This window comes from Gobius niger (assembly GCF_951799975.1).
Source record: "Gobius niger genome assembly, chromosome: 2".
Lineage (NCBI taxonomy): Eukaryota > Metazoa > Chordata > Actinopteri > Gobiiformes > Gobiidae > Gobius > Gobius niger.
In genome coordinates this window covers 24,183,980-24,255,063 of record NC_136853.1, presented here as the reverse complement: position 1 = coordinate 24,255,063, position 71,084 = coordinate 24,183,980, and the positions used below count along the sequence as shown (strand labels likewise).

At 41.9% G+C, this 71,084-nt stretch overlaps 4 protein-coding genes across 7 annotated transcripts; all 4 read left to right on the top strand.

The window, feature by feature from the left end:
• Positions 1-16,622: 16,622 nt before the first annotated feature.
• LOC306959217 (zinc finger protein 703-like) lies at positions 16,623-19,448 on the top strand. 2 transcript variants are annotated; one of them, XM_079551263.1, is made up of 2 exons: positions 16,623-17,204; positions 17,472-19,448. In XM_079551263.1, exons 1-2 carry the CDS (start codon positions 16,974-16,976, stop codon positions 18,972-18,974), a joined length of 1,734 nt encoding a protein of 577 aa, XP_079407389.1. In that variant the 5' UTR covers positions 16,623-16,973; the 3' UTR covers positions 18,975-19,448. The 2 variants fall into 2 exon arrangements, with proteins under 2 accessions (XP_079407389.1, XP_079407388.1); XM_079551262.1 differs by having other exon boundaries at positions 16,623-17,216.
• Positions 19,449-29,214: 9,766 nt separating this feature from the next.
• LOC306959221 (GRAM domain-containing protein 2B-like) lies at positions 29,215-33,806 on the top strand. Of its 2 annotated transcripts, none has more exons than XM_079551270.1 (14): positions 29,215-29,429; positions 29,716-29,844; positions 30,178-30,265; positions 30,340-30,409; positions 30,481-30,584; positions 30,685-30,780; positions 30,861-30,932; positions 30,995-31,075; positions 31,197-31,299; positions 31,520-31,633; positions 32,822-32,912; positions 32,992-33,090; positions 33,182-33,260; positions 33,586-33,806. In XM_079551270.1, exons 1-14 carry the CDS (start codon positions 29,326-29,328, stop codon positions 33,622-33,624), a joined length of 1,269 nt encoding a protein of 422 aa, XP_079407396.1. In that variant the 5' UTR covers positions 29,215-29,325; the 3' UTR covers positions 33,625-33,806. The 2 variants fall into 2 exon arrangements, with proteins under 2 accessions (XP_079407396.1, XP_079407397.1); XM_079551271.1 differs by having other exon boundaries at positions 30,995-31,076; positions 31,243-31,299.
• Positions 33,807-34,320: 514 nt separating this feature from the next.
• LOC306959216 (TNF receptor-associated factor 2-like) lies at positions 34,321-42,739 on the top strand. Of its 2 annotated transcripts, none has more exons than XM_079551261.1 (11): positions 34,321-34,557; positions 35,168-35,377; positions 36,338-36,416; positions 38,335-38,433; positions 38,507-38,665; positions 38,767-38,841; positions 38,932-39,006; positions 39,102-39,665; positions 39,743-39,920; positions 39,993-40,141; positions 40,225-42,739. In XM_079551261.1, the coding sequence occupies exons 2-11, from the start codon at positions 35,190-35,192 to the stop codon at positions 40,441-40,443; spliced, it is 1,785 nt and encodes a 594-aa protein (XP_079407387.1). In that variant the 5' UTR covers positions 34,321-34,557; positions 35,168-35,189; the 3' UTR covers positions 40,444-42,739. The 2 variants fall into 2 exon arrangements, with proteins under 2 accessions (XP_079407387.1, XP_079407386.1); XM_079551260.1 differs by having other exon boundaries at positions 38,504-38,665.
• A 10,382-nt stretch (positions 42,740-53,121) lies between these two features.
• On the top strand, positions 53,122-68,429 carry LOC306959232 (tenascin-like). Its single transcript, XM_079551288.1, has 28 exons — positions 53,122-53,389; positions 55,708-56,219; positions 56,377-57,690; positions 57,815-58,072; positions 58,155-58,270; positions 58,363-58,516; positions 58,781-59,050; positions 59,119-59,304; positions 59,616-59,705; positions 59,812-60,075; positions 61,570-61,908; positions 62,023-62,298; positions 63,053-63,325; positions 63,430-63,702; positions 63,796-64,068; positions 64,294-64,602; positions 65,360-65,632; positions 65,828-65,950; positions 66,026-66,169; positions 66,270-66,389; positions 66,458-66,601; positions 66,715-66,845; positions 66,912-67,044; positions 67,154-67,305; positions 67,384-67,480; positions 67,565-67,726; positions 67,796-67,959; positions 68,030-68,429. Exons 2-28 carry the CDS (start codon positions 55,748-55,750, stop codon positions 68,138-68,140), a joined length of 6,621 nt encoding a protein of 2,206 aa, XP_079407414.1. The 5' UTR covers positions 53,122-53,389; positions 55,708-55,747; the 3' UTR covers positions 68,141-68,429.
• Positions 68,430-71,084: the final 2,655 nt, after the last annotated feature.

Genomic DNA, 71,084 nt, shown 5'->3' with positions numbered 1-71,084 from the left:
TGCATTTATGGGCAGTTGAACCACGTTGTTCCTCTCCATGTCTTTGTATCTTTATTTAGTAGAAAACTATATTCATAATTCAGTATTTGTTAAAGTAGTTTTTGATAATTAGAGAAAGTTAGGATTTTTCTCAAAATTGTTTTCCCCTTAACTGTTTTCAAACTTGACCATATATGGGCGATTCCAGAGATGCCGCCTGTATCTATAATAGAGAATGTATAACAACTATCTTTCACAGTGAGATAGTTGGACGCTAACAAGGGATGAATGCTGTTTTATCTGTAAATTGTGAGAAGAAAGGTTCTTCATATTTTTCGCACATCTTTATCATTTCCTGTTGTGCTACTGTTTCCATTATCTTAAGAGCAGAGAATATTTGCGTCTTGCCACATGCTTTCTGTATATGTTGTGTTTTTGTTCCTTTTTAATCGTTTGACTTTTTTTGTGGCTTTTTTGATGCGTTTTCATCACATTTTTGTCACCTTTTTAGTCGCTCTCTCAGTCGTGTTTTTGTCGCTGGGTACTATTGTACTATTGTTTTCCAGACTCTCTTTTGACACTTTTTTTGTCACTTCGTTGTTGCATTTCCATTTTTTCAAGGAGCTTTTTGATCTTTTACTGTATATGGCAACTAACCACGACCACCGGCCAATATCAGAGTCTGGTCACAATACCAAAAGAACACAATATTTTAATAATAATAAAGATAATAGACAGCCGTTTCCTTTTCATACGTGCCATTGTGGAGAGCCATCTTTCCTATAACAGTTCTTTCTCTCCATCGGCGTTTGCGTTGCGGCTTTATCTCCACACATGAAATCCTGAGAGACAGACTGTGGCTGGTAGGCTGCTCCCTCACCTGCAGGGCATGTTCTGGTGCAGATACAGTTTAGGGTGTGACAATGCAGATCATCTGGCTCAAATTAACACAACAGTCATGGTTCAGCGCTGCCAGACAATCGGAGACGAGGCGGCCCAGACGTGACACTGAGAGATGCTGACAGCGCCATCACCAGCAGCGCTCCCACGTTTGCCTTATCCGTCTTTATATTCCAGCTGATAAGGAGACTCGGAATTAATTAGGCTACCTCAAAATGGCGTAGGGCTTAATGTCTTTCATGTCGAGGCGGTGCTGACAGAGAGATGTTCCCCTTGTTTGTGCTCACTACGCATCCCCTCTTCAAAGGTTATCAGCCCGAATTCCGCAGCGGGAATCAGAAAGGCGAGAATCAGAAAGGCGAGGACGATGAGATAGATTTGGAGACAGGCCTTGGATGAAAGCGGCTTTGGGAACACAATGGGTTTTTTCCCCCCTCTCCAGTTCTGTAGCTGTCTGCCCCTGCTGTCACTCGGGAAGATTTGTCAAAACACACAATCTTCTGCTTATGTCAGCCCCTTGCTCTGAGCTATGAACTCAAAGCTAGTGCTGCTGCAGGCCTCAGTTATGAAGGCACAGTTGTCCTCAGCCTTTTAGTTGTTGTGTTTTTAAGCGTGAATATCATCCAGAAATCCTGTTTTAACTGCTTGTTGATTAGTTATGTTTGTTTTGTTTTTTACCTGATTTAACCTAACCAATAACCAACCACAGAAAAGAGATTTTGGACTTTTTTTGTTCTTTTGGCCCAGCGGTCCTGGGTTCGATCCTGGGGCCTTTCTGTGTGGAGTACTCTGGTTTCACCTCTGCTACCACTAAAAACATGAACAATAGGGAGGATTGATGAGTGTGTGTGTGAATGGTGGTAGACAGAGGGACCGTTGGTGCAGATGTGTGCTTCTGTCAGTCAACCCCTGGGGAAATCGTGTGTGGAGTGATTGAAGAATAAATCTCTGACACTATGTGAATACACACCTAAAAAACTAATGAATGATAGTGGAAACTCCCATTTTTACTGGATAGCTCATAGGGTGAAAGAAGTTGGCAGATCAGGGTCTGCACATACAGCATTATCCCAGACTGTGCCATCAGCTTTCTTTTCATGTTGTCGTCAAATTCAAATAATTAGTTTATTATAAGGACTATTCACTGTAATATCCTGTCTCCAGATGTCTCCACATCCTCTGAAATTCATGACAGTAGTTTTTGTTTCAGTATAGCAGTCAGTTTCAATTAATGCTTGTGTATACATGTTGAAATAAATTGCATATCTAACACACTAAACAAAACTTGTCAAATACATTTTCCCCAAATCATTCAGCCCTGCTTTATAGTTATATGGCATAAGTCTGTCCTTCACTTGGTCTGAACTCTCTTGTACTGTCTGTTCTCCACAGTTTTTTACGTTGAACGAACAGTGTCCCAACACTGTCCTCGATCATCACCAGCCGCTGTAGCTCACAGCCTGCCACCCTCTAAATACCCACAACATGAGAGATGTGAAGAGTGATGAAAGGAGAAAGAAAAGAAGTAAGATGTCATCTTTAATGTCAGACAGTGATGGGAGCTTTCATTGTGTTGAGCCTCCCTCGTCTGCCTGGGCTGCAGCTGTAACACTAGCCCTGTAGCTCGGAGCGACACTGTCAGGGTGAGTTTAGACTCTCTGACACAGGATCCAAAGGAAGGCCTGACTGGGGCGAGCGTGAGCCACATGAAGACAGTGATGGGGAAATGGTGAGAAAGACAGGCTGAAAGAAGAGAGGAGACGGCTCTGACAGTCTGAGTGGCTGTTGTCTCCTGTGATGGACCACTGCCAGGTCGGACAAGATACATGCGAGGGTTCACAGGACTGTAACCAAAGCAGGCCCAGTTTCAGCACATTCATTATTACTGAACACAACGCTGTCAGTCACCCAGGTACGATTTTAAACTTTCACCGGCTATAAAGAAGCAGTATAAAAGTATAGGAAAATAAACCATAAAATTACTTACAACAGGAGTCACTGCCAAAGCAATGCACCAGTTTTTAGTTCTACAGTGGGAACCAGATGTTTATATACACTTTATAAAGACACATATGCATTTTTTTCTCACTGTCTGATATGAAACAAGAAAAAATAAAATAAATATATATATATATATATTAGGGTGCACCAAACCCCCCATGATTTTCAAATTTTATCTGATCAACTCAAAATTTGGGCCTGTGTTATAATTTTAGAGGGTAGGGGAACTAGAAATCATTCAGAACTGAATAAAACAATCCTTTCTTTTCACAATGAGTTAGCATGGTTTTCAAAAGCTTGAATGTATGAAAAAAAGACCATAGTTGCTTGAAAATTGTGAAAGATATAATATTTTAAGTCCTCAAGTCAGTGCGAATGCTAGATTTTTAGCGCATCCATACATCCATCTTCTTTTGCTGTTGCCGGGTTGCAGGGGCAGCGGTCAAAGCTTTCCTGGCCTGCAAAACTACATGCTTTTCTCAACGATTTCCCGGTGGGCGTGATTGACAGACAGCTTCAACCAATCAGAGCTACGCTAGATACGTCGCAGTAACAAGCGGCAGGAAGCCTTTTCAAAAATGTCCTTATTTACGAGGAACGCTTCTTGCTCCGGTTTTAGGGATTCAAATTTTTTTAGAAGGACTTAAAACAGACGAAAGAGCAAGAAGAAAACAATGTATCGTCGCCGGGCCACCATCTTTAATGTTTTGGTAGAGTGCGTGGTGGTGACTGATGACGGCTTCCGTCTCCTGGTCCGTGATTGGACCAATGTGGGTAAAATCGTGAAACGACTGGCTGCGAGCAGCCGCCCAGATGGTTCTTCTTTTGAACAGAAAGGAGGAGTGTCTGGCAGGCAAAGCAAAGTCCAAGCTGCCCATATCACACTGCACCAGTCCCTTGTGGCAGCTCCTGCAGGTGGTGGGTCCACAGGAGGACGGCCCCATGGCACTCGTTCATCTCTAGGTGACGTAACAGTCCTTGATGGGCTCTCATCAAAAGAAGCTTCTGAACTGCATAATGCCCCAGACAACCAGAAGCTTATTCTTCAGCATAGCGATGTCTTCGGGCCTAGTAGCCATCATGTTTGCCTTCACATTCTCAGGCACCGATGGACAGAAAAGGGTCAGTGGCAAAGGCTCTTCTGTTCAGTACCACATATAATTTGCTACGCTCTTCAGAGCAACTTGTACCAATGCTGGATCTCTCTTATAAGATCATAAGAAGATCATTTCTTGGGGTGCTTGAAGAAATAGAGGGGGTAAGCCACCATGGTAGACAGCAATAAAGAACAAACTGCATAAAGCGATGAAGCAGAGTCCTTTTCTATCTTACTGCCAAGCAAGTCAATCTTCATTGAAAACAGTAGTTTGGCCATTCAACGAGCTAGATGTAGAGCACAAGGTTGATTGAAGCTTTGAAGGACTTGATCATCTGAATTGAGGTACAACTGGGTCAGAGAAACTAGTTTCCTGTAGTCTCCTCTGTCAGACCATATGTTGGTGAAATCCTTACAGATTGCAATGATTTTATCCTTGCTACTCTGTAATTCTGGTGGACACTCTGGAATGTCCAGGTCTGCCTTGTCACTGAATGTGAGAGCAGGAAATTTCTGAACCTAAGAAATAATGAAATCTCTGGACTGTGTGACACCTCAATCTTAAGGGCATTCCAAACATGCATCTGCAGTACTTCACCAACATGGTGGCGACAAGCAAACCATAATGCTGAGGAGATGGTGAAAGACTGTTGTGGAACAGAGGGAGCTGCAGGAGGAAGAGGAAGGAGGTGAGCTGACCAGTGCAGGACACCATGCTCTGAAACGGGGACAAACCCAGGAGGCGCTGCACCATTTCAGAATAAAGCACTTACTTATTTACTTATAAAAGTGTTTGTATAAATATGCCAAAAAGCAAAAAGAAATACGATTATCTCTCATAACGCGAAAGATGCCTGAGTTTTAAGCTTATTTTAGCACTAAAATGACAATAACCTTTACATTTTTTGAGCAAATGAAATGACATTTTGCATACAATATCTTGAAAGCATACAGCAACAAACTATACAACTTTAAAATAAAACAAAACCATACTTTTTATGTTCTGAATTTTTTTCTCACCCCACCCCATAAAAATGCCGATAAACACATTTTGGTGTCAGTGTGGGACCCTTTGATGAACTCTGATTGGCTTCAAATTTTGCAGAGATGCTATTTAGCATGAACCTCACCCCCAGAAAAAAGGTAGGTGGAATTGAAAGACCTAAGGGGATTTGATGCACCCTGATATATATATATATATATATATATATATATATATATATATATATATATATATATATATATTTCTATTTGCTAAATGCCAGAAGAATGAGAGATAGAATTTTCTACACGTTCTATTACTTTTTACAAAACCAAAAGTTACATACATTTCATTATTATTTGGTAGTATTGCCTTTGAACTGTATAATTTGGGTCAAAGGTTTTGGATTTCCTTCCACAAGCTTCTCACAATAATTGAAAACATGAGTTTTGGTCCATTCCTCCAAACAGAACTGGTGAAGCTGAGACACATTTGTAGCCATGACTTTTCAGATTTGCCCATACATTTTCAACTGGACTTTGTGATGACCACTTCAAAACATTGACTTTGTTATTCTTAAGCCACTTTGTAACCAGTTTGACTGTTTGCTTTGGGAATTGTCCATTTGGATCTATCTGCACCCAAGCTTTAACGTCCTGGCTGATTTCTTGAGATGTTGCTCCAATATTTCCTCATAGAGTTCTTTCTTCATGATGTCATCTATTTTGTGAAGTGTACCAGTTCCTCCCGCAGCAAAACAGCCCCACAGCATGATGCTGCCCCCCCTGTATTTCACAGTTGGGATGGTGTTCTCAGGCTGCAAGATTCCCTCTTTTTCCTCCAAACGTGACGATGGTCATTATGGCCAAACAATAAAACATTTTCCCATCAGGCCACAGGATATGTCTCCAAAAATTAAAGTCTTTATCCTTGTGTTCATTTGCAAACTCCAAACTGGCTTTTTTTCTGGTTCTTTAAGAGTAAGAGCTTCTTCCTGGCAGAGTTCCCTCTCAGCCCATGTCGGTACAGGACTTGTTTCACTCTGGATAATGACAAACTCGTACCAGGTTCAGCAACTTCACCAGGTCTTTTGTGCTTGTTCTTGGGTTGATATTCACATTTCAGACACAGCACGTTCATCATCAACAAGCTCCTTCCATAATGAACACAGACCTTTCCAGTCCTTTCAAGGTAGTGAAATGTCCACCAATACAGAATCTTGCTTCTGTGCATAAAGCCCACTGAACAATATATTTAATCTTTTTTGTACTGACATAGAATACACTGACCTTTGTGCCAGTGTTTGTTTTATGTGGATAGGCCCAGTATTACAGAAATACTGACCATAAACCACAGGTCAAAACTTTGAAACATTTTGACAAAATCTTGGCCTGTCCTCCACCTCAGTATCGAATAAACTGTTAAACTGCCACTGACAATGATTAACTCAAAATGAGATATTCTCTAATTTTGGTGATAAATTCTTAAAGTGGCCTCTATCACGGGAAAAAGTTACATGACTGATATTCTGTTGTCTTATTTCTGACGCTTTTCACATTGAATCACTGGGCTTTGGTTCTGTCCTGACCACAAACTGCCAGTATTTTGGGCATGTCTTTCCTGGTTCCTTGTTCTGGCGTCTTGTTGCTGTTGTGTGGCTGTTTTGAAAGCACTATATTTAATCACCATCACTCCTAACTCCCTGTGTCAGTGACGGCTCATTTGACGTGGCAGCCCCGGTCTCTCCATTCCACATTCTCTGCCAAACACAATAACTCCTCTCTCTGAGTTTTATAATTTCACTATTTTTCAATGTCAGGAGCGGGCCTTTTGAACACTTTTATTGAATTTCCTGCTGGACACTGGGGCCATTTTGATCTTCCCTCCCACTGCTTTGCATCTTCTGGTTTGTGTCTCCTTTTCTCCAAATGCCAAGTACGTAGCGCAGATGTCAGTTCAATCACACTTTGATGGAATTTCTACTAAAATTACACCCAACAATGAAAGTTTGCTCACATGGGCTGTAAATCCTGCCTTTATCTCACACTGGGTCATGTTATCTAAGCCTCGCAGCAGCATGTGTTCACAATCCTTAAACATTATAAATCTTGTGCCGGGCCTTGAAAGCATTTAAAAGCATGTTGTTTGACCAAACAGACAGCGAGCAGATTCAACAATAATTCACTTTTCCTGTGTGTGAGTTCACAGAAGTTAATGCGTTTGGCAGTAGCAGATGCTGTTCTCCTCTGAGCTGTGCGAAAGAATGTCACCCTAGTCTAATCAAATTATGGCCGTTATAGCACACGTCAAAGCTTCACTTTCGATTTAGCTGTGCTTGCCTGATGCGTTGTGCACTTTTTGTTGTGATGAAGCACAGATAAGGCCGCGCTGAGAGCATCGGTAGGACAGTGTGCATCATATGGTTAGGATCAGTGTGTGAAGAGAAAGGCCCGGGCTGTGTGTGCCTGTGTGTGTGCACGCGCAGCAGCCCTTGTGACCTCTTAATATCGCATCACATGTCTGATCTTATTCTTGTCTGCCATCTGAACTCCTGTCATGTGCTCTTTTGGCCAATCTGTCACACTTAATCTCAGCGGAAAGGAATACTTAAGAGTGCCCCAGGAACGCTTGGGGTTGAGAGAAAATAGTGAGCGTAGAAACAAAGAAGAGGGAGGAGGAGAAAATCACAGCGGCGTAGCATTTCAGGGCCTTGAATGGCATCAATGATTCGCTGAGGGGGATAAATGCTAGAGCGAAAGATGAGAGAACAATATGCGTGTTGTTCTTTAATCTCTACTAAATCATCTGTCTCTGCTGTGTGTGTCAGGTGTTGAGCTCTGCTCTCATCACAATGCTTCAATGCTCGGCCCGACACAAGCCTGTCCTCACGGTTTAGTATGTGCCCTGTTTATCTCACCTTCCTGTGGACAAGATAACACACATTTTATACAACGCCACATGGAGACTTTTATGCAGGAATATTTAAAAAAAAAAAAACGTGCACAGATGAGTGATTTGAATAACTTAAGTGCAGAACAGCTCCGATTTTATATCACAATAAATCTTCTTCTTCAGAAAAAGAAGGAAACAGCATCCTAGCTTTTTTTTGTACAGTTATAGAGCAAATGATGTCTAACTTTGAAATTAAATATGTCTGGTTTAAGTTTATGACTTTGGAAAAGTAATGAGAGCTGTCAAAGTGTTTTCAGACTGAAGTAGTTTCAAACATCACTTTGCTAACACAAACCATACGCCGGCTTTGTGTGTCTATTCCAGATGGGGCAGATGGGGCAGCAGCTGAGAACCACTACACTTTTCTCAGGGTGAAAAGTTCATTTCCAAAGAGCAGTGCATCCATATGGATAAGCAGCGGCTCCTGAGGACCTACATGCACTGACAACTTTTTACAATCAGGTGTAAGCACAGTACAACATCAAGAAAGTCTGTCGGTATATAAGGCCTACAGTATAGATTTTTGAGTGGAGTTTACATGTTCATGTCCGCATAGGTTTCCTTTGGGTACCGGTTTTCCCCGACCACTCAAATCATGTGCAACAGGTGTAGTTTGTGTAGTAGTACTCCACCTGCCAGCTGGGGGCACTAAAGGCACAGTTTACTTTTACTTTTTTACTGTTTACTTGGTGTTGCAGTGGTGGTTTTTCCTATGAATAAACATGAATTGCTTTTATCCAAGCCCTACTCTTGGTGCAGCTGCAAAAAAAACAAATAATTTCCAACGTGAAGGATGAGAGGTTTTACCAAATACTACAAGTTCTCACAGAATATTACCTGAAGAAGCCCAACTTGAGGACAGACCCTTATTTTTTGCTTTGTGGCTTATTAATTTAACATAATTCCTACACAGTATTATTTTTTGTGAGAAATATAAGTATTTTCTGGGGGTATTTTGCAAACCCGGAAGACACGATGCTTCGATTCAGTTAACTCCGCCCCCTCTCTCCGAGCGGATCTGCCCATGCATTATTAGCAGTAAAATAAATATAAATATCACAGCAATAAGTGAAGTTACTTCACAATACAGTTATAAGGAGTTGACATCTGCAACACAGCTTCATTATGGCCTACACACAAGCTAACACACAAGCTAACACACAAGCTAACACACACACACTAACACACAAGCTAACACACACGCTAACACCCAAGCTAACACACACGCTAACACACAAGCTAACACACAAGCTAACACACACACGCTAACACACACGCTAACACACACGCTAACACACCAACGCTAACACACCAACGCTAACACACCAACGCTAACACACACGCTAACACACACGCTAACACACACGCTAACACGCGTTTTGACTCACCACCGCTCTGTCCTGGCCTCTCACATTGGGGACTCCCGTTGGTTATAAAAGTTAATCCACTTTGAGAAGGTTCACCAAAACATACATCAGAGACAGTCACAGAAAAACACTGGTGAGTGGCCTCTTCTTAAGCACCTCTCGTAGCCAAACGCGCTTTTCTCCGTGACATTATTGTTAGGTAAGAAAAAAGAACAGGCGTGTCCAGAGTAGTTTAGAAAGAGCTCCATCTTCATATCCTTCAGTGCAAACATGACACCTGTTCAGTGTGTTTGTTTTGTGTTTGTTTTCAGCCCTGACCTGGAAGCGCTTCCTTTTTTTTTTCTTTTTTTAAATTTTATTATTTTTTTATTTTTTTAAAGCTGTTTTATAAATTAAAATCAGTTAAAAACGTTCACATGGATTTTAACTTGACTGCTTGTATGAAGCCTTTAAACTGAAGATTAAAAATATTTATATAGTAATAGTTTTCATTAAATTATTAGATAGCTACATACAATTGTTTTTTTTAACAAGTAAAATAAAAAGGATTCAACCTGTGAGGAGCAGTGGGCAACTGCAGTGCAGCGTCAGGGGACTCATCACAGATGTCAAGCCAGGCTTATGCTCAGAATCACCGGATAAACTTACTGTGCATGTTTATAGGACAAACCAGAGCACCTGGAGGAAACCCACGCAGACACGGGGAGTGCCAGTTGATACACGTATGGCTACGTCCACCCTACATGCCATTAGTATGTGTTGATACAGTGGCCTCCTGCTTGTTAAGGAGCACTTCACAGAGCTGCATCAAAGAGAAAGCTGAGGAGCAGCCAGTCAGTTCTGAGTGGGAAAGCTTCAAAGGGCATCTCCCTGTTGCGTTCACAGGCTGCAACAGCCGACCTGGCCACTCCATAAACAACCGGCTCAGATCATAGCAGCGGGATGCATCACTCACAACAGGGTTTTCCGTGTGCTGTGTTTACTGATCACATTGAACACAACCTCAACTTTTAGTGATATTATTACCACTTCGCAGCTTGTACTAGATGAACTATTGCCATTACTGTCACTGTGGTATATGTAAAATAAATACTTTATCAGGACAAGAGTGCATTGCATTCTTCGAGTGACAATAATCCACCACAGAGATCATAGAACTGACACAGGGATGCGCATTTTACCTGGAATGCTCCCATTTGCCTCGAGACACTATTACCCGAAAATGTGAAAATGTACGTGTGGGCCATGGGTGTAGGCCAACCACAAATCAGTGTCTCCACTCTAATCCTCCCTGTCAGAGCTGGTGACAGCGTGATGGACAGAGAGAGGGAGGGAGAGCGCAGGCTTCAATGCTAAGTGGCTGGGTGACAGCAAAATGACAGTCTAAAGGCAACACGCGTACAGCAACGGCAAAATGATAATCACCCAATCCCTTCACTGTGTCCCTGTGTCACATCTCAACCGCTCTGTCTGAGTTAGACCAGGTGATGGAGAAATGTTTCAGTGATATAAAAGTGTGCAGTGATCTAGTATGGTGCTTGTGGGTTTGGCCAAAGCTCTGTATTTATTTATCCAAACATCAAACTGGCACAAATAATACAAGTGACACAATCATATAAGCCATTGTCAATACAATAAATGATCCGACAACAACTCTCTCATTTGTTTCTCTTTCAAACAATTCCTGAAGAAATGAAGGTTTTAAACTTGTTGGGAGAAACATAGTAAGGTCTCCATGGCTCATAAATCACTTGACAAGATCAGAGGTTACAGCGAGGTCTTTGAATGCTTTGAGCCCATGTGCAGACAGCTTTCTTTCATGGATACTATTCTATCATGTGTGTTTTTGCTTAGGTTTAACATAATTTGATTATGAAAGATAAATATCATAGATCCAGCAGCCTCATCATGTGTTCATCTGCCATCACCTCATCTGCCTATGCAAAGTCATTCCTAGCAAATCCATGTTGATCCTTTATGACTTCACAGTGAAGCAAAACATGAAGATAATCCTCGACATTTTCATCATTCACCTCATTTATTTAGTCTGCATGTCTTGTTTGCTGATAAAATCTGCCTCCCGATGCACGCTTTGCAGATCGCACATGAAAATGGTCCCGGTCCCCCGGGGGGTGACAACATGTCAAAATACTATTCTTTCGTGTATGCTCGAGGTGGCAGCCCAATTTAATAACTTCATCTGCTGATCCAATGTATTTGCATGTTGCCATAATTGATGTATTCCGAGTTTCTATCCGTCTGACGTCCGATTGGTGTCGTGCTGAATTTTAAGGGTTGCAAAAGAAGCATTCAAATTACATATTGGGATATTTTAGTTAATTTATGGTATTGTACAGTATTTTGTGAAGGCCAACATTCAGAATCAGGTTTACGCAGCGTAACAGCCAAACATGTATGACTTTGTGTGTTTGTTTGTTATTTGAAAATGTTCATTCATTTAATCTAATAAACATTGCTAACTCATTATGGATTTTTTCAGATAGTCAACAATGTGTTATACTCCTTGTTTCATTCTTAATAGCCAATCTTGAAGAAATACAATAAAATAAAACGCCTGTCCTCTTGTGTGAAGACTGTCTTTAAGGTAGATGATGAGCTCCAGTTGGAATAAATGTTCTGTAATTGATATGCCTCACAAATTAACACTATATTATTTATTAGTTTTAGAAAAATGCCCTCAGTTTGTTGTTCATTTTTGTCTGTAAAAGTATGTCCTAATTCAGCAAAAATCTGAGGTCAGTGCACAACATATTTTGCGGCCCGTCAGAGCGCTCTGCGCACGGTGAATAATGTTCAACATGACACTGTAATGCTTGTTCAGGTGAAAAACGGTTCCTTGCACGACTTTCTGGGGCAGCAGCGGCAATAACAGTGCGTCCAGACTGTGCGTGTGAATTATTACTCTGCTTCATATTCATGTATTCATCACATAGAGATAAATTAGACGGCAGACATTTCAATCTAACTCTCTAAATAGAGCGCTTTGTCACCACAAGCTAAAGGGGAGGTTTGCCGGCTGATCAACGGAATTATTCATAACTTTAAGCTCAAAGAGTGACATGTCCAGGCAGAGAATTGGGACAAATGCACCACAGGACTCACTCACTGTACAGCAAGTACCATGAGGCAACAACAAGGACAAAACAGCCTTTTAATGTACAATAATTTGTCTTCCTCCACAGAATGCTGCGGCGTGCACTTGTGCAGAGTGCTAATACCAACCGTGTGCTTTATCTTGATCAAATATGGGGCATAAATGAAGCATAGCAGCATGATGATCGTTTGTTTGAAGTGACACAGCAGATAGGCAGTGATTTACTAACACCATAATGGCCATTAAATGGAGCTCTTCCACTCTCTCAGCATCAAAGCCTGTCAGTGTATTGACATCAGGCGGTAACTCCCTGAACTCCCATTGACAGGCTCAACGAGAAGGTCCACATGACTCAATTTTGCACAAGTTACAAGCCAAGTTTTTATGTTTTTGTTTTGGTGCCCAAACTTTTTTTTGTCTTTAGCCTCATGCTCTGAGTACGCCCTTACCTCGAGGCTTCACAACTACAACAATCAACCAGAACTTCCATTCATTTCTTTAAATAATAAATAAATACAAATGTTTTGTAGATTTTACCGCAAGATATTATCAAAACTAGTCTGTTTCTTAGTTCATCATCACCATCCTTTTGATAACTGTTTGTAACTTTTATTAGAACTATAACGACCAATTCTTACTTATAGTTATACAAAATTAAAAGTGTCGATTTTCTAATGGGATAAAGGTGGAACTATATTCAAAGGCGTAATAACACCTTAGGAGCGCTTTGAAGTCTGCGCGGTAAAGTGAAGATATTACTGTGCAGACATCAAGATACTCTTTAAGTGTTGTTACGCCTTTCAATATAGTCCCCCTTTTATCCCATTAGAAAATCGACACGTTTAATTTTATGTAACTATTTCACTATATTTAAATAGTGAAAACATGGAAGAGCTCGGTCGCTTTTAACTTCAGGAGCAGAGGCTAAATGCTAACAACATCTTTGGTCTTTTTGCATGACTGAGCACACGCACCAAAACCAGACAGTTACACATCAACTCGTCTAAGCTCAGGGAAGAACATATCTCAGTATGGAAAAACTGTGGCCAGTTCCTTTAAGGATATTTTTGTTGGCTGCCAAGTCCCAACTATGCGGCCAGTTTGATTAATATACAAAGGCAGTAATAAAACACAGAATCCGGGCTCATTCACCACCTTCAAGCATTGCTGTTTAAACCCAAAGTCAAGTGTTATGACCCATTCTGCTGCTATGTCTTAATAGTGTGTTTTGGTTTGGCTTCCAGTGACCAGTGATTACAGAAGTACAGCTTATGAATGTAAAGCCCAGGTTAGTTCATTTTGGAGAGCGGTGCAGAGGTTGAGGAAAACATCTATAGTTGTTGAAGTGAAAACAACAGACCGGCTCCTCTCCCTGTTGCAGTGGTGGTGTAACCCACGAGGCTTTCTATCAAAGTAACTTATGGACCATTAAGCGGTCGATGCCTGACGCGAAACTTGTCCAGTGCTCGGTAACAGCTAACTGCCTCTCCTTTGATTTTATAGGCATCACCAGGATTAATGGAGATCCAGTATTAGAGCTATTGACTTGTATGTCGGCCTATTTTTCATCTGTGACATCTATATGAATGAACGTAAGGGGACACATCTCGCACTAAACCCCTTCCAGCTCTACTTTCTGTCTATCTACCTATGTTTTTATTGTGGATTGGAGACCCATGTTAGAGCTATGAGTCTACTATGAGACAACAAACAGTTTTCTAAATTCAATTATCGTGCATCAAATTGAAGAGTCTGTTCTGGTGCACTCTTCTTCTTTTTTTTTCTTTTTTTTTGCAAAAGTAGCCAGCAGGCAGTTCTGAATTTCTGGAATAAGATCTTGCACAAAAAGCCAAGTGTAGGGGAGTGTGAAAAACATCTTTGATGTCAGCTGAAATTTCACTGAACAGCACTGCACAATCTGATTGGAGCCTGGCATCCTCTGGCAGCCTGATCTCTTGGTATCGTTCCACCCACAGGACATGGAAAATGCATCTGTGCCTATCAATGTGTGTGTGCAGCATAATGATCGACTGAAAATGATTGAAATATTTGAGCGAGAATTGATTTGCCAGGTGGTCGGATTGAATAAATAAGCAAAGTTTAAGTTTCGGTATGTGTAAAATGTGTTTAAATTGGACCCTGAAGCGATTGATGCTTGTCTGAATTTGAATGTGTTTTACAGAAGATATTAAATTAGAAAGATGTAGGTGGATAATCCTTTAATCCAGCAACTGAGAAAACAATTGGAATGTTGTTTTAAACCACATAGTAGAAAAGAAAAAAAAGAGACAAAATTACACATGCAATAAATGCTGTACATAATGACATACACATACTTGCATACTGAGGCCATGATGAAATATTACAATTAACCTGCATACTTTTAAATAGAGACTCATTTGTGATGTCGTTCATTTACCCGCCTGTAAGTAGTGCTTTTGAAGATGATGGGAAGTTCTGCAAGACATGTGCAATATACATATCCCTTAATGTACATTATGCAGCCTTTTGCCCACAGGTTACAGGATTATGAATTATTTCACTCTCCATCAAGGCTGCAGAGGATTCACGCAACCAAAGCCCTTCAGACTCATACTATTTTGGGCTGCTTCTAATGGTTCTTGTCAAGCATAATTTTTAAGTACTTTAACCAATTCATGGTATAATTAGGTTAACAAAATTAGCTCATTGCGAAGTCAGTCAGCAGGCGGTAATACAATAAAGCTATTAACATTCCAGATTTATAGAGTCATTAATTTGGGCTTGTGTCTTTATCACATTTTTCTTTAACGGTAAAAATGGCATGAATTAATAAAGGAAAAAAGTCTTTAGCGTAGCATAATTATACTTTACAAAAGTAATGTTATGGACATAATGTAAAAGAAGTCGTGAACATCTCCAAATATAGTTTTAGCCTGCAGGTCTTGCATTGGCAAAACCATTGGTTCCAACCTGGAGGGGTGTCTGGGATGGCAGGGGGCCTCGAGCTTTGTTTAGTGAGAGGGTCTGGTCATAAGATACAATATCGGCTCCCCATTCTTCCTTAAGCTGTTGGTGCAGTCCTACATGGCCATCATCGAGTCCGTAGGATCACAGTTGACCCTCCTCACCCGGGACATGAACTATTCGGTCCCGCTACAAGAACAGTTTTACCCCACTGCCATCAGACTCTTGAACACAAAAAAAAGCACCCAATCACTCTGTGTCCGACTCATGAACACTTTATAACCTGTTCCAACCGTTTGCACTGCTCTGTGTCCACACTCAGATCTCCTGCTAATACTTAGTGCACTTAGTTCATGTTGCTTTTTTGCACCAAAGACAATTTCTAGTTTCCTGTTCACTGGCAATAGTTATTTGAGCAAATCAAAAACAATAATCAGATATGACTTTATAGAAATACAGGTACAGAAAACACTCAAATTTCAGTGTATTTGTTTGAAAAAAATGCTTTATGTAGTTATTTTTGATGATGCTGAGCTGGCATGACTACAGCACGTGCAGGAGGCAGCAGGAAAAATCTGTTGGCAACTACAGGGCGAGCCTTAGGTTTATGACTTTTGTTGTCAAATATCTGGTAATGGCTTAGTTTTGACATTGGCTTGTGCATAAATGTTGAAGATTAAAGGAATAGGCCACCGTTTTTACATACTGAGATATGTTCTCACCTTAGCTTTGACGAGTTCTTTAGGACCTGTCTGGTCTTCCCCCGTGCCTTCAGTCACGTAAACACAGCGCAGACGGCGTTAGCATTTAGCCTCTCCCCCTCTCCTCTATAGCTCCAAAACAGGTCAAGATAGAAGCTACCAAGCTCTTCCACGTTTTCCCTATTTAAACATGGTTACGTGAAGTGTTACACTACAAAGTATAATTACACAAAATTAAACAATGTGTATTTTCTAAGCGGATAAAAGGGGGAACTATAATGTAAGGCGTAATAATACCAGGAGTAGTTCGAAATCCGCGCAGTAATCTTCACTTTACTGCGCAGTAATCTTCACTTTACTGTGCGGATGCCAAATTACTCCTGGTATTATACATAATTTAAGTCATACATATACTATTGCTAGGCTACTTCAAACACATTGGAATGTTTTCACTACTTGACCTCATCAAAATGAGCACGCCCCTTGGATGTAGCCCCGCCCACATCATTGGTGACGCAGCCACGCAGCGCGCGGCGGCTGCACCGCTTTGAAGCTGCTCTGTTGTGATCAGTGAGCCGCAGACTCCGGAGAGAGCAGAGCCAGGGGGATTTGCTGAGAGCGCGTGGACTATAAAGTGCAATTTGTCTTTTTTTTTTCTTTTCTTCTTCTTCCTTTGATCAGCATCACAGATGAGCAGTCAAGTCCTCACACCGTGGAACTATTTGGGATGTTTGCTCCAACAGGGATTAAAAATGCTTTAACCAAATAGATTCGGACTAAAAGAGCTCAGTCTCACAGGACACGCAAGGACGCCGACTTTTGTTGTATTAATTCCACAGGGATATTAAAAGCCTGTCCGGTGAAATGCAGAAGGTGTATTTTCTTTAGACTCATCTGAACAGTCGCATGTCACACAGAGCGCGGACTTACTCAAATGAAAGATTTCCTTCCCGTGACAGTTACGGATCGGATATATGAGCGCAGCCACAGTCCCGAGAGCCCTGTTGGAAAAAACTCTCGTCCGAGAGGTGTAGCTTTTTTGTTGTCCCCCTCGGATCCAGCTCGTCAAGCGAAACGTGTTCCTCTTCGAGTTCTCAAAATGTTGACGGCGCACACTGGACACTTGCTACACCCGGAGTATTTACAACCTCTGACGTCTGCGCCCGTAAGCATCGAGGTATTTTTCGGTTTTATAATTTAAGGCTAGACGGTTTTACCTGATAATACCTGGGATGTTGTAGCATGATTGGTAACTAGTAGTTAGTTAGTTAGTTTATAAAAGACATAAACCTGATGCGTTATAAATAACCTAAATACAAAGTCTGTCACATAGCGCATATTAAGTGAAATACTTGTAAGATTTGTTTGTAATGTATTTATTTGTTGTATAAATTTGCATATATCACTTAAACTGACTGTATATGTTTTGTAGCTGGACGCAAAGAAGAGTCCATTAGCGCTTCTGGCACAGACCTGTTCTCAGATCGGAAAATCAGATGCTCCATCATCTAAGTTAGGCTCCTCCTGTGGCCAGGGGGACAAGGAGTCCGCCAGCCGCTCATCCATCTCCAACCTGAAGTTGAGTGAGTCCCGGCCCTCGCTGGAGGACAAGTCCAGCTTCAAGCCCTACAACAAAGGCAGTGGGGACTGCCGCAGGGACAACAGCAGTGTATCTAATGGCAGCTCAGACAAAGTGGGTTTCCGAGTCCCTAGCACGAATTCAAGTGCTAACGTTAACTCGTCCAGCAGCCAGCCATCACATCCTTCTCACCCTCAGTCCCCCAGCTCCAGGGTGAGCAGCAGCACACCTCCAGGACACATTCACAAAAGCAGTCAGTCTCCCAGTGCACAGCAGCCTCCTCTGCACCCCCACAGCCAGAGCGGAGACTGTGCACCTGAGCAGGGCAGCCCAACCAGCACGAGCAGCAGTAGTCTCTCTAAAAAACAGAGTGAAGGAGGTAAAACCAGTGCGGATATTCCACACCTTGCAAACTCCAGTCAAGTCCGTGCCATTGCCAACAGCAGCAACAGCAGCACTGAGGGCTCCTCCAACCCAGAGGGAGTTAAAGTAGAGGCTTCTCAGTCAACACTCGGGCCTGGACATACCAGACCCAATTCTCCGTACAAGAGCAGCCAGCCCGTCTTTCCTCTGCCTGGCTCCAACATGGGGTACCATGGATCTGTTGTGGGGGCCTATGCGGGCTATTCAAGCCAGTTTGTTACTGGTCTGGACCCCAAATCCAACCTCAGCATGGTTGTCCCAGGCAAACACCTCAACTCTAGCCCTCTCACTGGAGCCTCCCCTCCCTCCTTCATGCAAGGCTTATGCAGGGACCCTTACTGCCTCAGCTATCCGGGAATGTCTCATCTTGGTGGGAGCAACTGCAACTCCTGCATCCACGACCCATCATCAACTTTAAAGTCCAGTTTTCCACTGGTGTACCCCTCGCACCCACTGCACTCCCTCCACCCGAGCTCTCTGTCGACCACATCCTCCCTGTCACACCCCCTGTACTCCTACAGCTTTATGCTCCCCAACGACCCCCTGCCTCATGCGTGTAACTGGGTTTCTGCTAGTGGACCGTGTGACAAACGCTTTGCCTCGTCAGATGAACTCTTGTCTCATTTACGCACACACACGGCTCTTCCTGTGGGGGTGGACAGTAAACTCCTCTCTGTTTCCTCCTCCGGACCGGCCCCCTGTCACCTACACCTCCCGCACCAGAGCAGCCCGGGCTCCATGGCCAGCTCACTGTCCCTGAGGGCACCACCAAGCCTAGGTCTGTCCCGGTACCACCCCTACAGTAAAGTCCATTTGCCCCCTGGACCTCCAACTCTCTCTCTCCACTCACTGCCCACCACGGGGCCGTACTACCCACCCTATGCTCTTTATGGACAGAGACTTGGATCGACTTCAGCCCTGGGATACCAGTGATGCCCAGTCCTGAAGATATACTTAAGCAGCTGAGAGAAAACTGATCAACCCCCTTTTCTTTGTGAAGGCGATAAACAACAGTGGACACATAGTTCCAGCATGTCAGCACATTTGGTCAATGTGACTGCTTCTTCTTGGGCAATTTGATGGTATTATACTGGTTCAAACAAGTGAACAGTTGATTTATTCCTGTAAAAAAAAATGCAGTGACGGAGGATTGGTTATGTGCTATCAGTCCACTTCTTCTGTGAGACATGCATGTACAGCTACAGCACCAATAGCCATGCTAATACAACAGCTCAGTTTCAAGTTTATTTCTACAGAAAAAAACGATGTTTGACCATACGGCACTCATGTTTACTTTGTGCAGATGTTACAAATCTGTGGAAAGCCAGTTACTGTGTTTCCTAATGTTTATTTAATCACTTCTTTATCAGCGCCCTAATTTTAGTATTTTACAAGAAGACACTACAACTGAGATGTGATATGATTTTTTTGTTTTTTTTGTACATTTTAATTTGGACAGAAAGGAAGGGGGGGGGGCTTATTTTGTTTAATAAATTTCTTTGAATTTTCCTCAGCTGTTTTCTCTTTGTTCCTCTGTTTTGTTTTTGAATTGATTGTACTGTCTTATCTATTTGTCAGACATGCATTAGCCTCAAGTCCAAAAGATGTTACAGCTTATCAAATTACCCCCAAAACTGGTTGGCCCTTGTTGTTCACAACCACAGTAAAGAACGATGAACCTGAGTGTTTCTAGCTGTGATAGAACCAGATGACATTGACCTGCCACATGTCTCGTGATTTGAGGGTAAAAGCTGAAGTAAATTAAAGGAATAGGCCACCGTTTTTACATACTGAGATATGTTCTTACCTTAGCTTTGACGAGTTCTTTAGGACCTGCCTGATCTTCGACCATGCCTTCAGTCACATAAACACAGCACAGACGGCGTTTGCATTTAGCCTCTCCTGCTCTCCACTATAGCTCCAAAACAGGTCAAGATAGAAGCTACAAAGCTCTTCCACGTTTTCCCTATTTAAATATGGTTACGTGAAGTGTTCCACTACAAAGTACAATACACAAAATTAAACAATGTGGATTTTCTAAGCGGATAAAAGGGGGGACTATATTGTAAGGCGTAATAATACCAGGAGTAATTTGGCATCCGCACAGTGAAGTTAAGATTACTGCGTGGATTTCGAACTTCTCCTGGTATTATTACGCCTTACAATATAGTCCCCCCTTTTATCCGCTTAGAAAATCCACATTGTTTAATTTTGTGTAATTATACTTTGTAGTGTAACACTTCACGTAACCATATTTAAATAGAGAAAACGTGGAAGAGCTTGGTAGCTTCTATCTTGACCTGTTTTGGAGCTATAGTGGAGAGGGTAAATGCTAACGCCGTCTGTGCTGTGTTTACGTGATAGAAGGCACAGAGGAAGACCAGACAGGTCCTAAAGAACTTGTCAAAGCTAAGGTAAAAACATATCTCAGTATGTAAAAACAGTGGCCTATTCCTTTAAGCTGTTTCTCTTGGAGTAATAGAATGCATTTAAATCTCTTTGCTCAAACTATAGATTTGTCGGACCTTTGAGGGTGTAATTCAGATGCAGATCATCATCAGAGCCACAGAGCTGTATGTGATCATTATGGTGGCCTCACTGTCACTCTGGTTACCCCCGCTGTGCGTGATTGGCAGCAGTAATATGCCATTTCCGAGCAACATGACACTCTGACACTCTAGGCAAAGCATGGATGACCCACACTGGTCTCTCATGTCTCTTTCAGGGACCTTCAGGGGCCCCAGCAGCCAAGCTAGTAACTGGAGTGTACAGTACGGCGCTACATCAGCGGGGATGAACTTACAGTTTTTCCTAATCGCTTTGGCACATTTCTCAGATCACAAACAACAGTGTCAGGTTCATGTACATTTCTCAAAAAAACACAAAACACACCAATGAACACAATTATACAGTGTTTATAACATCACCCTCGGAAAACACTAAGAAGTAAGAGATTTCTATTTTAAAGATGTTTCTTATGTGGACATGCCATTGTTCATAGTAAAGGCAATTACTGACAATAGTGCACTATTTTCAGACTCATCTCCTGCTTTGTGTTCATGTTCACAGACTCATCACTATCATTCTCCTGATGAAGCAAAAACACCCCAGAGGTCACTGTAGTTGACTTTAGTTTTTCTCTTTTTCACTGGTGTCACACACAAAAACACACAAACCTGTTCAATATCCACAGTTAGTTTACACTTACTGTAGTGGATCGACTTTAATGCATGAGTGGCATCAGGGCGCCTGTCAGGAGCAGCGAGTGACACCAGTGTAGTGCCCTGGGAATCTCCAGATCCTGCTGTACTTTACAAACTTGCTGTTATATACTGTTTGCATATTTTACCAATGTATTTATTTACAACCGTTTTCATTTAGGCCTTATCCCGTACAACTCTTAGGGCACATGTGGGAAAATGTCATGCCTGGCATAGTTTGACACTTGGTTCCACCATTTTGGTTTCTATCTCTAAATACAATTGAGGCAATACCGTAAATGTAACTGACAGTAAGTGTAAAAACACTACAACATTGTTCTGAAGAGTAATAGAAACTATCTGCACATAAGCAAACAACTCACATGACATCACATTACAATTCTTGCACAATTGGAATTGGAACTTGCAACCATCGTCCTCTTCCTTAAAGGGGCTAGATGCAAGTTGGCCATTTTAACACCTTTTTGAGTGACAGTGCAGGATTTTAGAGACAGTTGTGGTGAACAGGTCTGAGCTCATTCTACACATTAGGAAATGGCTGGAACATGTAGTGGGAGGAAAATACATCATTTTAACATTTTTAAACTCTGTATAGTCCCTTTGTTTTTAAATTACAAACAATGAAAGAGGAAAGCACTAAATCAAAATGATGGTTGAGGTTCAAACTATGGACACAATTTCATATCTCCATATTCATGCCAGATAAATTGATATCGATACGATACGATATAACTACGGATTCGGTGAAATTTTCAGAAAAATAAAAACATCATAATACAAAAGAGTGCAGTTTTATTGATGAATCTATATTGTTTATATCTTGCTTTTTCGATATTAATATCTTAATTGTTCATATCTCGATATCGATTCTATAACGCTATCTTTCAGCACTAGTTCAAACCCATTTCAACACATTTGATCCCACAAGTTTAAAGGCACATTTCACAACTTCCAGGGTCACTTTTCAGGGTCGCTGTCACATAAATGCTAGAAAACTAACCTGCACGTTTCTAAAAATGTACACAAATGCTTTAAAATGAGACGCGCAGCCTATCCTAAATCAGGTATAGTGCCTTTAAGAAGCCAAACATATATTATAATAAAGTGTGTCTGGTTTGCTTGATTAAGTCTTAAGCCTGTCTTGTCAGCCGGTGTTCTCGATTAGATAAAAGCTGCTGCAAAAGTAAAGGTAGGTGATCATTCTCACCAGATTTATTGCCGATTTGTTTTCTCAGTGGATTTATTTGCATTAAAGTTGTGCCTCTGCCTTCACGCTGAATTGCCTGTGAGTCAGATCACCTCATAATTCCCAGAACGTGCTTTCATTTTGTCTCCTTTCCAACTTTATCACCTCATCGATCATCCAACCATGAGAGCTTTTCAAGTGGTCCAAAAATAAAGAGGACACAGATGTCGGCCAGGCTATACTGATGTTTCTAGACCGCTGTAGACCCATCGCTTAAATCCACCCACAGACGGAGGAGGGATGATGGAAATACAGTTTTGTCTTTCCACAAAAGCCCTGTCAAACCAGAGTATACATAAAATAATGATGTACGGCAGTGCTCAAATTACCCATATCTAGCAATAAATCAAGCAGGTATTTTCATTTCTAAATGTAGAGCTTGTATTGCCTTACTCTCTCCTCCATTGTGGTTCTTGTCTGTGTGTTCAGGGGGGAACTCGGCTGTGTACAAAAGGGCAAATGCAATTATGGTTTCTGTACAAATGCGCCTTAGCCCAGCTGCTTTTCATTTTCTCATACTTTAAGGGCTGCGAGCTCACTTGTCAGCTCTTATGCATCACAGACCCGGTGCTTGATGGAAAAACGTGCTTTGGCAGGAAGCAGCAGGGAGACCCGGAGGCCAGCGGGTGTTAGCCGACCGGTCTTAAGCCACACTTTGAGATGATACTAGCCCTCTGCATCTGGATTCTTACCACAAATGCCCTGCACGTTTATACAGTGGGTGCAGAAAGTGTTTAGACTTGGACTATTTTTATTTTTAAACTCTGATTTCATAGGGATACCTCAGATTCAGACACATTGCACTACATCGCTTTCTCTCTCATTCATTCCCCACATTACATAAAGGTAAGGCACAGCCGCTTGTAAAGAGAAGGGTTTGAAAAATGGTTTTGACTTCACTCACTGACCAGGACCCAGCATATACCGTATCTACTTTTGTTTTGTACGTGAAATAACTCATAAACTCAATGACATAGAAAGAAGGTGTGAATACTTTCGAAAATCAAGTGTATTCAGTCTAAACATGCCGAGTGCAAGAGTTTCTGAAAGGCAAGCACATGTATAGTAAGAAAAAGAGATGGTTGCATGGAAATAGGCAGACATGATTACTCAAATACAGTCATTAAGGAGGAAATGTTGTTTTTCAGCCTGTCAGGATGATTAATGAGCGAGCGCAACTCCGCTCAAAAGCTGTTGTTTAGTCTTTGCAGCAGACCTGATCTCTGCCACTGACTCAGAACAGACAGGAAGTGTGTGTTTAACTTGGGGTGAGCATGTGGGAACTATATTTTCAAGCAGAGAACTGAAAATGTATGTCATTTAAATTAGAAATCAGACTTTTGGCTGTTTGAAACATGTCATACTTTCTATAAAATTAGCACTCTTTGTTAAAACATCCAGTTCAAGCTCTGCCAAAAAATCTTCAAGAAGTCCAGATGTTCCCTAAATAGGCTGATAAGATATCGGCTTTCAACATATGTCTAGTGCCTGGACTCAGTGATTTACTAGCTGTGAATGATGAAACAGTGTTCCCCTGCCTTAAAGCCTGACTGGCTTTTATCATTATGCAAGCAGCTGCAAGGCTTGACATCACTCGAGATAAAGCCGTGTATGTGTTCCTTCAATGTGAAACCAGAAAACACCATTTCATGTTCATAAACAAATGATTCTATGTTTCACAAAAAATACTTACTTTACAGGTGTATTTGTCTTTCAACAATTATTCTTATTATTGCAAAGTGAAAAGTAGGTGTCAGGATGAGGTAGAGAGGTCAGCCTGAGCACGAGGAGCCTGACAGTTCACATGACTGACAGAAAGTGTGAGGTAGTGGGACAGATGAGAGCCACAGGCGCAGGCAGTTGGAGCGATCAGGGTCAGCGTTTTGGCTGTGCTCTGAGTGTGGCCCAGCAGCTGTATGCAGAGGGAGCCCTGGCCTCCTGCTCAGCATGTCACAGGCCATGATTAATGACCTGCACGACCTGCTCTTCAGCCCCCACCATCCCACACAACTCGCTCTCCACCTAATGGATACACAAGCACAGTGTCCATTTACAAACATGCAGGCACCGCTGACATGAAAGGAATTACACAGATGACTCAAACTCATTGTTGTATTATTGGGATGACGTTTTACCTGTGTGCATCTGTTGTGTGAGCTGATTGCTGTGTGGAAGCAGTAAAGGTGCCGGTGCTGGTTCCCAGCTTGTCAGGCAGCTGTCGAGGAGTGATTTATGACCACTAGACTCCAACCTGTCCTCACTGCCAGTTCAGTATTGTTACAACTGACAGCTAATGAGGCCAGACATACTTTCAAGCAGAGCACTTAACAGGACGTCAATCTTCTCCGTCACAAGCAGTATTTTTGCCCCCTATATTTCACGCATATATGAATTTTTCAATGAGTTTAACATTCAAATAATCAGAAATACAGTCTAGACATTGTTAATGCAGTTTTTGACTATTCTAGAAGGACTTAATGGAGTCTCGAGTCCAGTGTTTTCATGGTACATTGTGTTAAAGTCTCATTGATGATTACAGTTATGAAAAAACTGTTGTGCTGCTCAGAGAAGCTGTAAAACTGGCCCTCCTTTAGGCTAGTTGAGCTCCTGGTGCACGGGGCGGATCTAGACAAAAAATCATGGGGTGGCAAGCAGGGGCAGGGATCATTTCTGGGGAGGCAACACATTTTACAATGTGGAATAGGCTTTGTTTGCTCGCAAGGCAATTTTTCCTTTAAATGCAGCTGAGCCTCTCAAAGTTGTACAGAAATAGTAGCATTGCCCATAATTTAAGTAGGGGGTTCCGAACTCAGGTAAAGTTTAACTTTTGTTTAAAAAAAAATCAATAAAAAAGCCACATTAGTTGGCACCTGGCCCCTTATTTAGCTATAAAGTTGTTATAATTCTTTGTCCTGTCACAAGCACCGTGGCAGTTGTGACATCACATCACATCAATGGGGGGGGGGCAAGACCTTTTCTAGGGGTGGCTGGATCCGCCCCTGCTGGAGCATCAGAATTTGTGAATTTGATTTTATCCTTAAAATAGCCAGAAAAAGGGAACTTTCCTCTGAAATTTATTCTAATTTTGTCTATTTGTGTTCTGTGAAATGAAGGGTATTCTGCAGGAGATCACATGGGAAACAAACACAAAAACATGAACGGTAGTGTATTTCAATGCCTTTTCCTTTTTTCTTTCTGTGCTAGAATGTCAGGACCAGCAGAAAACGTTCTGCTTTTGAGAGAAATTCAGACTCTAAAATGCTCATACAAATCTTGAATTATTAAAGCAGTAGACTATTTAGTGTCACACAAACTGCCTTTCCACTACAGCTGTAAATGTTTAGACCGGTTTGATGTCATATCTAAACAACTAGTAGATTTTTGTTGCACATAGATCAGTAATTCAGTAATAACTGCCTATGTGGAGACGGGCACAGAAAGGTTTGTCTGTCCCTGACCTTCAGGAACATGTCAAAGAGCAACACCTTGCATTGCTAACAGTGTTATTGTCTGATGATGAAGTGTGACAAGTCTTTTGACCCTTTAACTCTTTCATTAACGTCACAACAGTGTCTCCTGCAGGCAGACGAGGGAAAGCTAACAGACTTTTCTTCTTGTCAACATTTTATTTTTAAATGATACATTGCATTCAATGTATGGTTGTAACATGGGGAGAGTTGTAACACCACCAGTTTCACCGGACGTATTAAAGGTGTGTTCAATTCAAAACAACTGGATTTCAACACTAACCACATCCTAAATAGGATACTGTATATAATATGTTTGACAATAACAGGACTAGCAAAATATATCAAAACATTTTGAAATGTTTCTTTAAAAAGTGAAGTAAATATGCCATATCAGATGTGTATAAAGTAATTACAGTCTGCTTGAGTTTGCTGTGTGTGAACTTTGACCACATTGAAGGTGTAATTTAAATGATATCAGCAGGATGAGGAAATCATATTTTTTGTCCCAGCTGCTGCATGTGGCTCACCTCAGTCTCATCATAGTACTTGTCCCTATGAGACCATTTACCATGTCAGCGTAGGACCGTGAGTCAGCTGCTGTGTTAAGTATGTTGGACTGGGACCTCTCCTGGTTTCTCTTCTGAAGTTCATCAGTAACTTGTAACTGGCTGGTGCTGTAATCCTCAAAAAAGCAAGAGCCCCGCGGCGTGCTCGGTGCCAGCCCAAATCCTACATCATGTATCTGTGCTTCAGCCTGTACCCCATATGTTACTGCTACTGCCACCGACCTGCTGTGACTTTAACTTTATAAATGTTGCTAAAATGCTTTTTCATGACTTGTCCGTTCTTGTTTTGGGTTTTGTTAAACTCTGCTGATCCCCCTCCATTTTGAATCTGCATCTGAAAAGCCTCCATTTGGAGCTGCAAACTGAAATGGGAAAATCCCTCCGTGAGCACGCAAATCGGATGGACTGAGAGGAAATAGGGATTGGGTCAAAATTAGCGAAAGTCGTGTTTTGAAAAAATCGACTAAAATATTGAATCACGATTAATCTCATGAATGTCATAGTTAACTCCCAATTAATCGCAAATGAATCACACATTTTTATCTATTCTAAATGTCCCTATATCATTTTAATACCTAGCGGGTTCCTCAAATATACAGCAAACTGGCGGGTTAGTTTAGAAAGAGCACTTATTTTATATTATGTGTTCCTTGCATTGTCGTCTTACAGCATCAGTTCATTCTGATCCGTAAATGCCACTCAGAGGAGGCCACGTTTTGTTCAGTGTCCAGTTTTATGGGGTAATGTATCATTAGCATGTTTTGTTTTCTCGAGTTTAGAGGAAATACCTTGGTTCTCCTCCAAATGCGGCACAACAGCAGCAGTTGCAGCACATACTGCGGTCAAGTGAGACGCCGTCCGCAAAAATGCTGGTCAGGCCGGTCACACTGTTTTGTTATGCACGACTGTTACGGCGAATACGCTCGGCCAAAGCACTGAAGCTTATAGGGACCAGAAACAACGTCCTCTTAACTGCTCTAAATGTAATCTGTTTTACATTTGGGAAGGGATTAAAAGAATCCCTTTAAAGGTTTGATTATTTTCTCACTGGATTATTATTACCCATCATGCCCTCTCACTATGTGCCTCATTTGATCAATTTCACTGTAGAAATCCTGAATCCAGTGCCAATATCAGCTGGTTATTTTAACGTAATTTTTCTAACATTTGGGAAGGGATTACAAGAATCCTTTCAGTCATTCCTTGTCATGGTGGACGCTGACGCACATCCGGTTTGGGCAAAGACCTCTTACCGATTTGCTATATTCGGATGTACCCTTAAACTAGGCACAGAACACATCGCAATAGTCGATAGTCTGTTCTGTGCCATGTGCCTGTGTGTGAGGAGATCTGAGCATGACTGGGCAGTAGGCCTACTATGTAAATGTAATAAAGTACTTAAGTGCCATATCGGCCTAGGCTAATGTAACACAAGGGCTTTGGGTATCTTGAAAGGTGCAATAAATCCAGGCTATTGATTTGTTTTTAAAACACACAGAAAATTTAAAGGTGCACTATGCAACTTTTTATGCAAAAAAAGTGATATTAATACGTATTTGACCTTCCAGTGACCCAGCGGATGCTTGGGTGGTTAGCATAGCGCCTTTACTTAACATCCCGATGGCCTGTAGGACGCTCCAAGATCAATTTTTATTTGTTTTTCACTGTTGATTTAATGGTTACGTTGCTATACATTCCATTCCAAAAACCTACCAGAAAACCTGAACTAAAAAGCTTATTATTTTACATAAAGTTGCATAGTGCACCTTTAATTGTGTTCCAGTAATTAAACATAAAATACTTTGACGCAGGAAAAGCACTTTCCATCTCATTTTGTTGCATAGAAATAGCCCGCTGTTGTCCGCAGGTTGGGCTCAGCTGACAACTGCTGCCCCCTACTGGAATATACCTTCGCTTACACTGTGGACATTATAATGTCAAAGGGTCGGCCACATTTCTTCATCTGTTTCTGTTGTTTTCTTGTCTGTCAAATGCTTTTTCACGTGAATCACTGTAAGTCAATTATTTGAAAACTCAAGTGAGTCAATCACAGTCCGAAAGGTCAAAGGTTGTGACAACGTGGATCTGCGCTTATGAATTCAGCTGGTGCGGCTTTTCAGGTCCGAAAAATACATTGACCCTTATTCTGATACAAAAACAAACAAACAAGCACATACCAAAGCCGTTGAATTTGTTGTTGTTGTCTGTTTATTTCATTTTATTTACAATATAACACGTACATTTTAAAATAGTGGGTTGAATTCCTTATTTCGTCCATCCCCTTTCTATTCTAATGTCCTATCTGCAATTTTACAGGTGCAAAAGCTTAAACTCTACAATGGAAGAAAAAAAATTAAAGTTTACAGTTTATACAGTTTATTATGAGTAAATGCGGTTAGATCGTTCTGATTTTGATCTTCTCAGGGCGGGAAGCGGAGCTTCCGAGAAATTATGGAAATGATGCATCAGCGACACTAAAGGTCTGTCACATAAAACAACCTTTATGTGTTTCTACTTATTTCCTTTGTACTTTTATTTTGGAATGACATATTTGTTAAACAAAACACTCCCACGGGCCCTCCCTCGCGCTCCCGTCTCTACTGCTCCTACATGGCTCCTGCTCTTTCCCTGCTCCCTCCCCCTTTCCCGGCTCCTCCTCTGTGTATTTCTTTGGTCATCGAACGATCAGACTTTTTTCCTGAAACTTCTTCTTCATTATATGCGGCACAATAGATACATAGACGCACAGATGCCCGCCACACCACGTGTAAGATGTAAACCATGGTTCCACTTGTGATGGGCGAGCAGCCGGACCGACCGGTGACCCCGTTATCCTGTCCGGAGCAATTTTCCACCAAGGACTCCCGAGGGAACCGGCGGCCCACGTAGGTGTTCAACTCAGAGCAGAGGCTCTGCTCTGCAGTGAAGTCAGGACAGTTTATCCAATGTAGAGAGGACTTCTTAGTGATCTACAGATGAAAGTCCTCACGAGTTAATGAAGTGTGATAAACGGCTGATTATCTGCTTTACAAACGTTTCATATCGAAGAGATCCAGCCTATTTCTTTTTTGTTATTTACAGTTTAACCTTTTTAGTCTGTAACAAACAGTGTTTATAGACGTGTTGTAGCTACGTCATCAATGTTATCTTATCAATGTTAATAACCTGTAGGCATCAGGCGGAGAATGGAGGTGAGAGGAGACAACGGAGGAGAGGACAGTCCCCTGCGGACCTCCAGCTCCTGTTGGACACTCTGCCACGTGCGCTAAACGAGAGCAGGACTAAAACACCAGGGATGAGGTACAGTAGTTGTTTGTCCACTGTAATAACTTTATAGGTTAACTAAGTTTCTGGTATTGCACACACAGTGTCCTTGTGTTGAAGTACCTGCATATTTTGTGCAAACAAGATATGCAGGTACAAATGGCTATGTAGATGGTTAAGCTCTGTTTACACAGTCTTGATTCGATAGTCAAGTATATGCTCTGGAATGAGAGCAGTAAATGAAAGTAATAAATGAGAGCAATAAAAAAGAATCAACCTTACATGGCTGAGTAAGCACATATGCACCTTGTCTCTTTATACGTTATATGAGTTACGATGCGACTGATACTAAACTGACCTTCTACTTAGATTGAAGCCAGTGGAGCAGCTTCCTCCCATGATCAGTACAGTGGACTATGAAACAAAGTTCGAACGAAAGAAATCACAACCCAACCAAGTAATACACAAACAATGTTCAGTGACCTCATAACAGGTATTTTTAGTTTTGACAAATGTTTGTTTTGCCCTCAGCTTTCAAAGGCCAACGCACAGTATCATAAGTTATTTAAAGAAGTAAGCAAAGATGAGCTACTTAAACAAAGTAAGATTCATGTGTTCTAATACATTTATGTTGAAACGTTATGTCCATATCTGACGTGTTTCTGCTCATAGGCTACACATGTGCTCTACAAAGAGATATTTTATTCCAAGGAAAAATGTTTGTCTCAGACAACTGGATCTGTTTTCATTCTAAAGTTTTTGGCCGAGATACTAAGGTTTGTTCAATCATTGTGAATACCAATATATACCAATATATATATATATATATGTGTGAAATATCCATGAAGTTTACAAACAATTTCAAATCCATCACAGATTGCTATACCTGTGATGTCCGTCACGTTTCTCAAAAAAACAAAGACGGCTTTACTGGTGCCCAATGCCCTTTTTATAGAAGCTGCAAATGAACAGGTCAGAACACTTTGCTTCTATATCTGTTTTAATTCACATGTGTCATAATACAATCACTAACATGTGCCTTTCTTTTATAGCATGTCTTTGTGTCCTTCTTGTCTCGTAACACAACATTTAAGCTTCTAAAGTCCATATGCAACCATCTGGAGGTGAATACCAATACTAACACTGTTAATACAGGTTTATGGCTGACTTTTGTTCATCTCTGCAGGTGGACAACGTGTGTAACAGCCCAGTTATTTCCTCTTCTGAAAACAGCTTCAGAGTGAGCTCCCCCTCATCTCTTCCTCTGGTGAGTCTGGGGTTCTTCCTCTGCCTTTTAAAGAGATGTTTTCTTGCACAACATGCCGTCATACAATCAAAGCATCCTGTGTGCATTCAGCATTGTGTCCGTACCTATGTTTTTGTGTCAGGGTTTTTCTGGAGACTTATTTGAACTGGATGGGGTTGTGCAACAAGGAATGATGGAGAGCAGCAGCTCGGGATCACAGACCCCTGACTCTGACAAAATGACCGGTGTGTTTTTATTATTACTGCTCTACAAATACAAGTTATGTTGTTCCTATTTTCCTGTGGTGAATGGTATCAGGTGTCTCCGTTGCTGAAAGAGTCTCTATTGTGGATGGTTGGCACCCAGCCAGATGACATTTTCTCCCAATGCAAATATATGAAATGACTAAACAAGACCAGTCCACCCAGGCCTTGTTCATTAAATATACTCCGCTTTACTTCTCAGAATTCCCTGTTCTACAAGACTCTTTCTTAAGTGCAGTGAATGGTGAGGTCTCAGTCCATGCAGATGTTCACCTGCAGACTCAAAGCCAAAAACATGGAGCTACGCCTAAGAATGGTATGTTTATGCCTTTAAATATATATGCCTGTTATTCTAAATATGTCATGCCCATGTTATGCCATAAGTCTAATGTAATGTGAGCTAAATATTGAAAATGCTAATATCCTGGCATAGTTTTTGACTTATCTTATGGTATATTAAAGGGATATTTCATGATTTTTGTCATAGGGCCTCATTTCCCAGTTATCCAGAGTGTTGCTGATTTCTGGAGATATTTTTTTTGTTATTCATGCAAATCTTATATTTGAAGAGTTTCGTGGCGCTAGGCTAGTGTTAGGCTAGCACATTTCTACGATATCAGCTAGCCTGCATTAAAAACAGTCTGACTCACTCCACAGAGCACCTGAGGGAAATCACTTATAACACCAGACTAACCATATAAATGTCTGTGTCCATAGAATCATTTTAACCATTTAAAATAACTTATATTTGAGAAACATCAGCTTCGTGGTTGTATAAGCTACGCAGTGGCGGAGTGATCTGCTAGAAAATAGTCCCTCAAAATGTGATCATTCATGTGATGCAAGGTCAGTTATATTCCAAAAATTCTGGTTAGTCTGGTGTTATAAGTGATTTGCCTCAGGTGCACTGTGGAGCGGGTCAGACTGTTTTTAATGCAGGCTAGCTGATACCATAGAAATGCACTAGCCTTGCACTAGCCTAGCGCCACGAAACTCTTCAAATATAAGAACTGCATGAATTACAAAAAAAAATATCTCCAGAAATCAGCAACACTCTGGATAACTAGGAAATGAGGCCCTATGTCAAAAATCCTGAAATATCCCTTTAACATCAACAGCAGCAACTGTTGACGACACAAGCAATTAAGAAGTCACTTAATGAGATAAACTGCTCAGGTTCATCATTAGTGGATTTTCTGTTTGAATGAGATAAGATGAAACTTTATTGATCTCGCTGTGGACAAACTCAGTTGTCATGGCAGCTCCTGATACATAAAGAAAAAGTGCAAGTATTCAAAAACTGACTAGAATGACTGTAGCATGTACAACAATCAATCATTATAACTAAATACAAATAAAGTAGTAAAAAAAATACATACAATTGTATTTGATTATGATTAGCTAAGAAGTCCAATGTGGTTCACTTTGTTCCAGTCCTCTACGAAAAGCTTAAAAATGGAAAAATACCAATACTATTGATTGCCTATTTGCTTCATCTACTCAGGACCAACCGGCACAACTCGGGCCGTGTCCTATAACTCCAAACCCTCTCAACACGTGTCATTAAATGTCATTCTCGTCATCTATTTATTTCTGTAAGTACCTTTTGATCGTGCGTAATCTAGCTTTCACAAGTGAGTGCTCTTTGTAACTGCTCTTATTGTTTCCAAACAGAGTAAGTATTCTTGTAATCTCTTCCTGCTACATGGCATTTAAGATGGTGGCTTTAGAGCATCGCTTGAACACTTTGTTGTCGATGGGAGAACATAATCCGTAAGTTGAAAGTACCGATCTACCAATGTATAGCAGATCACACTGTCACATATATATATTATTAACTTGATGTTCATCTTTCTTATTGCAGACATGTTGTAAGCCACAGACCAGAGCAGAGTGCAGAGATACACAAGGAGCTTTCTACCAATTTGTACAGGTTAGAAAAGGTTTGTATCTCCAGGGTGGGTCCCTTGTTTTCCCTTGACTTCTGTTATCTGCGCAACAGCCAGGTGCTATTTTGCATTAAGAAAAATGTGTTCAAATTACTGAGCCACAAAGGGTGCAGTGCACTCGTGCCTAGGGCAGACATATTAAAGAATGTTTTATTGTTAATATATAAATGATTGAATAAGGATTCATTGGGGATCACATGATACAAAAGCTCTTATTGCTCATTGTTACTTTGCTCAAATGTGATCAGTGTGGTTGAATGGTAGTGGCTTCGTCATTGATATTTTACTACTATACTGATATTTTATTGTGTTTTTTAAGATTCAAAGAAACCTTCAGAAGCTGCTGGAGGAGACATGACACTTCCCTGTGTGGAGTCCAAACTACTGTTAAAGATTTTCAGTGTCTGTCGAGACATGATTAGGATTACAGCTGATCAAAGTGTATTGCGTTTTCATTGTGCAATATATGTATATTTCTTCCTCTCTTGGTTTAAGAAGTTTACCAGGAAAAAGGTGAAGAAATGTAAAGTGTGCTTTAGTTTGTGAGTTGTGATTTTCACATTGTGTGAACATTTAATGTACAGTTGAAGTATTCATGTTTTAATTATTAAATTATGAGTCTGCATCAGTGACTCATCTTGATTTCAAATGTGTCTGTGATTGTGCCATGTCAGAATATTTGTTGTAGCGATGAAGACGATCTTTTCCAGTTTAAAAGGCAGCTTTGTAATCAAGCCCATCAATTACCATCCAGAAACAGCCATTTGTTAAGAAAACATGTCATGAAAATAGTGTGTAAGCACATACACTACATACATTTAAGAGCTAAAGGATTCCTGGACTGCTTCGCATTCAAGCTTATCTCCAAGACCATGTTTCAAAAGAGTATGTTGTGGTATGCAGTTTCACAAAAAAGAAATAAGAAGGGAAAAAATGAAAAGGCTATTAATATATTTTCTCCATAGAGGCTTGTTTTGTTTTGCCACAAAACCTCCGCCCACTCTTGAATTTTGAGCCAATGGCGTGCCCGGCTCCACACCTTGTCTGCCTCTCAACCAGTGCTGAACCAGTGCATGACGTAAGAGCCAGTCTGAAAGTGCAATGGCGATATTTGACAATAACAGTCGACGCGTTGTGAGACCACAGCTGTATTATGTGGCTAATGCCGAAGAAAATACATCACATCTGCTGCAAAACCAGATTTAATATCGGCATCCTGCGCGAGCGTCACTCCGGGCGGGGAGGTGGTTGTACAGACTGTGCATAGGATGACAATTTAGAATAAAGGCTGGTAAGTGCAAACCCCGCCGATGGAGGTTTAATTTGTGTCCCTGCATTGAGTGTTTTGCATGCAGCTGGGCTCGGGTTTGAAAGGGGCGTGGCGCAGAGCTGGTTATCGCCTCTGACTGCTGGATACGGATAGCTTAGCAACAGCGACAGGGAGAAGCAGGAGCGCACAGACAATGAGCGTGTCATTTGTCAGCGTTTCTCCTAGTGGCCAGGCGCACCGAGCGCTGTCTGGGCAGAAGGAGAGGCTGCTCGCGATTAGCTGTGCCAAATCAGCTACGAGGAGGCATCAATGTAAATGCAAGTGTAAACAAGGGGTGCAGGCCCATTCAGCTGTGGCCTAGGATGCAGCTACTGGGATGCTATGAGATGACTTGTTGTTGTTATAGGCAATACTGCATTGTGCATGTGAAATTACGTGTGGTCGAAGCACTGAAATGAATCTGTTGTAATTGCTCTATAAACAAGCACACCATATCATACTAATAATTATGCTATTTTTGTTTCCTACATTAAAGATCTTAAAATGAACTTTAACCTCTCGTTGCACTGTAGTCTTTTCTTTTACATGTGTCTGCAGAAGTTTATAATAAGAGTTGTTGCCTGTCGTCTAGGTGTGACGTGTAAACAGACACAATGGCCACACAAGAGCCGTCCCCTCCTTCATCTATGGAGAGCAATAAACCTGGGTTCCCCAAAAAGATTCTGGGCAACAAGCTGGAGGACAAACACCTGTGCAACTGCTGCCACAACATCCTCAGGCGACCTGTTCAGGCCCAGTGTGGACACCGCTTCTGCTCCTACTGCTTCAACAGGACTGTCAGGTGAGGGACTCGTTGATGCACGCCTTAACCATTGTCTCCTGTCAGGCATTGCCCAAATCTAAAAGTATCAAAATATGACAAAGGAGTGACGACAGCAACGTGAGGAAAAAGTTTTGTAGGTCTTAGCTTTGAAATGAGGCGTTACACTGGTCTAGACGCTGTAAGCTCCAGCTAAGAAGCTTTTAGATTTGGGTAAAGCCGAACTGGAGAAAGCGAGAGAAAGAAGTAAGAGGTTAACAAGCTGCCAAAGGTACAGGAAAACACACACAGGATGAATGATCAGGAGCCCTGCTTCTCTATATAGTCTGTCACTCTCGACTCCCGGCGCCCCCTTGTAGCCTCGCAGGTACATAACAGTAGGACAATCACACACAGTATTACAGTATTATTAGTGCCGTAAATGTGACTTATTCCTCAAGCGCCTTTGAGGGAACATTTACAAAGTTAGGATGGATAAATGGCAGCTGTCCACAATCAATAATTATCACTTTAATTAAAAAAATGAATTATTATTATCATTATTTTTGTTATTGTGATTAATATTGTAGCAAATCAGTCCACTGGGCTATAAAGAAATAGCCTGTAGATACTGCCTGTGATTTGTGTCTGTTGCCTTCAATTATTTAATCATGTACGTGCACGAGTTGGTGCAGGGAAAACAACAAAACAATAAATACCTCCAAGCCCTCCACACGCTCATCCAGCAGGAATAAGCGTGTACCGGCTCGCACTTTGGAGACGCCCAGGGATGGAAATTGCCTTGGTTTGCAAATTAATCAGGACCGTGCGCTAAGTTTGTGCTGCAGCCTTTTTAGAAACGCAAATATCCACTACACTTGCTTTTTGCTCCACTTTAGTACACTCTACTGTGTTTGTAAGTGTCAAAACGCTCAGTAAATGACCCCCTTTGTCAAGTGCGCTGGTGTACTTATATACTGCTGAATAATTGTTGTGTTGCAGTAATGGACCACAGAAATGCAATGCATGCATCAAAGAAGATATATTTGAAGAGTCTACATCAATTCTTAAACAAGGATGTGTGAGTATTCATGTGACTGCCATTTCCAAAGTCAAGCCAGTTCTTCTGGCTGCTAGAGGGCCTCAAGATCGATCTTGAGGCCCTCTAGCAGTAGGTGTACACAGTGTACATGTATCTATCTATATATTTCTACAGTATATATATTACTGTGACATACATGGGCCTGTCCCGAAATCTGGGCTTTTGTCCCTGATCCCGAATCCAGCCCCGACAATAACCCTCGTCCCAGATCAGCAGCAGTAACTGCCTGACTAAAGAGCAATACGTTGATGTTGAGGCTGGTGTTATTGTCTGAGACAGCGTTAGAGCACATGGTGATGCTCACCAATCTGCAAACCTCTCCTATAAGCTACAGATGCAGCAGCGCAGGTCATTTCTGCAGATAATACATCGGGCTGGGACTGTGACTGACACAGGGGTCGCTGTAAACTTAAGGACAGAGACGAGAGCTGCAGTAAGGAGGCAAGAGAGCTCCAAATGTGCCAGTTTGAAAGTTATAGCTGTCTTTCTTTATCTTATAAAACCTGCCTCATTTTCTCCTTGTTTGCATACTTGCTCATTGCGCAAAATGATATTGGTGATATCAGCGGAAATAACACCTAAAACACTCCTCTGCTTGTGTTAAAGCTTTTAAAAGAGAAGCAGCTCGCTCTGTGTAGACGTGCAGCAACAATGCGCCTGCACGGCTCGGTAAACACCACCACCCCGCATTGCCAGGCTACTGTCTGTCTATTGTACACAGAGAGGTAGTCTGGACATGCAGCAGTTGGAGCCTTTTTAAAGGGCGGGGCTAACACGCACAGATGGTCAGTGAATGAAACAGTGTCAGCAAACAGAGAATGTGACAAACAGATTGCTGTAGTTCATTTCCTGTATGTTGGCCGGGGGCTGCTCTCTGTATGTGGCGTGTCAACACACACGTCATGGCACTTCAAAGGCTTTTCTCAAACCACGCAACACGTTAAAGCTGTGATTTACCCATCTTTTATCATAAATAAAACACATGTCAGTGTAGCTGTGAAGAGGGAGAGCAAACGCGACTCTTCGTTGCAGGTTAATAGTGAGTTGGCGACTGACAGGAGTTTACCTGCTCAGACTGTAGCAGGAGTTCTGTTGATGCTTTCTCTCTTTCCGCTGCTCCTCTCGTCCATCCCAACAAAGTTTACAGTGGTCCCCCTTTCGGTCACAGGTCAGACACCCGTCTGTGTCACCGTAGAAAGCCTGTGTTTTCCTCGGCAGTGCGTCTTAATCCAGCAGATCCAAATCATGCCGTGGTTCAGCATCGCCGTAACCTCGGTGTGCGTTCTCTCATCAAAAATAATAATAAATACTAAGAGTCGGCTTTTTTGTTGCGCCTCAAAGCGTCTCTGCATCGATGCAACTCGCTGTGAAGGAGCTTATCAGCGAGCAGCTGCAGAGAGGGCCAGTATATTTCTGCCGTGGCTGGCTCTGTGTTCTTTTCTGAATTCTGTGCAAGTCCTGTGATTAATTCGACCACGCCACAGCCGCCAATCAGAAACCTGTCATCCGTGTGTGTCCAGACCCACTTTGTTTCGTGCAGAAAGCAAGTGTGCCCGGCGAGTTAGGATAGAATAATCTGAGAACGAACGAGCTGGCAAATATCTCACGGCATGATTATAAGTCTTTGGATGCATATGTCGCAGCCGACCAGTGAACGCCAGGACACGTGTTGTGTCTGGTCAATGTGTTGACAAAGGGTCTGCTGCTGATCCAGGGTCAGCTGAATGTGATGCACAGTGATTTGTCCAGCTTAGTTTGGCCGAGCTCTAGTCCTGTTCAAACGGCTTCATCCCAGACTGTCACCATGTATCCCATCTATTCATACATGGAGCAAGTCAGGCTTGCTTTCCAGGCTAGTATTTCTCATTGTACCTAATGTACTCTTTTCCGTTTTTAGGCTTTTCCAGACAACGCTGTTCGGAGAGAAGTTGAAAGCCTCTCAGCGGTTTGTGTTAATGAAAACTGCATCTGGAAAGGCAGTATTAAAGAATATGAGGTAATGAATTGTTTTCATTTATGTACCTCATGCACAGTGTGAGGGACAAGATATAACATATTTTTCCCAGCAGACCCATGAAGGGAAGTGTGAGTATATGGTCATCCCCTGCCCCTCCTGTAAAGAACGAATACGCTTCAATGAACAAGAGCGGCATAATGAGCGGGAATGCCCAGAGAGGACACTTAATTGCAAGTACTGCAAGGAACCATTTCACTTTAAAAATATTAAGGTTAGAAAATATTTATTTGAATCGGGGCATTTTTCTCCTGGCTGCTGCTTTGTCAATGTGTCAATGCTTTTGCCATTACTGAAACCGTTTTTGTTTTTTAGGCCCATGATGAGATTTGTCCCAAGTATCCAATGATTTGTGAAGGTTGTGCCAAAAAGAAAATACCCCGAGAGAAGGTACATCTCATTTTCAATGAACAGATGAGACCTTTAACTTAGAAATGTATTATATTTTATATTAACCACTGCCTTTGTGTTTTATTTTAGTATGTTGACCACATTAAGTTTTGCAGCAAATTCCGTACCCCTTGTCGATTTCATGTGGTAGGATGTGATATGTCTGTAAGTTGACAGAAAACTCCTGAAGCTTCTTTGTCTGTTCTTACCTTTAATTTTACAGATATGACTTTACTTGAAATGTTGTGGTTGTTTTTCAGGTAGAGAAAGAAAAGATTCATGACCATGAGCGTGCCTATGCCTATGAGCATCTTAATCTCCTTCTTCACTACATTATGGGTATGAAAGTAAGCATGGAGGGCCTACAGCCTCAGGGACTGGAGGTAGCTGGTCATAAACTTTTGGAGCTTCAGCAGTCCCTGAAGGAGCTTGAAGCCCGAGTGTTCCAGCTCAGTACCACCTCTGTTCCTCCCGTGCAGGGAGCAACTGCCTCCTCCTCACAGTCCACTGCAGGCCCCCCTGGGCCACCTGCCTCTGCACCACTACCACCTCCTCCAACACTGGCTCCCACACTGTCTGTGTCCACTTCTTTTACACCACTGCCCAGCTCAGTCGGGGCAGCACTGGAGCTCCAGCTCCACAATGAGAAGACCAAAGTGGCCGAACTGGGGCGCAGGTGCACTGAACTGGAAGTCAAGTCTGGTACATTTGAAAATGTGGTCTGTGTCCTGAACAGAGAGGTTGAGAGGTTTGCAACAACGTTGGAAGCGAGTAATCGACAACATAAATTGGATCAAGATAAGATTGAAGCACTTAGTAATAAGGTTTGGATTTAACTTGATTAAACCTTTTCTTCAGTACAAAACTAAATAGCAAATGTATCAAATTTGACTGCTCACAGGTGCGACAGTTGGAGCGGACTGTGGGCCTGAAGGATCTTACTGTGGCAGAGATGGAGGGCCGACTGAGGGAGATGTCGGCCACTACATTTGATGGTGTTTTTATCTGGAGAATTTCAGATTTTGCAAAAAAACGACAAGATGCTATTGCTGGCAGAGCTCCAGCCATGTTCTCGCCTGGTAATTGTATATTTTCCCACCATCTTTAATGTAATAAATGCACACAGTTGACATCTTTGCTCTCTTCCCAAGCCTTCTACACTAGTAAGTATGGCTATAAGATGTGCCTACGGATCTATCTAAATGGCGATGGGACAGGACGCGGCAGCCACTTGTCCCTGTTTTTTGTTGTGATGAGGGGATTAAGTGATGCTCTGCTAAAATGGCCTTTCAACCAGAAGGTACAAAGTTATAACATTTGTTTAATTCAACAACACCAAATATATGATTTATATATATTTGTATCTGTGTTTTGTTCTTACAGGTGACACTGATGCTGCTGGATCAGAGCAACAGAGAGCACATTATAGATGCTTTTCGTCCTGATGTCACGTCTTCTTCCTTCCAGAGGCCCGTTAGTGAGATGAACATTGCCAGTGGATGTCCACTCTTCTGCCCTCTCTCCAAACTTGATGCCAAGAATTCATATATCCGTGACGACACTATCTTCATCAAGGCTATAGTAGATCTCACAGGCCTTTAGATGAGGCTTCATAGTGATGTACTTTGGCAGCTCTCTGAAGCTTTATTTTGACTTCGTTATGGTCCTTTATGAGTATACATGCTACTACTGTGTGTGGCAGTTGGCTCCTTGCTTATGGTTTGACATAGTAAATTTATGTATCTCATTGCTGTACATTTTGAGTACAAAGTGTTTTGTTCCATAGAACAACCCTCAGTGGTGAGATACCCCGTAACTTTGGAAGCTGAAATGATATTTTGTTGTGTAGGCACAAAAGCATGGTCTGTGGCAATGATGAGCACAGCATAGCCGTGTTAAAGGCTTGATAATGTGCAATGTGAAAGAGTAAACATTATTTGTACTGGATTGTAAGTTATTGCGATGCCAACTTGTTATAAAGGATGGCTTTATACAATTAGCTTTACTTTCAGATTGTGTATGTCATGTACCTTTTAGTTCCCATGTTGGAATTAGCATACACAAACGTGGAGTTATGTTTATAGAAGACTTGGCATTTTTGCAGTAAATGCATGCCGCTTGTATTTTAAGAATGAAATCACTCCTTACATTGGGTCAGCTTTATGAAAGTTTATTGTTTATTGTTGACTTGTGAATTAGCCATCTGTGATGGTGGACATTGCCTGCATATCTTTCAGTCCAGGCTTTTTACATGTGAAGTGTTTAGTGTTTGTTTCCTTTTTTGGGTCGGTGGTTCTGATTGGTGGTTTGGTACATCTGTGGAAGATAACAGTGGAGTTACCAAGGAGTCAGGGCAGCTTGCCAGACAAGCCTGAGGCATCCAAGCTTCATGTGTTTTTGTCTCTCTGACAAGCATACATAGCTGACGTTTTCCCAGGATATGCTCACTAGCTCACATCTCAAACGCATGTGTGCGCCCCACCACAGACTGAGGTCACTACAGATTCCACAAAATGAAGGAATTGTTTCTTCTTTGTTTTCTGTCCATACTGTAATCAGTGAAACATCAAGTGTCCCCGCCAAGAGAGAACACTAGTGTGAAGTCAGTGAAACTATACATAAAGTCTGTGTGTAGAGGGTGAAAGGTTCAAATAATGTTCAAATATTTAAGATTGTAAGTTCATGATGTAGATTCAAGGCATTATGCCCTATACGAAACTAAAACGTGTTTAGCTAAACTGGTGTTTAAGTGTTCAGACAAAAAAAAGCAAAGTAATATACATTTTGCTTGTAAGCTATCTCTTTTTCTTTCTGTCACGTTCCATTGGCCCATCAGAGATTGTGGTTCTCCAGCAGCCTGCATGCTGAAGTTCAGCTCCCACTGGCCTGTTTGAAAACCATTCTTGACCTGTATTGAACCCTCTCTGTGCATGGGAGGCTTCAATTCACAATTCACTAGAGTTTCACATTGGTTTTCCTTGTGGGCCATGTGTGAAAGCATTTACTTGTATTTGTTTGAATGAAAATACACAATCATAGAATAGTTATTGCGTTATATTCGGCTGGGAAACTGTTATACAGTTTTCCATCCTATATTTATAGAAATGTATAAATATGTATTGCTCATATAATAATGCTTAATCTATATATCAATATTAATATACACAAAACGTTATAATGAACATAGTATTACTAAATACCTTATTAAGTTTATATCTATATACAAGTGTTTTGTTTGTCAAGGTGGTTTGAACAGGCCAGCACAGCCCTTTTAAGAAGCAAATGAGTAATTGCTTTTTGAGTTTAACATATTTAGATTTGAATGACATTTCTGTGATGACATGTTCCACTTGTTTTCACCACACAATGTCATGCTTTGTTCTAACAACACGTGCTGCACATTGGCATTCATCACATCGCACTTCTATACAACTACTCTCAAAATTGAAATCTTTCCAAACTAAGCTATTATTTGTAAAAAATGACTGACAAATGCTAAGGACTCAGAATTTATATTCACTAAAAAGTTGTTTCTTGTGAAGTATTTTATATAATGATTAAATGTGGTATTATGTGTGATTGACATTGAGTTTGTTTGTGCCAAATATTTATGTTATACTGTGTGCCGCTGCTATTGCTGCTGCTGAGGGGGACATTTGGGAGGACTTGCATTCTCCACAAATCTTTAAGGTTTTTGAATGTATAACTAACATTTTTTACTGAAACTCTTGTCGTGTGTTGCGGTAACTTGAACTACAGTTTATTTCTGCACTTTCAGTCATTTGTACAAAAAGGGTATTTTGAGTTGCCCGTGTACCTTGAAATCAGAGCCATATATTCTGATGTTGATCTTTGATGTATTACAAAGTACATGCAGTGTGAACAATAAATGTCCTGTGGAACATGACCATGTGCTATTTCTGACCACTAGAGGGCGGTAATGATCTCTTAAAGTCAAATGAGCAAAAATAATGATCTGCATGCATCATCATTGTGGAAAATGAAGGTAAGAGCAATAGGCAGGCACACTGAGATTTAAAAACGTGTAGGTCACATGATGTTGTCGAATAAACTAAACTCTTATTGTTGCAGTGAGAGATCGAGCCAGGGCCTTACTGTGTCGGGTTCCAGTGTTTGAGCTGGACATTTGACTAAAAGCCTGTCACTGAAGAAATTAGGTCATTCCCTGTGGTCATGTCAATACATAATTAAAAACAGGATGCACCCGCTTGCTGTTGCAGCTATGGCTTCAAACATAATGTACAAATGTGAATATTTCAGACTGATAACACGAAGAATAATGCAGACCCACTTTTCTTATCCACACAACTCTGACTCTTGCTTAAATTCCTGCCCTGTTCTGCAAAGTGTCGACAAAGACAGGCCGCCCCTGAAGCACAGGTTTATCTCATTATTATGTTCACTTGATTTTTTTAATGTTCTGTATTGGAAGAACATTTGTTTTGTCCTTCAGTATATGGTAAAAGCAGACATTTATACAAAAAACACTGGTTTTAAAGCCTTTTAAACAGTCTAAGGCTAGACTTTTTACAGTGAAGTGACAGTTTTCCTCCTGAAAGTTGTGAAACCTGTTTTAAACTCAGTCCCTGTGATGAATGTTGATGTTGTAAATGCATTAGGAAAGTTTGAGATGAGTTTGGACCAGAAAACAGCAATTTGAAATTAGAGTGACAATGTTTCTTTGTACAATCAGGTATAGCTCCTTTAAGAAACTAAACCTGTTTCCACAAAAGCAAAAGGCAACATCTCACATGCTAAAGTCGTTATGATGGATAAGTATCATTTGATCGATGAGTATTTAAGGCGCAACATATCACCCTAAAATAAAACACAGCTTTGATGGGAGTGTGACGTCACCGGCTTGTATCCATGACGATGTTGCTGCTTTGCTTATTCAAACATGTGCTTGAAATACTTTATGTCTTCTTCCCGATGCAATTGAAAAGAGCAGGCTTTGTATTGCGAGCATTTCTTGTTAACAATTTGTGACATGAGAATGTTTTGCAGTGGAGCTTTAAATTAAAAGCCACATCGTGTAATAATGTGAAAAACCAAGAGCAGGAAAGGAAAGAAAGGAAGTTTTAACATGAGTTTTGCTAGATCAGACATATTGTAAGGACTTAATAGATGAATATTCACAGCTGTAAAGTAAGTGGCATGTGTAGCAGATGAATCTCAACATTCACACACTCTCAGTCTGGATATAGTAGGCCACTGACCCCTTTTGTTCTGCTGCAAGCTTATTAGCACTATTGATTTTAGCTCATTTATTTTACAGACTTCCTGCAGGGAAGCCAGATGACCCATCTACATATCAACTACGCTGATGTACAAGAGCGGAGGCAGCCTTTGTGTTAAGATGGACCAGTTTTTCCCATATTTGTTCCAAACGATTCTTGATGAGTGCAGTGGAACGGGTCATTTTGTTTATCTGCGTCTACAAGTCTGTGTCTAACAAGGTAAGAGTGGCTAAGTTTTGACTCATCTTCATTTGAAAGAGAAATTAGACTTTGCATCTGTTTTGCCTATGTCCCTCAGTTTATTCTCAGGTAGTTTGTTTTTCAAGTAAAGATATTGATACAAGGACAATGAAAAGATAATGAGGAAGTAATGTGTAATGAGAAGAAGTTTTGGGATCCACCTTTTGTTATATGAAAACCAAAACGTTTCACTGCTGGGTTAATATTATGCACAGAAGAATTTGCTTGACCTCACCAGTATTCTTTCCACTAACGTTTTGAGCTCGACCTACATAAATCAGAGCAGAATGAGTGCAGCTGCTCGATGAAGACGGAAATACCCAGAGCTCGTGAGTTTCTGTTATTCTCCATGTAGCTGTCATAAATATCTGTGTGTAATTTGACCATGTCCACCTTCGGCTTCAGCTACACAAATGCAGCCATAGTCCTAATCATAGCCATAGGTTTGTATTAGTTCATCTAATGTAATGCATGACTTTATACAGACCTTCTCCCATTAAACAAAGGAACTGTTTTTGTACAATGTCACAGCAGAAGGTGCCTCTCAGGGCTGCACCAATATTACTGATAAAGTTTGGAAACAAGTAATGACAGACATCAAAACAAACGTAATGTCCCGTGAATAGCCAGTAGCTGATGGGTAAGGGAGATAGATGGTTACCCTGGGTGTGCATGGCAGGGATAAACTCAAAAACACAGTGGGAGAAAAGAGAAACCTCAATAAGACCCACACTGTTCGTGATGGGTCCCTTGGACGGACAGGATAAGATTGACCCAGGGTTGGAAGAAAAAGAAAAAGAAGGAAGAAGAACTTTATTTGCATAGCTAGGGCTGTCATGATCATGACTAAATTGACATATAGTAAGTAAGTGCTTTATTTGTCATTGTGTAAGCGTACAACGAAATAGTGTGTAGTAGTTTGTCCTGAGCCGTTGCGACTGAGCCGCGCTGCCTCTGAGGGTCAACCTGACCAGCATGTTTTTGGAGGTAGAGGAAACCGTAGCACCCAGAGGAAACCTTCAGTCTACTCTGATCCTCTGAAACAGTGCAGCATCTCCTGGGTTTGTCCCTGTTTCTGAGCGTGGTGTCCTGCACTGGTCAGCTCCACCTCCTCCTTCCTCTTCCTCTTGCAGCTCCCTCCGCTCCACAACAGTCTTTCACCGTCTTTTGAGAAGAGCTTAGCAGTTAATCTGTTTTATTCTCCAGTGAACGTCCATTAATCAGAACAATAGAAGACATGTGTGGCTTAGCTGTGAGTCATTTCCAGATACCTCCTTGTTTATCCCTTTTTTGTTTCCTTTAGCTCCTCTTGTAGCGTCTCCACTGTGCTGCAGGTGTGGGGGCTCTTGGAGCCTCTTCAGTGCTGAAGAGATGTGTAGGTCTCAGATGTCTTTGGCTCCTAAACTAGATGTGTGTTTACTGTTAAAAAGCTGCTTTCCTCAGGACCATTATGGACTCTTTAGAAAATCCACCGATCCCCAGAAAAACACGGCATAGAAAAAGACATGAATGCAGCTGTACTGAGCGAGAGGGAGGTTGCTGTTGTGTAAGGGGCAAGGGGAAGCAAATATTATGACATAGTTCATGAAGACATTGGGAAGCACAGTAATAGAGACCAAACCAGGAGCTTCTGCTCATTTTGTTCTGATATCTGGAGCCTAGTCAGTCCTAGTTTTAGTCGTCACTTACTTTTTTATTTAGTTTCTGTTCTGTTATATGAAGAAACACATTTCATAGAAAAAATATGAATCTGAGCTATAGACTCTATAGACAATATGTTTAGACCATTCTATATGTAGTAGAGTGGACTGCAGGTTAAACTTAAATTTAACATGTAGAAAAAGGCAACACAGATTCGTAAAATCGGCAGGACAGAGGCATTCATTTACAAAAATAGGATTTTTATTAGTTACATGTTTTGTTAAAATTGTCCATTGTTTCCTTCATGTGGACATTCATTTCAGACAGTGTCCATATTAAACAGCACATCACAGTCTGCAATAAAAAGACGGACGACCCTGGCGATGCAGGGGTAGAAGAAGAGGAGGTGTGTAACGCTGACAGGACCCTAAGAATGGGAAATCTACATTAGACACATACAGATGCGTGGGCAGATGCAACTATGAGGCCATTGACCTACCAGGGCGACGATGCATGGCACTCCCCAAACGACCCGTACTGAGACCCCGAACATGTTACTTGTCCAGCTATGCAGTAGCCTTTGGCCGGAGCGCCAGCATGCTAAAAACACATAGCATCGTAGCATAAGGGCTAGTGAGCCTATAGTCTGCATGAATATAAACTGGTCAACACGCTTACCAGCGAGACAGTTGTGTGTACATATAGTTGCTGGCTTGACGCCTCGAGCTGCTGGCTTGACGCCTAAAATCGCCGGCTTGACGCCTCCTGAACGACCACAAACAACTCGCAACTTCACCAACTTTCACGCTGTGCCCCGCTACCGCAGCAGCGTGTGACGTCAGAGGGAGGAGAGGTCATGCCAGGTGCATAACCCCCCGTATTTATAGTGCGCACCCGCGATCTGATTGGCTCAATGTAAGGGCAATATAGGCTACCCCACTACATTCTACCCCTTGCTTTTTAAATCGTCGTCCCGACGATGGACCGACAACTAATTTAACTATATTAAAACAAAATAAAATGCTCCAGGTAAGCTTGAAGCCCGCAACATTAAAACATGGAGCTATGACTGGGCCCTCCTGACCCAGAGTCCAGTCACAGCGCACAGATGCTGTCCTCTCTCAAACGGCACACGAACACCTACGACACCTCCTCTCCTTCTTCTTAAATACAACAGGAAGGGCACCCCGAGCGAACACCAAACAGCAGTAGGAGGGTATGCCCACACTTTACACGGATTCAGTGTGGCAGCCCGACATGTCCAGTCTGGAGCTACAACAGAATAGATGAAACAGTCAGTAGCTCCAAAACTAAAGGGTGTGCCCCTAAAATAGCCACGTTATCAAAATCCCAACCATTCAAATGACTAGAGGTATGACAGGTAAACTTTTTGCTCTTACAGGATCTACTTTTTAGCACAAAATGGCATAAACATTTGCTTTCACCCTTATGTCACAAATAATGTAAAAACAAGATAAATGCACACACAAAAATACACTTCAAATAAGTACACACAGGACAGGGTTAAGCAGGTCCAGCTTCTTTGTTACTTTAGCAGCAGTACCGTATGCAAATGAGTACCCGTAGGACTGTCAAACAGTACAGTAGTCACTGAAATCAATGAATGCAATCTGTCCAAATTCCAATTTATCCTGCCAACAACGCCAAATGTAGTAGAGTGGACTGCAGGTTAAACTTAAATTTAACATGTAGAAAAAGGCAACACAGATTCGTAAAATCGGCAGGACAGAGGCATTCATTTACAAAAATAGGATTTTTATTAGTTACATGTTTTGTTAAAATTGTCCATTGTTTCCTTCATGTGGACATTCATTTCAGACAGTGTCCATATTAAACAGCACATCACAGTCTGCAATAAAAAGACGGACGACCCTGGCGATGCAGGGGTAGAAGAAGAGGAGGTGTGTAACGCTGACAGGACCCTAAGAATGGGAAATCTACATTAGACACATACAGATGCGTGGGCAGATGCAACTATGAGGCCATTGACCTACCAGGGCGACGATGCATGGCACTCCCCAAACGACCCGTACTGAGACCCCGAACATGTTACTTGTCCAGCTATGCAGTAGCCTTTGGCCGGAGCGCCAGCATGCTAAAAACACATAGCATCGTAGCATAAGGGCTAGTGAGCCTATAGTCTGCATGAATATAAACTGGTCAACACGCTTACCAGCGAGACAGTTGTGTGTACATATAGTTGCTGGCTTGACGCCTCGAGCTGCTGGCTTGACGCCTAAAATCGCCGGCTTGACGCCTCCTGAACGACCACAAACAACTCGCAACTTCACCAACTTTCACGCTGTGCCCCGCTACCGCAGCAGCGTGTGACGTCAGAGGGAGGAGAGGTCATGCCAGGTGCATAACCCCCCGTATTTATAGTGCGCACCCGCGATCTGATTGGCTCAATGTAAGGGCAATATAGGCTACCCCACTACATATAGTCTGTTGAGTGAATGAGAGACAGGCAAAAATAATTAATTCAAGGCTATTTTTGCATTTAGAAATGTTAGTCTTTGGTCTGCGATTTCTTAAGCCTGTCATTTCTCCTGCACAGATTGATATGGCATCACATTGATGCAAATGTACAGACTGAGCTCACTTGAGCTGATGTGATTGTGAGGGATTCTTCATTTTTTTTTTTTTTTGGGCCTAATTCTTATCTATAAATGACTTGTGTACCCAGAGGTTTGTAACACAAAAGATCAGGTTTGTGGTTTTATCAATGCCGAATCCCGTCAGATCTCAGAAGCTAAGCAGGATTAGGCCTGGTTAGTACTTGGATGGGGGCTGCCGGGGAATAAGCCAGTGTGTGTGTGTGTGTGTGTGTGTGTGTGTGTGTGTTTGCGTGCGTGCGTGCGTGCATGCGCGCGTGTGCGTGTGTGTGTGTGGTTGTGGTCAGAGAGTCCATTGTGTGTCATGTGAAAAGCGCTATACAACTAAGATTCGCTTCCGTCCTCCATCTTTGTTCCTGACAACAGATTCATGATTCTATTCCAGAGCAACCCCACAGACCATTTGGGCGACAGTGGCTCAAATGGTAAAGTGTATGCAGACTGTTGTTGTGTCCTTGAGCAAGACCCTTCACCCACCGTGTGTGCATGAGTGAGTGGTTGGAGGTTGGAGGAGTCAATGGTGCAGATTGGCTCCATGTTTTCATCGGTCTACTACAGGACTGCTGTCACTACAATGTCTCACCACCAATGAGTGAATGAATCATGCAACGTATATTTGATTGTGATGACATGACACCAATTTATTATTAGGCCTGAGAAACCGTCATGGCTGGCTCAAGCGCCCGCCTCCCCTCAAACATACACTCACGCACGTACACGTATTAGAAACATGAAATATGGATAAAATAATCGGACAGCAGTCTGCGAGGCGAAGTCAACGATCAGGTCCCTGACGGTGATATTTGAACCTACTGAAGTATGCCTTAGTTTGCAGATATAGAGTGATACAAATTCATACAAACTTTTCTCTATGAGGTCAACACAAGCTGAGCATGAAGAGGGGTACAGAGAGGACACCTTCTACAAAAACTAACTGTGCCACATAGCAATATTGCATTGCAAAATCCCAAACCTAAGGCCCATGAAAAAAATGTACATAAAGGCAGTAGATAAGATTGAGAGACAGAAAGGGTACAGGGTGATCAGTGAGGGCCAGTAATTGCGCTTGTGGCTATTTTTGAGATTATTGTTATTTTGCACAGCCCACTGTTTCAAAATGTAAATTCCCCTTTACTCTGCCAAAGTACACATAAAAAATACTATAAACTGGGAAATGAATGCAAATGTTGGCTGTAGGGAATCCGACAGCCGACAGCTCCGGGCCTTACAGTGGTGAGAACAGTTACTTCATACTTGTACTCATTTTCCATCTGTGGCGACCACAGACTTCCTGCAGCTGTATAACAGAAAAGCTGCTAGCAAATGGCAGGCCGCTCCTCCTTGTGTAGCAGCCACTGTGGGAAGCATCAGCAGTCTGGAATGAGGCAGATCGGGTGAGCATGGCACAAATGAAGGGAGGTGGACCACTGCCCCAGCTTTGGAAGTCAATCGCTTCCATCCTTGACTTAAGTAAATATACACGCTGAAGTTCAATTCCTTCCACCTGTGTGAGATTTTAATGTAACTGATCATTTGAAACAGCCCATGAATGCATGGTTATACAACATTTCCAAAGTAAATAAATTCACATTCATCTTCCAAACCAGATTCAGAGGCAGTAAGTTCAGCTGGCATAACTGTGATAAACAGAAAGAGGTGCAGAGGGAGCACAACCACACAACAGACTGTTTGATTTACTTTCACTCACACTTCCATTCCCCTCCTCACACTACTGCGCAGAATAATGCACATTATACATTGTCATAAAAGGTTTTTTATTACCGCGTTATTGTGATAGTGTTTTTCCCACATAGAAATTGAATGTACTAATGAATATAGTCATCAGGCTCTCGGTCCGGGCACAGAAGCACCACCTTGGCAGGGGGTTAGAAACAAGCGGGTTTTTCCAGTGTGACAAATGCTGTAATAATAAGTTTAATGCCTTGTATTAACACTTACGCTAATCCAAGCAAACATCTGCAAACAAGGTGCACATCCCTTGTGAGTTCCACCTCATTATTTTAGATGCTGACACTACCGTCAAAGGGACTTAGAACCATATTTGTTCATGTTTGTGTGACCAGAGGAAACTTTGCTCTGCTTATTGTCTGAACATGGCTAGAAAGTGACAAGCTAAGCACAACCTACCTGTTGTTCATGTATTATGGCATCTTGGCAACCATTGGCAACCATCTTTGGCATTAGAGTCTGAATAGGTTACCATTCATTAAAGTTGTTTTTTGTGTTGTTTATGCGACGCTGCCTGGAGCGAGACTGTACGTCTGTTCTCTGACTGAATCGTCTCCCTACAAAGGTAGTCCTCTTTAACTTAAAAGATTAGTGGGTAAGCCTGCTAAACAGTGAGGTCTTTAATTTATACAAGATTAAAAACTTGGATTTCTTGTTGTTTGGACACTAATCAGTGGATTGTGCAGTGTCTCAGTGGATTAAATGTGGTGGTGCCTTTTGTCCGTTTTACTTCGCTGTGTCCTCATGCTGCACATTTTCTATACCGCAAATGAACATATATTAACATTTTCAATTGCATTTACATGGAGGTCCAGGTGGGAATCGAACCAGGGACCTTCTAGCTGTGAAGCACAAGCCCTAACTTGTGTCTTGCTACATAATGTGTTTTATCAATTGTAATGTAAAGGCCCCGGGGACTGCACACGTGCTGTAACACTTCTGTTTGTCCAATGTTGCTATGTCCATATTAAATACATGAATACATATACATACATATGCTGGACAGAGCTGGGATCAAACCATCAGCCTCCTGATTAGTGGGTGAATACCATTGAGTCATATTTCATGTGTAAATTACATTATGTGGACATAGATAGTCAAGAATATACAGTATGGGTAAATTGGAGACTGCAAATTGAAATTAGCAATAGCTAAATTTAGTACAAATCTGAACATGGTCCCTGACACATAAACTGATAAAGTTAGCTAAACACGAAGGTTTCGCCTCACAACCCCTTTGAGGTAACTGTTTGCTTACTCTTTTCTACAATGACACAGACGCTCCTTTGGGCTGGTTTCATGCTGTTGTTTTGAAATGGCCACCCATGAAGTTCATCCACTGTAAGTGAACCCAAGTATCGCCACATCGCTTTGTTTAACTGGATCGTTGCAAGGTTGGAACTGCAATAAAAGTGACTTGGCTTATGGTCTAACCTAGTGACGGCCAGATCGATACCATAGTATCGATATATCTATGCCAAACAGCTACTTTTTAAGATTTGATACCAGGTAAAAGTATCGATATTCATTTGCAAAAGAAGGCACGGCTGCAAGTTTAAACACAAAAGGACGAAGAACAGTCCACAGCAGCAGAGGACTGAACTGAGCCGCCATATCATTCTAGTTTAGGTTCTGTTCGTCCATAAAGTATTGATTTTAAACTTTGTTTATGTATCTAATTGCTCTTTGCCATTGTTAATTAACCAGTTAAAGTAATATAACAGAAACTTAAAGTAATAGGCCACTGTTTTTCCACACTGAGATGTGTTCTTACCTGAGCTTAGACGAGTTGATGTGTAACTGTCTGGTCTTTGTGCATGACCTCAGTTACGCAAAAAGACCAAACATGTTGTTAGCATTTAGCCTCTCATCCTCTCCTCTATGGGCCAAACGGGGGTGAAGTTAGAAGCGACCAAGCTCTTCCACGTTTCCCCTTTTTAAATACGGTTACATGAGTACTTACACGATCCAAGTCTAGTTACACAAAATTAAGCATGTTGATTTTCTAAGGGGAGAAATAGAGGTACTATAAGGCGTAATGACACCTCAGGAGTGCTTCGACGTCCGCGCAGTAAGTATTTTGCCAAAGTACATTGTGTTTCGAAGAGAACAGAGTTTTTTCTGGGTTTAAAAAAGCTGAATTTTACTGTCACTGTTTTTTGCATTCTTTTTCCGTTTGTTTGCAAATGAACAAAGGGGCTCATTTATCAAGTATTTACTGATGTGCAAAGCAAGATGGATCAGCAGCAGAGTCATTTATGCATTCATAACTCAGCATTGTTTTATTTACATATCAGATTTGGTGATGGACAAAGAGAGGAAAGCTGTTCTTGACATAGCAATACCAAGTGATTGCAACATCAGGAGAGAAGCCAGAGCAGAAGAAGAGCTGGAGAAGGCCTGGAGTCACCCTCCAGACCTTCTCCAGCTCTTCTCCAGGCATCAGTGGTGCCCCTGGTCTTTGGAGCCCTTGGAGCAGAAACCCTCAAACTGGAGGAATGGCAGTTTTGCCTGTATTGAATGTCTTGGTTCCTACTGTATGCCCTGGTCAGTGGGACTTCCTGGTTATATGAATGTAGGGTTTTATACAAGTTAATTGTACTGTTTAGTTTTAGTAATTCACAGTGATTTTGAGTCATGCAAAAATCAGACTTCATTCTGAGTCTTTCGTCTCATTCCCATTAGCTCTCTCCAAAAACTGTTTCTGTCATGACTCTCAGGAACACTAGCAGCTCAAGGCAAGAGGCCAGTCGTGCATCATTCAGCTGCTGTGTAGGGGATGGTCGATTGTGTGAGGGTTGGAGTTTAAACACTGGGGGTTTGACCCAAAACTCTCCTTCACACTCTCTCTCTCCCTCTCTGCAGTGTGGAGTCTGGAGTCGCACGAGCTCAGCCTGAGCTGTGAAGGAACAGATAAGCAGCTGTCACCTTGTGAAGAGCTAGATACAGGAAAGCAGAGCTGCACTTCCTTTCCTCGTGCCAATCTGACACATTTTCTTAAATCTTCAGAGACCTAAAGGGGTAAGACATCTATTTTATTTATAGCTTAATGGGGAACAAAATGCTATAAGTTTTATGTGCATGTCATTTATGTATTTCTCAAACTGAACTGGCCTTTGTGGCCTTTTCCAGATTGTTTTTCTTTCTTTCTCCTGTTACATTCTTTGTGTATGCTGTAACTTCGTCCTTAGTCTGAGAAAATTAGCTACTCATCCTGAGATCTAAGGTGATGACAGGCTGCTGTGCAAATCTGCAGTGCGATGCGCTCAATTATGTGGCTGAAGTAACTCCAGTTGGGGTTTTAAAGCAGGTCAATGCAAAGGCTGCACAGAAGAGGATTTAAGTTGAGACGAAATTCACTTCTCAAAGAACTAATGTGCTGTGAGTGTGCGTGCGTGCGTGTGTGTGTGTGTGTGTGTGTGTGTGTGTGTGTGTGTGTGTGTGTGTGCGTGCGTGCGTGCGTGCGTGCGTGCGTGCGTGCGCGCGCGTGCGTGCGTGTGTGTGTGTGTGGTACTGTAATACTGTTGTGTCTGCTGCACAAAACACTGATCCAAAAAGGTCCTGTTAAAGGTCATGTGTTCCATATTCACACTAATGTCCATAATGCTCTGGCTCTACATATACATATAACATATAGCAATAAGGCGGTCCTATGTTCTGCCCATATGTTTTTTGTTATAGAGTCCAGACATGTTGTACTGCATTGTCCTCATAATGTGAGACACTCACAGCTGGCAAAATGAGAAATGGAATTAACCGTCACATAATGCATGAGGTAGTACAATTACTGTCACTAAAGCATGACGGGGAGCTGAGCCATTGTGTGGTACAAGTGCCTTTTTTCTTTTACCAAACAAAACAGATGTCGTCCATCAAGACCCGAGTTTCACTTTTCCGAGCAGGAAAGTTCCCTTTCCTATTGCCAGCGTTTGGGGAGAGTATTCAGGGATTCTGGATTTCAGCTTAGTGAAGTTATATTTATTTCAATTTTCTGTCCAAATGATTTTCCCATGCCCCATAATGCAAGTGGTGTGTCCCAGCCCAACCTCGCTTCAGCTATTAATAAACAGAGGTGAGTTTGTCATGTTGGCCAGTGATTTTATACAGAGAGTACTCAACTTAAATATATATTTTTTGCATCATAAAGTAAATATGATTGTAAATACCTGAACTATTTGTAGGTTTATGACAAGGGGTCGGTATCATTCTTATATTTCCCAAACCACTAGTTCAGTGATAATTGTTTGTCTTCACACATAACATAATCATCCATCATTTATTGGAGCTGAAACAACCTAGTAACTTTCTCCAGTGCCGTCTCAGGATCCACCAGGCGTATAAATTTACTCTCTGGTTCCTTATTTCCCGATGCTGGTTGTAGCTTTAACGGTACTCAGCTCTATTTATGACCCTTCAAACGATGCTTTTATGCCTTTACTTTCCAGATGTGCAAGAACTTGTGAAACTTGAGCTGTCTGACACTGGCATCAAAAACATTTAGTTTGAGAAATATGACTCTAAAATGGTCAGGTCAGAGTTAGGGTCAAAGTTCAGGGCTCGAAAAAACGAAAGACGGATGGAATGTGTTTTGTTTCTCCTTCTGCTTTCAAAGAAATATGTCATGTACATGACGATGTTTGACAGTATTTGTTTTAAATGCATCGAATGATACTTCATTTGTTGTTTCGGGTCAGTTTGATCCCATTATTTAAGAGACAAGTATAAATATGAGACATGCATAAAACTAAAATTCATAGTTTTCAGCTTGAATTGAGTTTCACTAATAATTCCATCCATTCTCACTTGAATTGATGAATTACATTGTCAAATTTACTATTATATTTATGACTTTTTAACCCCCAAAAGGGGGATTTCTTCAGCCTTTATTAGATTGATATTTTGTGTCTTGTAGTCGTGGTTTATGTTTTATTTATGTATTAAACCCTGTCATTTAGACTTGTACAATCTTGTTATAAGTCCGACCACAATAACTCAGATTTTAGCCAATGGTTCCTTGGAAACACTCTATTTTGGTTTTGACTTCTACATACTTACTCGTGTGCTTTGGAAACGCAGTAAAGGCTAATCCTTCCAGACGTTCCCACAGTAAGGAAGAGCCTTTCATTAGTTCCACATCACTCCAATGAATTATAGCCGGTCCGTCTGATCTGCGGACATTTATAACTCACTTCACCTGGAATTGTCATGATGATATTTGTAAAGCTGTACAAAAAGACTGTTGTAAATTTACAACTAAAGGGCTGATCCATGACTATTCACACTTATATTATAAATATTTGGCATGATATGGAATTAGTTTCTGTTCTCTTTTTTCACAGAGTGTTAATCATCAGAGGATCATTTCCTAGAATAACGAGAATGGGTATAGAAAAACTTCCAGGTTGGATACTTTTGACTATTTTTCTGGTATCGTCTGAAGCTGAGCTGGTGAAGAAAATCTTGAGGCATCGAAGGCAGACTGTGTTGTCTTCGAGGGAACATAACATTAGCCTCCCAATTACAAACCAGTCTGTGGTTTTCAACCATGTTTATACCATCAATGTGCCTGCCAGTGCCCTCTGCACTGTGGACCTGGATGCTCCAGACAGCTCACAGATGTTTCCTAAAGATGCCGCGTCAGACGGTCACATCACAGAGCACGCAGTCAATGAGGAGAACCAGATAGTCTTTACTCACCGCATCCACATCCCTCGAAAGGCCTGTGGTTGTGCTGAGGACCTGCCTGCCCTGAAAGACCTCCTGAGCCGCTTAGAGATGCTCGAGGGACAAGTGTCAGCTTTAAAGCAGAAATGCAGCGGTGACTCTTCAGGCTGCAATGCACATGGGACAGGTAGGTCACAGTTATCCGAGCACGCAGGGGTTTCAAGTATTGCTGTAGCATGTGAGCTTTGTATAGAGATGTTATCAATGATAATAATCATATGAAAGAATAATAACAATGATAACAATAATGAATAAATACATGTTACTATTTGTCTTTCTCCAAGGTGACGTGGGAACCAAACCGTACTGTAATGGCCATGGGAACTTCAGTGCTGAACAGTGTAGTTGTGTGTGTGAGCCTGGCTGGAAAGGACCAAACTGCAACCAGTCTGAATGTCCCCAAAACTGCAGAGGGAAGGGCAGCTGCGTACAAGGAAGTTGTGAGTGCCATGAAGGGTTTTCAGGAGAAGACTGCTCTGTAGAGGCCTGTCCCGTGGACTGTGGGGCACATGGACAGTGTGTGGGAGGCCTGTGTGTCTGCTCTGATGGCTTCTATGGTGAAGACTGCTCGCAGACAAAATGTCTGAACAACTGCTTTGGCCGTGGCGTCTGTGTGGATGGAGGCTGTATTTGTGAGCCGTCCTGGAGTGGGTTGGATTGCTCTGAAGTCAAATGTCCCAGTAACTGCTTGGGTCATGGGCGTTGTGTAAATGGTACCTGCGTCTGTGACGAGGGCTACTCAGGAGTGGACTGTAGGGTGCGCACGTGTGTCAATAACTGCCATGGGAATGGTTTCTGCGTGCAGGGCAAGTGTGTGTGCACAGCTGGATACAGTGGAGAAGACTGCTCTCTGCTCACTTGTTTAAACGACTGCAGCGGCCGAGGCTCCTGCTTCAATGGTGTCTGTATCTGTGATGTGGGCTACCAAGGAGAAGATTGCAGTCAGTTAGCCTGTGTCAACAACTGCAACAGCCGGGGGCAGTGCATAAATGGACAATGTGCATGTGATGTAGGTTTTCAGGGCGAGGACTGTGCTGAGCTGTCCTGCCCCAGCAGCTGTCACCACAGGGGGCGCTGTGTAAATGGACAGTGTGTCTGTCATGAGGGCTTTACAGGAGAAGACTGTAGCATCAGAATATGCCCTTCAAACTGCTTCAGCAGGGGCACCTGCATCAAGGGTCGTTGCAGGTGTCATGCTGGTTTTAGTGGAGAAGACTGCAGTCAGATGAGCTGTCCCAACCACTGTAAACACAGAGGCCGCTGCATCGATGGACAGTGTGTCTGTGAAGAAGGCTTCACAGGAGACGACTGCAGTCAGAGAGCTTGTCCCAATGACTGCATGAAAAGAGGCTACTGCGTTGAAGGCACATGCAAGTGTAAAGAAGGATATTTTGGTGACGACTGCTCTCGGCTTGCCTGCCCTGATAACTGCAACAACAGGGGGCGCTGCATCAAAGGGCGATGTGCCTGTGAAGATGGATATGAAGGGGAAAGCTGTGCCTCTAGAAGCTGCCTCAACAACTGCAACAACAATGGTCAGTGTGTAGACGGTCTGTGCCTCTGTGAGGAGGGATATACTGGAGATGATTGCTTAGAAGGTAAGAAACATACTGTATTTCAGCGCCAAAATAAATGTCTTTTTTAAGAATTGGCCATGTTTTTTTTGTGCTATCCTAAGATTTAAAATTTTATTTTAAACATATTTTCTCTCTGTTTCTCCAGTCTCTTCACCCAAGGACCTCACTGTGGGAGAGGTTACTCAGGAGTCTGTGGACCTCTCCTGGGCCAATGACATGCTGGTGACAGAGTACCTTGTGTCGTCCACTAGTTCAGGAGGCCTGCGCCAGGAGTTCAGAGTTCCTGGTGACCAAACTGCGGCCACTGTTAAGGAACTAGAGCCAGGCATCGAGTATCTCATCCATGTTTATGCTGTGTTAAGCAACAGGAAGAGTGTGCCAGTCAGTGCCCGGGTGGCTACACGTACGTGCAAATGACCTGAACAATGACTGGCTTTTTTGCAAAGTGTCAGTGATAACTTCCTTCTTTTTCTATGGGCCTTTAGTTCTGCCTCAGCCGGAGGGTTTGAAATTCACATCAATAAGAGATACTTCAGTTGAAATAAAATGGAACAAGCTAGAAAGTCCTTTTGATGGCTGGGAGATATACTTCCGTAATACGGTTTGTAAATGTACATTATGTAAAGAAGTGCTTTTTTGTGTTTCAAATATTATGTTCAAATTAAATTGGTGACTGTTTGTTTCCTTGTACAGAAAGAAGAAAATGGACAGATTGTGAATACTGTTCCACCGTCGCAAACCCAGTTTGTCCAGACAGGTCTTGGGCCAGGTCAGGAGTATGAAGTGTCAGTAAACATCATTAAGAACAATACAAGAGGACCCCAGACTTCCAGAAGAGTGACCACAAGTGAGTTACAGCATGCAGAAAATACATGAGGCGATTTATGGTAGACTGTTGGAAAATCTTGACAGAGCATATTTTTTGGCCCTTTTGGAGTCGTTCAACAATATACAGTACTAGTACTCGTAATACGTACTTACACGGGTGTCTTCAAATAATAAGTAGCTCTCTGCCATTTTAATTATAAAGACATCTTACTGAGTAAAAGGTTGATGTTTCTTACTATACCAGAATAATTAAAAATAAATCAGCATTTGTGATCCTTCTCAGAGATACAGGGGCCTCAGCACCTGCAGGTGAAGGATATAACGGGGTCCTCGGCTCTCATCAGTTGGTCTCAGACGATGTCTCCCACAAGCAGAGTCATCATGACCTATTCACCGACCTCTGAGCCTTTAGACAAAACTAGCATTGAGATTTTCCCTCCAGACCACCAGAGCAGCATCGAAGCTCTGAGGTCAGACACTGAGTACAAAGTATCCCTCGTTTCTACTGCAGGAGACAGCAGGAGTGAACCTGTGACTGCAATATTTACAACAGGTACTACAGGACAATACAGCCAATGTAACTGCGGTCATTAACTATATGTATGTATATGTTTACATTAGCTTTGGATGCACCGAAAGATCTTCAAGCTGTATCACAGTCTGACAGTAGCATCACTGTGCAGTGGCTCAACAGTGAGGCTCATGTAGGAAACTACCGGGTGAAGTACAGCCCCATCTCAGGAGCTGAACATGGGGAAGAGTTGTTCCCACAAGGGCCTGGTGACACTACAACAGCCACAATAACTGGTAAGTATGGGGTTGTGCGTGTGTCTGTACTATCAGCAGGTTCAATCTGACCCATAATGCATCTGTTACCGCGCTTATCAACTAAGGTCATGGAAAGACAACCAAGACAATAACAACTGTATAACCATGTATTTCTAGACTTATATTTATGCCTTTTACTGTTTTACTATAGGCCTACATGTATATTTTTAGTATTATGAACTTTACAGAAACAAAAACAACTGCAGTTTCGTAGTCTGACCACTAGTTGTCATGGTAACCTTTAGATTACACATAGATTTTCTACTGAAGCCACCTCACCATTTGCTCAGGGTTATTACCCGGAACAGAGTACGGTATTGGAGTCAGCGCTGTGAAGAATGAGAGGGAAAGTCTTCCTGCTACAACTAATGCAGACACGGGTGAGAAATAGCAGTTGAATTTTCTTTAGGGGTCATTATAAGTTCAATCAGAACCATCCTATTGGTGCTCATTTCTACTTGCTCTGGTGTATTGACCGTCTTCCAGACCTGGATCCTCCTACAAGCTTGGAGAAATCAGGCTCCACTGAGACATCAGTCTCTCTGACGTGGCACAAACCTCAGGCCAAGGTGTCTGGATACAAACTGGTGTATGTGTCTGAAGATGGTCGATCTGAGGAATTTGACCTGGCTACCACAGCCACCCAGTACACTGTACCCAACCTCACAGCTGGGACCACCTACACTTTTACTCTCACTGCAGAGCGAGGACACAAGAAGAGCACACCAGCCACTGTGACGGAGTCCGCAGGTGAGTGAGCAAGTTCAGCCCCAGACATTTACAGCGCCAACAGTCGAAAAGATTATTAGTTAGTGAATTAAAGAGTAAATGAGTCTTTTTTAGTAGAAATTATCATTCATTGTGGGTTTTATAATACTGTTAAAGCCACACTGTGGAACTTTCCGGTATATGCAGGATAGCCACATTCACACATGTGTCCCAGCAGACTAAAGTCCAGATAAATTCAGGATTCTCTTCCAAAAATCCCAACGTAGAGCACTTTTTCAATCTCTTTCGCCAGTGGTGAGTATTGAATAACATAATTCAGTCTAGTTTCCACTTGTTTATTATTTCAATGATGAAGAGTCAGACACTCTTTCTGAGAGGTGGCTGTAAATCTGGTGTGTGCTCTAGTGTTTGTCTCCTCTTTGTCGAAAGCGTCGAAAGAGTCTGAACTGCAGATGCGGCGCATGCGATTAAACTGAGAGATTGGCACGCTCCTCCTCAAAGGTACTGGATGAGAAGATTTACCGTGCAGCATGGAGATTCGATCAGTGCTCTTTCTGTTCAAGCTGGAGTGAAGTTCATTGGCTACTCTGTAAACAAGGATGTCACGAACGTTCATTTTATGTGCGTCCCACTCAATAGTAAATACAAAGGACAGATGGCATTCGTGAAGCTGAGATATTCTTTGAACTGTGTTTCCGAGCCTCTTCAAATGAAAAAAAATGTCATCAGTGTATATTTTCCAGTAGGATATCTGACGTAATAAATAGGGATTATGAGTTTCGTTGAAAAACACTTAGCTCCCCAAACATTTTCCACATTTCTGCATACGCCTGTTGAGTCTCATTGTAGATGCATTTAGTATTTATTCTGAACACAGTGACCTATAGAGAGAAAACTCAAGCCATTTTTTTTTTTTCAAACAATGCAGTGTTGCATTGATATTTGATTGATTATTTGATGATGAAAGATTGAGACCAGCAGATCCCAAAGACTCTCAATGAGGTTAAGATCTGGACTCTACGGCGGCCAATCCATGTGTGACAGTGACGTCTCTCTCATTCACAATGTGAGTCCGATGGCATTGTCATCTTGGAATATCCCTGTGCCATCAGGGAAGAAGAAATCCATTGATGGAATAACCTGGTCATGCAGAACGTTCAGGCCGTCAGCTGATCGTATTCTTTCTGCTCATAGTGTCACCACAATTCGATCTACACATGGAAGCGACAATAATAATATAAAACCTTTGTAAATACAGTTAATGGTTGTATTTTATCACATTTATGGTATGAAATGTGACTCAGTGTGGTTTTAATATAGCTTGAAATGAAACAGAAAATAATGAAAACCCTCCAAAATTATGTAGATATGGTTTTGCTCTTTATGCACACCCTTACAACCCACTTATTTTACATCGTGAGCCAATGTAATTTTGTAATAATTTGATATATTCTATCATATTTCCACAGTGTTTTTCTCTGTCAACTTTAAATAACATGCACTTTAACATTTTAGCACGCAGATCCACCTCCTCTGATGTACTTTCACTGACAATTAAAGATGCCCCCATATCTACAACCCCACAGTACAATCGGGATAATGGAACAGTCCGATACCATAGTCTCCTGGACTCTGACAGACCCTCCACCACTGACTCTGCTGTCATGGGCTCTGGCGCTGAGCCTGACAACTCTATTATGGAGGAACTTATTGCTAATCTAACAGATCCGTCGTCTCACAACACACTGCCAGGAAAAGTGACAAAAGACAAACTTATAAAACAGAATGACTTCCCATTAGAAGGGGTGGTACAAGGGAAAACTTCTTTACCCCTGAGTATACTTCCTCCTAAAGGTACATAGACTAGAATGATCACTCTGGGCAAACTTCGAATGCCTCTGTATTTACCAGCATTCAAAATGATGTTGCACGTATTGCTGTGTTGACACTTTTTTGTCCATTTACCAGAAGAACAGAATTCTATGGTGCTAAATCTCACCATCTCTGACATTACGTGGGACAGCCTCACTGCATCCTGGGGTCCCATGGGTGGGGATTTTGACAGCTTTGTCATAGAGGTGACCAACTTGGACAACTTAGTAGAGAGCCAGAACCTCACTCTGTCTGGAGATGCTTTCATGCTAGTCCTGTCTGGCCTGACTCCCAACACCAGCTACACGGTTGGACTGTATGGCATGTACCAGGGTTCTTTCCTTGAACCTGTTTACACTGATGCCGCCACAGGTACACGGTCCAAGATTTTTTACACATAGAATGCATCATTTTCTTTCTCCCCTAATCATTTTTGTCTTTTTTTGTTCTCACTATTAACTACTGTTATGCGTCTCAACCATTCTGCATGAGAAAAGAAAAAAGTAATAACTTTAATACAATAATTAATACCTCTTCATCTTTACCAACATGCCATTGGTATTCATACCCTCCAGCCACTGTTTCTGTCTGAGAGATGACGTCTTATTGATACAGGCCTAGAGTTCACCCATTCCATCCTTCATATTAGGCCATAAATGCATGATGTCCTATTTCGACTCCCTGTTCCATCGAGACTGGAGTTATAGCTGCAATGATTGCAAAAGCAAACCAATATCTTCACCCATCATTCAGCATCACCATGACTGTGCTGCCATTTCATCCATCCATCCTTGGTGGCCATTTGTATTAACATGTTTGCCCTCTGTGTTGGTGTTCACAGTTTGTGTGAGCTGTAATGATATTACAGTGTTCATGTTTTAAACATGATCAAACTATCACCACCTTTATTTGCACCTAAGCTCCTATTTCTCCACTCTGCATGTATTTGCATATAATCTATATCTGCTAGCAAGCATAGTGAAGATTGCACATCTTACAGTACAAAGCTTATTGTACTGTCTCATGTTTTCTGTGGATGTTGACAAGTGAGTTTTGAATTTCACACACAATTATAAGCAGCTGTTACAGTTTTCTAAGGATAAAATGTTATCTTTCTTCTCTTTAGTGCGTGAACCTGTGGTCGGCAAACTATATGTATCTAACATAACCTCCGAGAGTTTTACACTGCACTGGAATGGCTCTGAAGGGAAGTTTGATGGTTTTACGCTGGAAATTATTGATTCTGATTGGGTCACAAAGCCTCAGGAATATAACATATCCCTACATGTACAGTCCCTTGACATCAAAGGGCTTCGGCCCAGCACTGACTACATAGGCTACCTCTATGGGGCGTACAAGGGATCACGAACCACTGCCACCAGTATTGTTGCATCAACAGGTATTTTAACTCGTTTTCCAATGTTAGTGTCATGTCATTTAGGCCCTTTTCCAAAGCTAGTTTGCACAAAATTAATATGTTGAACATTATCTCTCTCCTTGAAGCTGAAGAGCCTGATTTTTCCAAGCTTGTTGTCTCTAATATTACCTCAGACCGATTCACTCTTTCGTGGCAGACACGGGAGAGGTCTTTTGATAACTTTATCGTTGAAGTCAGAGAGTCTGCCGTGCCCACTCAGGCGATGGGACGTGTCCTGCCTGGTGACATACGCACCACAGTCATGACTGGGCTTAAGGCAAGCACAAGCTATGATATTAAGCTTTACACAAGCAGCAATGGCCAGTCTATACATCCCCTATATACTGTGGCTACCACAGGTATAGAAATCACTCTACTCTGCTGCATGTGCTGACAGAATACAAACAGTACAGATAAAGCAATGTTACTGAAACTTTGTCTTTTTTGTTCAGAGGACATCCCACAGTTGGGGACCATAGCTGCTGCTTCAGTGAGTCCACAAAACCTGAGCTTGTCCTGGAATACACTGTCAGGCCATTTTGATGGCTTTGTTATACGGGTCAGTGACTCTGAGAGGCAGTCTGATGCACTGGAGTTTACTCTGCCTGGAGATGCCCGTAATATCACCCTGTCTAACCTGATGGATGCTACTGACTATGATATTGAATTGTACGGTATTTCTCATGGGCGCCATACTAACTCTGTGTTATCACAGGCCACAACAGGTACTATGTATTTTATTCAACATATAAACAGAGTTTTATATTCTATTTAGAGGTGATAACGTTTTAAAATGTTATGGTTTGTTAAGTAGGTTATCAACACATATTAATTCCTTACCATTGACTTACACAATTGCTTTTGCAACCATTGCTCTCATGAATAAGGTAATGCATATATTGGCCTCCCTTCTTATCTGTGCTCTCTGTTTCTGGGATGAAACCCTTTAGCTTCTTTGCCTAAAGTGGAAAACTTGACTATTACCAACATAACCCCCTATGGTTTCCGTGTGTCCTGGGAAGTCAAAGTACAGCAGCAACAGGGAGATGTTACCCCCTCTAGTGGAGGGTTCAGCCATTTTATCATAGTAGTGACAGACTCAGGCTGGCTGCTGGAGCCTCAGGAGTACACCATCCCAGGCGACCACAGTCACCTGGACGTCTCTGGCCTCATCACGGGCATAGGCTATGAGGTCCGGCTGACCGGAGTGTCCCAGTCCGGCCTCCTCTCTCGACCTCTCACCACAGTGGCTGCGACAGGTATTTGCCATGGACTCTTTGGGGTCTTTGGGTTGGATGTAATAATGGTGCAGCTTTGGTGCATTTAATACTTAACACAATCTTTGAAAGTTGCTCTTATGGACTTCGACCAGACCTTTACTAACAAGCCTATTTTTCACAAACAGGCAAAATATGTGCAAGCATATTTTCTTAATTAATAACTAAATTAATGTACACCAGTGGTCCTGAAACCATTTACTCCTAAAGACCAGTACTAGGCTTGAAATGTGTGTGTGTGTGTGTGCACCTGTGCGTGTATGTGCACGTACGTGTGGGGAGGGGTTGACATGAAAACTTTCTGCAGATTTTCATGTCAGATGCATGAACAACATACTGACACCTTTTCATGAAGGCCCTTTTGTACATGAGTGTGTAAAACATGGGGTAGTAATCTTTGTCTTTGTTTATTTTTATTTTCCACGGCGGCCCGGTACCAGACAGCCCACGGTTCTCAGAGATTCGGGACCCCTGATTTACAAAATTAGCACGAAATATTTGTTAACAATACTTTTAACATTGTGTTTTCTCTGAGAATGCACTGAATGCCTGAAAACTGTTCTTTAAGAAAACATAACTGACTGGTTTAATTTTTCCCCCTAACCCATTCTTTTTGTACTTGTGAGCATGGCTTCCAAAAGATGATCAACAAACCAACTCTCTCCTTACAATGTGTCTGCACAAAAATCCTCTTTCCGACAGCACAGATGTATACCAACACTGTGTCTTTCTCGAGCAGAGGCTGAACCCGAGGTGGAGCATCTCTTCGTGTCAGATGTCACAGCCGACAGTTTCCGTTTGTCTTGGGCGGCAGATGAGGACCTGTTTGACAGATTCCTCATCAAACTAAGAGACAGTAAAAGAACGGCACACCCACAAGAGTACAGTGTTCATGGAAATGAACGAACCTTCGTTTTAAAAGGACTTATGGGTGGAACAGAGTATGAGATTGAACTATATGGAATTAAGTTGGGCTGGCGATCCCAGGGTATCACTGGAACTGCTCAAACAGGTATTTTCATTACCAACACAGTCTCTAATATCTCTTACTGTAACCTGATCTCAATGCCTTGAACTTGAACTGCACAAATCCTTTTGCTCCTCTCCCAAAGCTTCTTTCATTCATCCAAACAATCTTTTAAAAAGTACAAGTTGGTTTACTTTAACTTAAGAGTTTGATTCTGAAATACTTTTGTACAATTGTTAGGTCTGGGCACTCCACAGGAACTTCACTTCTCTGATGTGACTGACTCTTCAGCCATTGTTCACTGGTCCAAGCCTCAGACTGCGGTCGATAATTATCGCATCACCTATGTGCCATTTGAAGGAGGTACAAGTGTCTCATCACTCTTATGCTCAAATACGGCTTATGTGTGTCCAATAGACAACTCTCTCTTCCCCAAAGGAAGCCCACTGATGGTGACAGTAGATGGCAGTGTGCTCGAGGCTTTACTTCCCAATATGAATCCTGGCAAAACCTACCAAGTGACAGTGAATGCTGTGAAGGGACTCGAGGAGAGTGACTCCAGCACAGACACTGTGACCACTGGTTTGAGTCTTTCTTCACTAAAGTTCTGCTTCTCTTGTGTGCAGGCTCATTTCATTGTAAGTTATGGTTGTGGGTTGTAAAGTCTAGTGTCTGTTCACAGCATTGGACAGACCGGGGCGTCTCACTGCAGTCAATGTCACTGACATCTCTGCAGTGTTGCAGTGGCAGCCCTCTGAGGCCGCAGTGGATGGATATGTGGTTACGTACCGAGCTGATACAAGTAAGTAGTTTATGCATTACACTGTACTTTTCTACTAAATGACTGAAACAACTACTCCAAATGTACAGCACGCCCAGTGGTGGAGCATGTCCCTGGAAACACAGTGGAGTTACAGATGGGCTCTCTGGCTCCAGCCACACACTACACTGTGGCACTTCATGCTGTTAAAGAGGCTCAGAAAAGTGAGTCTGCCATCACCGAATTCATCACAGGTGGGAAGACTATTTATGTTTAATCTCATAAAATGCTTTTACATAAATAGTTTGTTCAAAGCTCTGTGAAAAGTAAAACATTTGAATCAATATTGATACTGGAGTGGTTTCAGATGTGGACCCCCCTCGTGACTTGACTGTCTCTAACGTCCAAAGTGACAGTGCCACTCTGACCTGGAGGCCTCCTCAGGCGGCCGTCACTGGCTACACTCTGTCTTTCTCTACAGCTGGCGGTACCGTCAGGGTATGTGTCATTCTAAGTTAATATGCATTGATTGATATTAGTCTAAAGTCGTGTTTATCCCTGCAGGAAGTAGTGCTAAGCCCCACAGCCATGTCCTACAACATGGATGAGCTGACAGGCTCCACTGAGTACACTGTAAAACTGCTGGCCATTGCTGGGAACCAAAAGAGTCGAGCTGTAATCACTATCTTAAGCACCAGTAAGAAACACACCAGCTCTCACATTTATACTCGGCAGTGCCCCGCTCACACATGTTGTCCAACTGTGTTTTTAAGTTTAATACTTGACAGGTTCATTTGTGCTTTTAGTTGGGCAGCAGCACCGATTCCCTAAGGACTGTGCTCAGATATTCCTTAATGGAGAGACCAGCTCTGGACTTTATACCATCCATGTGGGAGGGGAGGAGAGCCAGCCTCTTCAGGTCTACTGCGACATGACCACTGATGCGGGTGGATGGCTTGTGAGTGCAGAAACATAATAAAGGAAGTAACTTCACTGAAGTCACCTGTTATTGTTATTAATATGACTGACTGGCCAGGTTTTTCTGAGACGCCAGAGTGGAGAGTTGGAGTTCTTCAGAAACTGGAAGAACTACACAGCAGGCTTTGGCAACATGAATAATGAGTTTTGGCTTGGTAAGAATATTGCTTTTCAGACTCAAATTGCTCCAACTCACTTCTCTAAGTCTATACACCTTCTACATTTTGAACCTACATCAGGCCTCTTCAACTTGCATAAAATTACATCTTCTGGACATTACGAGCTCCGTGTGGATCTGAGAGACAATGGGGAGTCAGCCTATGCACAGTATGACAAGTTCACTGTTGCAGAGCCAAGAACCAGATACAAAGTCTACATTGGTGCATACAGTGGAACAGCAGGTATGTGGTCTTAATCTGACAAAATGATCTTTGTTATGCACAGATAAATGTAATGTGTGTCTTGGCCAGGTGACTCAATGATATACCACCAAGGAAGACCCTTTTCTACTTATGACAATGATAACGACATTGCTGTCACAAATTGTGCCTTGTCCTATAAAGGGGCTTTTTGGTATAAAAACTGCCATCGAGTCAACCTCATGGGAAAATATGGTGATGGCAGTCACAGTAAGGCAAGTGTTAATGTGAGGCAATATGTTGATCTCAATAAACTGGAGACTGACACGTTTTCTGTTTTAACAGGGCATAAACTGGTTCCACTGGAAGGGCCATGAACATTCAATTGAATTTGCAGAGATGAAGATTAGACCAGCCGACTACAGAAAGTTTGAAAACAGAAAAAAACGGTCTTAATTGTCTTATACCTTTGGCTTCGTTGTCACATTAAGTTAAGCCTCATCAACACTTATGCACGTGCACTGGATTTAAGTAGCTGTGTGTAAAGGAAATAAGGAGAACTGTAATAAGTAATAAAAGAACCAAAGATTTAGTATAGCTGTTTCATATTGGTGCTGTATGTGAATGTATGTTTGTTACTAATTTGTATCAAATTGCAAAAATAATGCGTGGATATTACATCATAGGCACACCAGATTAAATCATACTCCATCATTTAAAACTACAAAAAAATGACAAAAAAAAAAGATGTCGTGGGTAGTACAGTTGTTAATAATTGTTGTTGAGAGACCTTTGTTATAAACCATACAGATTACTAAAGTGTTATGGCGCAGCCCCCTCAGCAGATGGCGATGTTTTGCTGATGTTTTGTGTGTTGCTTCTTGTTCAACCCTTGGTCATCTGAAATGCAATAAAAAAAAAAAACTCCCCCAAAAACATATTTTTTTCAGTAAGTCTTATGTATTTTGTTCCATCAAGGTGCTCTGGTTCCTCAGCACCTGAGGCAGACCTTGTTTGGCGTCCGATTTGTAATTCGTTTCATTGTGTGCAGTAGTTGCCCAAGGACAAGAAATCCTATAGATGAAGACAATAGAATAGACAAACTATTGTTTACCATGGACACAGTGATGGCAGACATTTGCCTTTGGCTTGTTCACACATTTATTGAAGTACAGTTAATTATAAAAAAAAGTGAATTATATAATTTAAAAAAAGCAGATTCACCTCATCAAAAGAAAAGGAATGGCCTGAGCATTGAGGGTTACAGCTTATTCAGCTCCTGATGGCACAGGGCACAAAAGAATTCCTATACACATTGGCAAAATCATGGCAAAGAGAAGTCTGAATCTGTGCCATGATGGAAGCAGCTCGGAGTGGTGGGACAGTGGCTATCGTCATCTGTGATCTTATTGTTATTATTACTGTGATGCTGAGACTATTAAGTTTATTAGATGGACTGAAGGACATCACAGAGGTTCATCATGGCTGCACAGGAGCAGGCCTGGAGCACCAGAGCAATAGAGGCTCAGATCTATCACACCAGACAAGACCCCAGGTGTAGACTGTGCAAAGAGGCCAATGAGACAATCCAGCTTTACATAACTGCAGGGTGTAAGATGCTGTAGGGAAAGCTTACATGGAGCGCCATAACATAGTGGCTGGTATAGTGTACAGGAACATCTGTGCAGAGCATGGGCTGGAAACCCCAAGGTCAAAGTGGAAACATCTCCAAAAGAAACATGAGAAACTAGAGAAATACCAGGGGCTCAGAGAAGAGCTGGAGAAGGCCTGGAGGGTGAAGGTATCAGTGGTGCCCATGGTTATCGGAGCACTTGGGGCAGTGACCCCCAAACTGGAGGAGCGGTAAATACATCTCAGTCCAGAAAACTGCAGTTCTAGGAACTAGGTAGGGTATATATATATTTATACGAGACACGAGACTGGGTTCACGAGATGAGACTTTGATTTATTTTTTGTAAAAAATAAATAAAGATGAAATATTTACTGAACAGTTTCACTGTAATGAAAATCTATTTCAAAGTGGAAACCAATATATTGGTGGTAACTGTTAACTAAATATTCCTTTAAGTACCTAAGCCGTCTACAATGAGCATAATGGAAGCAGCGCCATAAAATAAAAGGAAAAATCGACCATATTCATCTCCTCACCGGGACCAGGTGAATAGATAAAACCAAAAAATCTTGTGGCATTTGATCTCGGCCCATCCCTCATATATATAAATAAATGTATCTATGTGTGTGTAAGTGTGTGAGTGTATAAATAAAGGGCCTCCAATGACCTGCAGAGCTGAGGAGCAGCAGTGAGTCCTCACATGAAGAAACCTTATCTCCTCCATCAGGACGGGGGTAGTAAGTGCACCAGGGACAACCTTTTGGCATTCCTCTTCTATCACTCCTATCATGTGACATTTTTAGAGAGTTAGGACAACATATACAAACTCAGAGCCGGGAGTTTTCCACATGAAATCACCTTTGGAAATATTCGTTGACCGATGTACTTTCACATATAAAAAACAACAGAAAGATAATGAGACGTTTCGGATGTGGTTATGTGTGTTATGATTGAATGTTTTATTACAGTCATGTTCTCACCGTACATTTATTGTAGTTGGATTGATAAGGGAATTCCCGCTGTGATAAAAAACAAAATACTTTGTGTTGCAATAGGATCATGACCGCAGCAGACACGAGTACATTCAGATGAACTTGTGTTTAACAGAATTTAGCGCCGTAAACTAATAAAGCCTGGGAGTGATTGAATAAAGAAAGCTAACAGTTCTGAGAAAGGTAGTGTTGCACACTATGGTTCTCCCACTGTTCAAACAGGGTTATATCATTGTTTGTTCAGTGAGCTTCCTGGGCCACTGAACTGACCCCGCAACATGAGGCCATTTGTAGCCTGTATCTTTATACATTTATTTATTTTTTGCTGCAGGTCAGCAGATAAGTAGGGAGGGGAAGGTGGTTGACAAAAATATGATTAGAAGTTGAGCAGTGGTGGCTGTGTGGCCTTGGAAAACCTGTGTGCATTTGTTCTGCCATGTGGCCTGCTGATGCTTGTAGGGCTGCCATTTATCATCTATTTCAAGGAAACGTTTTTCCAGGAGTCTGTGCTATATTTGAATTGGCTGTGCTCCTGGTGCAGAGTCCCCGGCGCTGTGTGAACATGTATCTAAATCATGGGGCATAGCACTGTCAGGGCACTCAGCACTTTCCACACATCCAACAAAGGGAGAAAGGGAGAATTTTACCCCACATATTTAACGTTATCAATTGTGGCAGAGATAATGTGTCATGATAGATTCAGGGACCTCCCCTTGAATTTCCAGCTTGATTTATTTGGCCACAGGAATTTCATAATGGTCAGACTCAACCAAAG

Excerpts from the sequence above, each read along its gene's own strand:
- LOC306959232 (XM_079551288.1), top strand. The coding sequence starts at position 55,748 with ATGGGTATAGAAAAACTTCCAGGTTGGATACTTTTGACTATTTTTCTG. Across the intron at positions 66,846-66,911 it reads CAGCTGGCGGTACCGTCAGG|GAAGTAGTGCTAAGCCCCAC; the intron begins GTATGTGTCATT and ends TTATCCCTGCAG. Across the intron at positions 67,727-67,795 it reads TGCATACAGTGGAACAGCAG|GTGACTCAATGATATACCAC; the intron begins GTATGTGGTCTT and ends TGTCTTGGCCAG.
- LOC306959216 (XM_079551260.1), top strand. The coding sequence starts at position 35,190 with ATGGCCACACAAGAGCCGTCCCCTCCTTCATCTATGGAGAGCAATAAA. Across the intron at positions 39,007-39,101 it reads TGGTAGGATGTGATATGTCT|GTAGAGAAAGAAAAGATTCA; the intron begins GTAAGTTGACAG and ends GTTGTTTTTCAG. Across the intron at positions 39,921-39,992 it reads TCCAGCCATGTTCTCGCCTG|CCTTCTACACTAGTAAGTAT; the intron begins GTAATTGTATAT and ends TCTCTTCCCAAG.
- LOC306959217 (XM_079551262.1), top strand. The coding sequence starts at position 16,974 with ATGAAAGATTTCCTTCCCGTGACAGTTACGGATCGGATATATGAGCGC. Across the intron at positions 17,217-17,471 it reads CTGCGCCCGTAAGCATCGAG|CTGGACGCAAAGAAGAGTCC; the intron begins GTATTTTTCGGT and ends TATGTTTTGTAG.
- LOC306959221 (XM_079551270.1), top strand. The coding sequence starts at position 29,326 with ATGGTTCCACTTGTGATGGGCGAGCAGCCGGACCGACCGGTGACCCCG. Across the intron at positions 29,845-30,177 it reads ACTAAAACACCAGGGATGAG|ATTGAAGCCAGTGGAGCAGC; the intron begins GTACAGTAGTTG and ends CCTTCTACTTAG. Across the intron at positions 31,300-31,519 it reads TGACTCTGACAAAATGACCG|AATTCCCTGTTCTACAAGAC; the intron begins GTGTGTTTTTAT and ends TTTACTTCTCAG.